General features: G+C 44.0%; 1 protein-coding gene across 1 annotated transcript; it reads right to left on the bottom strand.

The window, feature by feature from the left end:
• Positions 1-25,181: 25,181 nt before the first annotated feature.
• On the bottom strand, positions 25,182-71,451 carry NEIL3 (nei like DNA glycosylase 3). The gene is made up of 10 exons (XM_066237492.1): positions 71,296-71,451; positions 58,414-58,541; positions 52,477-52,611; positions 51,951-52,164; positions 46,378-46,452; positions 44,446-44,612; positions 42,646-42,815; positions 40,694-41,114; positions 26,759-26,933; positions 25,182-25,364 (listed from the first exon to the last, which is right to left on the bottom strand). The coding sequence occupies exons 1-10, from the start codon at positions 71,449-71,451 to the stop codon at positions 25,182-25,184; spliced, it is 1,824 nt and encodes a 607-aa protein (XP_066093589.1).
• Between the last annotated feature and the right edge of the window lie 638 nt (positions 71,452-72,089).

Raw genomic sequence — 72,089 nt, 5'->3', positions numbered from 1 at the left:
TGGGGAGATCTTTTCAAGGCCCAGGAGGGGTAGCTGGGTAACGAGATGAACAATAAACTTCTGGAAAAATCTTCCATGTGACATGCTAAGGGTAGAAGAACAGATGACGTCAAGATGGTTTTGGATAAATCCACAGCTAGAGCCTTGTAAGGGCCACTAAGGGAAGTTTCTGGCTAATATCAAGGTTAATATCTGGTTAATATTCTTCCTCTTCAAAGAACAGATGGAATTATGGGCAGAACGGCTAAGAATCTCACTCCACAGGGAAAGTAGCTAATTCCAGTGAGCCTGCCACTTACTAACCTGGTCACTTCACATGATCCATCTAAGTCTGAGGTTTTCAGTATCTACAGAATGGGGGAAATGATAATTCCTGTCTCAGAGAATGAGATATCATTGGGAAAATGAATGTCTGTGTGTGTGTATGTGTGTGTGTGTGTGTGTGTGTGTGTGTGTACCATGCTTAGGACATGTAACTATTAAATAATGATTAGAAATATATGACTGTTCTCTATGATTTCAATATAAGGATTTCAATTTCAACCAGTAAATAAGAAAGAAAGAAAGGAAGGAAGAAAGAAAGGAAGGAAGGAAGGAAGCAAGGGAGGGAGGGAAGGAGGATAAAAGGGAGGAAGGGAAAAAAGGAGGGATGAAGGGAGGGAGGGAGAGGAGAGGAAAGAGCAATTTTTAAAATGGAAATAAGCCAGGATATTTTAAATAAGAAATTTGCGGTGTAATAAAGTCAAATAAACCAAACACCAACATTGCTCAGTTAACATAAAAGCCGGATGTGACAATTACATTAGTAGAAATTATTGAAACATACAGCATCCGAATAATCTGACAAGTTCTAAATCATTAGGTAACCATCTTGCAAAGTAGGACAGAAACGGCAAAGCACAACATTCTGTGCAGAGGTAACTTTTCCCTCCAAGATGTTCCCAGAGTGGCACTAGGCACCGTCACAGTCACAGATGAAAGCGTGGTGAGCTCAAATGTTCACCCTGTCGAGGGCCCAGCGGTCCCAGCGGTCCCAGCTGGAGAACGGGAAATCTAAAGGTGGTCTGGGAAGGGAGCCCCTGCTGGGACCTGTTTAGTATTCCTTCCCTATTTCACAAGAGTTTGATGTACTGGGAGTTTAAATAATTTATGTGAAACGGTGATAGAAACAGAAGAGTGACAATAATGATAATAAATAAAAGAAAGGCGGATAGCCTTTGGTCGGTGAAACCTCAGGCCTGATCTTCTTCTACCTGTCCACAGAGCACCCAGAGTGCATTTAGCGAGTTTTCCTGTGGACGTTCATGGGGGCGCGGTCAGCAGGGCTGGGAGCTTGTGCACAAGGCAGCTCTCAGAGACAAAGCTCTCAAAGACAACTGCGAGAGACCAGGGAAGCTCGAGACCTTCATTCCCCGCCATGCCCCGGGCCTGTCTGAAGTTCTGCTCCATGTCACCCGTCACTTGCTACACTTAAAAATCCTTACCCTCCTCTTCTGAGCCGGGGGAACCCACGCCGTCCCTTTCAGACTCCGAAGGGCAGCCGCTCTTTGGGCTTCTACCAGACACCTGGGTAGCAATTCAGGGGTGCAGTGTCTCTGAAGGGAGAAAGCCACAGCCCCGATTTCTGTCTCAAGTCCCATGTGGTTGAGGGTTCAAATGATACTTTGTGAACAGTTTTATCACCGGAATAGTTTATCCACCACGCTAAGTGGGCTTCTGTCCTGTGGCCTGTAAGATGGACACATGGAGTTCTGACGTCAGCTCCTAGTGTCACTGGTCATCTGAGACTGTCAGCCTTTTTCATCTTTTTTAAGGAAGGAAAGATCATGCTTAGATGTGAGAGGAGCAGCATTAAAAAATAAAGACAGGTTATCTTTAAACGTGTTTTATGGTTTTGATAGAAGAAGTCATCAACAGAAGGCTTTATTTTTATAATACTGTTCACCTTTACTTTATGGTCTAATTTTTATCAAGAAATTCTGCCACTTACCGAGAGCTATTATGTAATTTATATATCAGCAAGCTTAACTCTTTGTCTCCATAATTCCAGCATGTCCTAGGCCTGGGGTCCCCAAACTTTTTACACAGGGGGCCAGTTCACTGTCCCTCACACTGTTGGAGGGCCAGACTATAAAAAAAACTATGAACAAATCCCTATGCACACTGCACATATTTTAAAGTAAAAAAACAAAACGAGAACAAATACAATATTTAAAATAAAGAACAAGTAAATTTAAATCAACAAACTGACCAGTACTTCAATGGGAACTATGTTCCTCTCACTGACCACCAATGAAAGAGGTGCCTCTTCTGGAAGTGCGGGGGGGGGGGCGGATAAATGGCCTCAGGGGACTGCATGCGGCCCATGGGCCATAGTTTGGGGACCCCTGTCCTAGGCAGTGAAATTCAAAATGGAGCCAAGTGCTTTGTTTAAGAAGGAATTTCATCAACTGCAGTATGAGGTTCTGTTTGTGCTTATTAGCATATACAAAAAAAATGTGGCTTCCTTCCTGAGAACAAATTTATGTAGAAATCAATAATTATTTTTAAAAACCAGAGGAAAGAATACATTCTCAATAAATCAAGTGGCTTCAAGATCAAGTATTGTGACGAACTAAGAAGAAAACATTTAAAAATGTATCCAGCGTTAGACAGGTTTCTGAACTATGTGAGTATTCCTCTAGCGGGTAGAGTACAGAACCCGGTATGTAATCTCCTTAGTGATTCCGATGCTTTTCCTCTGGGAGTCTGAACATCCTTCCCGTTATGTGAGTAATTACGACAGAATGAGGTGCATCTACTCGTACCGCAAGCTGGTCCCTCGGCTCTTTGTTTGAAGAAAAGAAATATTGAGTTAAGCTTTGTATTTTAATATTTGTCTTTTAATAAAAACGCGATGAAATTCAGTCAAACCTCAATTACTTGTACAGGCTAGGTGAGAGTTCACCAATGCTTTATTTTTATCGCTCTCTTTAAAGTTGGAAGCTTTCTTCTAGGGTATTAGATTTGAATGAGTTAAAAGAGTGACGGGTAAGTGTTCTTAGTTCAGCAAAAAACTTGGGAAAAGTCAAAATAATGAAAGAAAGGAAAAGGGCATTGATTTGAAAACAAGTTCAAATTCTCCTGAGACCAGACCCAAGTTTCTCAACTTTGCTGATCAGAAACGCCTGGGAAACTTTAAAAAGAGACAACAACAAAAACTGATGTCTAGGCCCCATTCTCAATGGTTGTGATTTCATTAGTCTAACTTGGGGCCTGAGCATAGGTATTTAATATTAAAAGCTGTCCACATTCTTTTAATACACAACCAGGGTTGGGAATCCTCTGTGATAGGGCAGAATTCTGAGTAAGTATGGTGCGTGGACATTTCCACTCAGTCCACGAAGTCCTAACGTCTGTCAGAATATCCCAAGGTGTCATTTCTCTTTTTCCCCGTGTTGACATTCACAAGGATGGTGTAAGAGCAATGATGGGTGAAACAGCTGGCGCATTAGCATAAATCAAGACACTGGCACCAAAGCTCTAGTAATCATCATCATATTTTTCACCATCACACAGTTGCATTAAAAAAAAAAAAAGCCAGTTTCTGTTAGGAATGTCCTTGATGAAGCAGAAAATAGTATTAATTTTATAACATGTCAATCCTTGACTATATGTCTTCTAAATAGTCTGCATGACAAAATTGGAGTTACGCTTGAAGTATGTCTGTTCCATACTAAAGTACGATGCTTTCTTCAAGGAAAACACTTGTGTGATCGAGTTGAGAGCTAAAATTAACCAATGTGCCCGCAAATCACCATTTTATCTGAAAGAATGGTTATATAGATTTGAGTCCTTGGGAGACATTTGACTGAAAATGTGTGAAGTAAGCCTGATACTTCAAAAGCAAGCAGCTGTCAGTACATATGATCAATGATAAAATATGAGTTTTCATGTGAAAAGTAAATTGGGAACAACAACCCACTACTTAAATACAGGAGATTGGTAGCTGTAAGATCACTTTTTTTTTATTATGGTATGATAAATTCATCAACATTTTTAATAACTGCATTGTTATTGTATAATGAATCCATCAACATTTGTAACAACTGCGTTATTGTATGATGAATTCATCAACATTTGTAACAACTGTGTACATTCCATATTTTCCAAGTGACCAATGCATGATGTTACAGCATTTTGCATGGGTACAAGGTAAACCAATGGGTTTCACCGCAACACAGGAGCAAACAATCTCACTGATATGTTTTTAGTGAATACACTGCACAAAGCCTTTACGAAATGACCAGCTGTGAAGAATTGGTATTGTATCCAAGTAGAAAATCCAAGATTATTTGCAAAGTAAATGAAAATACTCTTCCTTCTCGAGCGATGTAGCTGTGGGAGGCCGCATTTTGTTTCGGAACTTCAGTTACAAGAAGGCGCTGCAACGCTGAGGCAGAAGGGGGAGGGGTCGTGCTCTGGCCCCCTCCTTTAAGCCAGTCCTGCGCCACAGCCGCAGGGACGCAGGGCGGTGGCTCTTCTCCCCACTTCTGTTTCTGCTTTGGAACAAGAGTTATTTTACACCAAAGAGTTCATGTTGACCTGTAAGGTTTTTTTTTAATTTTAAATGAATACATGGATGTTTAAAATGTCTGCATGTCCCTTTTTACTGTGCTAACTAACTATCGATAGCGGTAACACACATCCACGTCGTGGTTCTCAGTGACTTGTAAGAGTGGACGGAGGTCCAGAGACCAAAACATTTGCGAATAGCTGCACGAAACCAAGGAGGCGGTGATGATAAAACGTGGCCGGGTCGCTGCTGGGGTGCAGTAAGGTAGGGACAGAAGGAAGCCGGGGGAGCTGACTGACGGGACATTGGATACAGTGTTGAAGGGGAAGCCTGGAAAGTTCGGAGGAACAACGAGCCACAGTCAAGGAGAACTGTCGGACCAGAGGGATGGGCTCAGGGTGGAGAAAACAGTGGTCCAGGCGTGGGAAGGCGGAGATCTGAACCGGAAGTGTGATTCTGATCTGTGGGAAGACGCAAGTGTGCAGACAGCCCTTGAGGACACTATTTTAATAGGGCGAGAAGTCAGACTCTACACTGAGTGTGGACTTGGGGTAACTGCTGTTGATGCGCATGCCCCGAGGTATTGGGGGGCGGGGAGGGAGGCCGGGAGGAGGAGCTTTGGAAGTGATGAAAGAAGATGCGATTTCGAGTGTTAAACAGCGCACTATACAGATGATGCACCATAGAATTGTACACTGGAAACCTACATCATTTTATTAACTAATGTAACCCCGATAAATGTAATAAGAAATAAAAAAAAAACAAGAAGAAACCAAAGCCTGGTTTGCTCTGGTAAGGTTGATTGCTGTTCGAATTCTTTGTTGATAACTCAGCTTATTATCTTATATCGAGTATTATTACACACAGTGTGAGGATCTCAGATTATCGTCTCCATCTGGAATGTGCTATACAATGGACGTGCCCATGTTCAACATCTGGAGGAGTGGGAGAGAAGCTTGCCAGGAATGTTTTAGAGCCGTAAAGAAAGGGCTCTCTCTTCAACGTGGGGGTCCAAGAACATTAAACCATGCTCACAGAAAGGGCAAAGAATGAAGGTGGTAGAGGACAAGACGGTTGCAAGCTTTGGGATGCAATCTGTTTTTCAGAAAGTTGGGAATGCTACTCTCTGTGATACTTCAGGAAGGTGATAGAATACATTCTGACTAGCACACTGCGCTTGCTTAACCATGCTTTCTAGGAAGTGCCTCTTGAAAATCAAATTGCCACATTACATTTGCATCACAGGTTATGCCTGGAGCACTGTCCTTTGAAATAGATTGGCCAGGGTATGCTGTTCACAGAAGAGCAATAAGCAAGCAGCTTGATATTGCCACTGGATTTTTGCTCTCCTTGAGAGGATGCCAAAGCAAATTACCATGGACTATTGTTGAAAAAGAAACGAGCTGTTCAGAACAAGTAGGGTATGAACAAAAAGCCCCACACAAGACGAAAACCTCTCTGCTTGACTAAACACTGCTTTGCTGAGCGGCAGTATCTACATCCTCCGCATGCAGCTAGGAAGTGCTTCCATAGTCTCAGAACTAGGGCCCCATTCCCCTGACTATTCATTTAAAATGCGGCTTCCGCCCCTTGTGCTCCAGAGTGTCATGCGCGGTAGCTATGTGTAGTCATGTGCCGTTGGATGTGGAATGTACAAGCTGCAGGATCTGGCCACTAGGAAATGGACATTTCCAGAGGGGCGAATGTAAAAAGGCAGTTTTTCAAGAAATGTCCTAACTGGCATGGCTTTCTTAGTATTGGGTCCATTCTACCATCCCATTTGGGCACAATAATTTCAGACTGGTTCGAAGAAGTGATTGACCATTTTTTATGTGGTCAAAAGCATCCCAGTTAACTTAGCAACTTTTATTACTGTGTACTTGTGAATAGAATTATAAAATGCAACTGAAGAAAAAAATGTAAATTTTATTAAATAATAAAGATAAATACCAAGTTTTAGAAAGGAAAACTCCCAAGTATAAATGTGTTAATTATTTCTAAAGTCATCCAGAATGTCAATGTGATACAATCAAAACCGTAAAGGCTTTTTTGAATAAATAAGTAAGTTAATTAATTAATTAATTAATTCTAGAATTTATCTGGAAGAACCAAAATGTAATAACTTTAGAAGATTTATATCTTTCAATAAGAAATATTTATTATACTCTATAAAAATCAATAAGACATTTTTTAGAACTAAGAAATTGAATCCACAGTTCTATTGGAAAAATTAAAATGTATGAATTTTAAAGTAAGAAACACTTTTATATTAAGGCTTGAATAGGAATTGAGATCATAAGAATAGAATAAAAATTTCAGAGATTTTCCAAAATATATTGAAGTGTATTATGTGCTAACAGTGGCATTTCAATGAGAGAGAAGAACTAATAAATGAGGACCACTGAAGATCATACCAGTTGTGCTACATGTAAATAGATTTCAAATTGATTAAAATATTGATATGTAAGTAATGAAACCATGCCAGTATAAATAATCTCAAAGGTCAAGACTTTTCTAAATATGACACTAAAACAAAGGCCATAACATTAAAAGGGATTTTATTTAAAGACATTAAAATGGCCCTGGCTAGGTAGCTCAGTTGGATAGAGCACCGTTCAGATACCCCAAGATTGCTGTTCAATCCCCAGTCAGCACACACAACATCAACCAATGAATGCATAAATAAGTGGAACAACAAATCAATGTTTCTCTCTCTCTCTCCCTCCTTCTCTCTAAAATCAACCAATAAAAAAAGTATTTTAAACACAATAAAATTAAAAATCTCTCAGCTGAAAAAACATTATATGCAATGAAAAAAACATAAGCAAATGAAGAAATTTTTTCCAACTAAAAACACCATGTCATAATTAAGTTGCTATGAAGAGTGTCATTAAATAAAAAGAAAATGCCAAAAATAATGAATATAAAAAATGGATATAAAACCTTACTGAAAAGAAAAGATCCATTTTAAACATGAAAACACGGTGAGCATTCCTGATCATAATAGAAATGCAAATTAAAATTGAATTCATTTCCCATCAGATTGGCAAAGACCAAAGTGAATGCAAACCTATCTCTCTGAGGATGCAAGAAAAGTTGTCATTTTATTTTTGCTGATAGAAGGTTAACCTGTAAAACTTTTAAAGAAGGCTATATTTCAATATCTACCCAAATTAAGAATATACATATCTTAGATCTAACAATTCTACTTAAAGAAATTTATATTACATTTATTATCACTTGTACTTATCATAAATGGTAATCCATTGTAGCCTTCATGTATATTAATTAGAAATGAGCTATACAAATATCTATCATGGAATTTTATATACTGCATAAAAATGAGGAAGCAGAATAATGTATATTTATTGATTTGCCTATGTATTTATAATGTCTTTATGAGAACATCCACTCAAAGACACAGATACACCTTTCCAAAGACACATTGTCTCTGGAAGGGAAAATGACTTGCTGGTTATCAGTAGAGACTTCTCTGAGGATTTTTTTTCCAGTAAATACTAAGTGTTATTTTTCTCTTCCTTATACTTATCTTAATAACATTTTCTTTGCTATAGCTTACTTTATTATAAGAATACTGTATATAATACATGTAACATATAAAATATGAGTTAATCAACTGTTTATGCGATTGGTAGGCCATTAGTAGTTAGGTGTGGGGGAGTCAGAAGTTATACAAAAATTTTTGACCATGGGGAGGAAATCCCTTCCCCTAAATCCCCGAGTTGTTTAAGAGTCTTCTGTGTACTGGTCTCAAATGAATTCTGTTGACTTATTTTTTTCCTTTAGTTTGAATCTATCATCACTTCTTAAACTTGAATGTCAATTCATTCTCCATTCTTTAACGAATGTGGTCTACCTTCCAGTTATGCAAGACAATAATTTGGTTTTGCCCTTCTTCCTTCAAATGTTCCCATAGCCCCGAGTAGTTGACGTCTCCTTGCTTCACACCTAGCCCTTCCTCCTCCGCCTCTCTATCCGCCTTCACGCCTGAACATTTCTAAGGTCTGCCCTGACTCGAATCTGGCCTATGCTCAGCAGCTTCTTACTTACACCTTAATCATCTTCTCTATCAAATACCACTTCTACCTCATTTATAGCCTTCTTAAATCTTTAATCTGCGAGTTTCAGAAGACCCAGAATTCTGCGGCTACAGGATGCTACCTCTGCATTTTTCAAAGCTCTATACTCTTGACTTTTTCCTATAATCTTTGATGGCTTCTTCATCCTTTTTTTAAAAAAAAACTCTCAGTTACCAGCTCACTGGCTTTATTCTTGATATCTTTTTAACTTTTTCACATCCTTCTTTTCCACTAGTCCCATCAAAAAATATATCACAATATAATACACCTAATTTCCAGTGTGTTTCTATGGAGTTCATTTTCACAGTCTCATTCAAACATATAGCAGTTGAACTCCTGAAGTTTGTCCCGAACACGGTGCCAGGCACTGCATAGAAAATGCTGTGCTATCTACAGGGCATCTACTATTAAATGTTTACTGAATTGAAGACACACTTGTTATCCTTAAGAACAATAATGACTCTTCTCTGCCATAATAAAGGGCAGGTGTTAAAACTGTATGCGACAGGAAGGGCCCTAACGTTCTGAGTTCTGTCCCCTGTTTTTTTTGCGGTTCCTGCATATTGCTGTGTTTTCTTGCTTTCGTTGGTGTGGATACCAGTGAGCAACCTGTCACCCTGTTTCTGAGTCCCAAGCTAGTCCCCTGAGGTCTGGGATAATAGATCATTATCACTGTGCTTACGAAAATAAGAGCACAAAGAGTGAACAGCTCAGAGCCTGGTTCTCAGCTGCCACATGGTAGGTGTTCATCCTGAGAACAAGCCCTGGAGCCCTCTACCCGAACTTGCAGGCCTGGGTTGTATCTCCTCAAAGCCATGCATTTCTCCCCTACAGCGGTCTCCTTACATGTGACTGCTGGAGACGAGATGCAGGTTTGACATAAGAGGTTATTACACCTGCCACCGAGGCGTCTAAAGGTATGCTGAAATCTTATTGTACCTCCGGAGTGCATGTCACACGGCTCCACACTTAGATGAAGAGAATAACTTGAGGTCTTTGGGGACTGATGATGTTCAATATCAGAAAAGTTATCTTTGAAATGAAAATAAAAATACAAAGTTATTTGTAAGTTCTGATTTTCCCTTTCAAGTGAAGTTCTTTAGGTTATGTGCCAAGAGACTCCGTTTCCTGCAGGTTAGGGATCTGTAAGGACATAGAGCACAAATGGGCTTGTAAATATTTAACTTTGTAAACTGGCCTCTCTCTTTTGTATCTTGAGAGCAATCCACGGTAGGGCTGAGACAGACACGTGGGTGGGTTCTACTATACAGACGGGGGAGATACCAGATACGCCACAGAACTAGGACAGAGAGTAGGCACGGGCAAGAAGCCCACTGAGATCATTATTTATGGGCTAAAAGAATTTGAGTCACCACTGTTTACCATGAGACGCTTCATACTCTACCTAATGGTTTGGAAAAAGAGATTTTGTTTAGACAGTGCCTCACTAGACTATAATATTTCTGGAGGAGGCATAGGCAAGTCTCTGATATTTGTTTTCTGTGACTCCCCAGAGAATTCTTTCTCCTGGTCATCCAAAGGAGATGTTTCTAGGAAGTCAAACACACGAATCAATGCTACCTATGCCACCTACCATACTGTCGGCCTCCTAAAAGAAAAAGTGAGAGAGCCAACTGGCCTCACCCTGGGGCCAGCCGAGGTCTCTGACTTGGAACAGCTGTCCCACGGTTAGCAAAGCTGGAGGAGGTGTATCTAGAATGACCCCCTGGCCCCACTCACCTTGCAAATAGTGAGCTTGAATGTACGGGGGCTGGGTATACACTAAATTGTTTTTTAAAAAATGTGTACTGAACTGTGAATAATAATAATAATAATTATTATTATTAACAAACTGTGGTTCTGACTGCTCTACTCCTCATAGGTAGAGACAACAATGAAATAAAGTCAGATTCCCGGCCCCTGACGATGAGAAACTCACAGAAAGCTCTCCTACTCTTTGCAAGGAGTTGGTATATGAGGAGGTCTCCGCCCCCACCACAACGCGACCAAGGAACAGACAACAGTGAAGGAAAAGAGAGACGACAGGGTTTGTGCTGCCTCTCCAACCTCACGAGTTCCTTCTCAGGCCTGGCTAGTGCCAGCGAGGGCAGGAGAGTCACCCCAGGACTTTGAGATAGAACTTCCCTGCAAGAAGAAACCAGGAAGGTTCAACACGTAATAGATGAGATTCGAGTCATCTGTAGAAATGACATACCTGAAGGAATAACCAAAAAGGTTATGGGGAGAAACTGAGAAACACCCTGAGGAATTCAACAACAACTGAACCTTGGTCGCACCAATAAATTTCCAGCAACAATCTAATCATGGTAAGTGGGTGGAGCTGTAATCAATCAAGCAGCAACCTAATCAGTTATCGTGAGCAGATGAGGTGCTCTAATCACGATCAATTGTGTTATGACCCACCTGAAGAAAGAATGTACTGACTCAAGGTGGCGGGTAGTAGTTCTGCAGACGGGGACCCAGGCAGCCAGAAGTCACCTGCGACTCTAGCGCCCCCCACTGTGACAGCCTCGGTGCTCCACTCAGTGAACAGGTGGAGAACCAGGGCTGTTTCCATGGTGATGTGGACCCAGGGTTTATTCCCCTATGGATCTGCCCAGGAGAGAGTGCACCTATCAGCAAAGGAGCAGCCCCGATCCCTTTGGGAGCCAAAGGATTTCACTTTTGGAATAATTGTAACATCCAAAGAGCAGTCACTGAAATATGGTCAACAGGATAAGAGCAACTCCACAGCCATTTACAGAGTTCCTGTTGTCAAGCCACAGGCCTGGCAGCTGGGGCGTCAGCGCGGAGAAACAAGAAAACCCACATTCCCCCTAGCAAAATCGGAAAACGGGCATGGACTGAAACACAAATTATACAATATATTATTTTGTACTTTTTTGATTACTTCTAGGAAGAAAATAGACAGGATGTACTCAAACAGGAAAAAACAAACAAAAAAACCCAAAACACACTGCAGAGGTCCCTGAACTGATTTGCGGTTCAGAGAGAGAGAGAGAGAGCTTTTATGAGCCTTCCGTTGGTTGACCTCCACGTGTGTCCTCTAAAGGGGAAAGCGAGGGAGAAAGCCAAGAATGAACACATGTCGAAGGTGTAAAATGAAATGAATGCTGTGAATAAAGTGGCTCAAAAAGGACCCGGGACGAAACAATCATCCACAGAAAGAAATCCACGTTAGAAAGACGACTGGTAACATTCCTGGAACAGAGGCACCAAGAGAGGTTTACGCAGAAATCCACGTGCGGACGGTGATGTACTTTTCGGAAAAGAACTTTTCCAGTGTTTTTAGAATGGGTTTGAAGATCTTGGCCCAGAACTTTGAAGCTCCTTCCCCAGAACTTGAAGATCTTACCCCAGAACTTTGAAGCTCCTGCCCCAGGACACGATCGTGGATCAACGTTACCTATGTTCGCTCCCGAAAGGAAACTTGAGTGCGGGAAGCCAGCGCAGCCGACCCCCTGCAGTACAGCAGAGGGAACGGACCACAGCAGACACCACCGAGTTGGGGACACAAGACCACAAGGCCGGAAGGGGGAGTTAATACAACATGATGCTGAAATAGCGCGTCCCCTGTAAGTTCCTATGGGAGGCCGAGAAGGGCTACTGAAACGCTTTAGCTCAACGGTGCACCTGCTCTCAGTGGTTGCCGGGCACTGGGGCAGAAGCTTCCTCGCCCAGGCCCCGGGGAGCAGCGGAGCGCGGGGAGGCAGAGCGCCCCCGTGTGTCGCCTCCGCAGGCACAGGTCATACCGGAAAGGGGGCAAGAGCAGATGAAGAAGCCTGTAGGTGAATCAAATCTGTACCTGCTTGCAAGACACAGGGAAAATGTTTTGCAAAGATGCTCCCATGACTGTCAAGACAACCAATTTACTGACTGTGACCGGGTTATAAAGCTTTAAGCATTGATTCTTCATCAATTCTTTGTTTTCCGTGTTATGCTAAATATTACAGGGCAGGAGTGTTGCCAAATCCTTCCTTTAGGAAGTTTGCAGGTTGATATATGCAGGATTTGGTGATAAACAATTCAACAGAAAAAGAAAATCAACACATACTAAAACCTGAGAAGACAGTATTGAAGCAGGAAGGAAGAGGAAGGGAGGAAGAAAAGAGGAAGGGAAGGAAGAAAGGAAGGAAGGAAGGAAGGAAGGAAGGAAGGAAGGAAGGAAGGATGGAAGGAAGGAAGGAAGGAAGGGTGGAAGGAAGGAAGGAAGGGTGGAAGGGTGGAAGAAAGGAAGGAAGGAAGGAAGGAAGGAAGGAAGGAAGGAAGGGAAGGAGGAAGGATGAAAGAAAGGATGGAAGAAAGGAAGGAAGGAAGGAAGGAAGGAAGGAAGGAAGGAAGGAAGAAAGGAATGAGGAAGGATGAAAGGAAAGAAGTGAGGAAGGAAGGAAGGAAGGAAGGGTGGAAGGAAGGAAGGAAGGAAGGAAGGGTGGAAGGAAGGAAGGAAGGAAGGAAGGAAGGAAAGAAGGAAGGAAGGAAGGAAGGATACGAGGGAGGGAAATTTTAAGGCACTGTGCAGGAAGGGAAGGGTTAACTTCTTTCCCTGGGTCTCTACCTTCTGAAATCTTGACTTCAGTGAACCCTTGTTTTCTTCTTAGTTCCATCCCCTGTGACTTTGTTCATTTGACATTCCAGACAGGATGTTTCACACTCTGCGGTTAGTGCTGTTTGTTTTGTTCTCCTCTAATAGTCTATCGGGGAGTTTTCATCAAGGATCAGGGAGTTACTGTGTATAAAAGTAAGAGTATCTCATTTTAAACACTTGCATAGTGAGCCAACCACTGACCCCAAAGAGGGAAGGCAGAAAGAAAAGCAGGCTTGCAAGTGACGGACAGAAAGCGCAGCCGAGGGCAAGGGCGGGGCTGCTTTCTAAAGGTCCAGAAGCTAAAGAACGGAAGGCGACCGGCCACAATGCAAATCACTAGCCTCACACCCTGGTCAGAAGCACAGAGTCCCAGACTTGGAAAGAGGTTTATAAAATCCTCCAGCACAACCTCCTGCTTTTACGCCTGAAGGCTCTGAGGTCCAAGTGCAGTAAATGGGCAGCGTTCCATGTTCGAGTGGCACTTATGACTATTTAGTGGCAGGGCTGGAATGAGAAACCCGGTCACCTGACTCCTAGTCCATCCATTGCCCTTTGCTCAAACTCATATCCCCCAATTAACACTTTTCAGTGGCAGGGCTGGAATGAGAAACCAGTCACCTGACTCTTAGTCCATTCATTGCCCTCTTTTCAAATCCATATCCCCTTTCCACTTCCAATGAATTAACCTAATTTATTACAATGCATTTCAAGAAAATGCTAAATGTTATGTTTGTTCTAAGACAGTGGCTCACAAGACCTTGTTTGCAGAAGGGGTACCCATAGCACTGGTGAAATCAACATTCCCAGGCCTTGATGGCCAACAGCCTACAAGCTCTGAGGTGAGGCTGGTATTGGTGGTCCCCGTTTTTATTAGCACTCTGACGGGCGCCCCACTAGGAGACAGAGGGCAGTGGTAGAAAGCTCACTCTCAGACATGTGCACAAGAGCAATCAATACTTTGCAATGCACGGGTAGCAGGAGAATAATCGCTGGAGCTGGCTGGTTTTAGCTCTAGTCCTCAATGGAGGTAGAAGGCACAGGCCTCCTGTCCTGCTGAACGGGCTCTCAGGCGCACCTCTGTGTGCCTGCAGGCTTGTCACTAACTCCATCTGCAAACACATCTCCAGCCTGACCAGCTGCGTGCGCCTCCCCAGTGTCCCTCAGGTGCCAGGGACGCTCCTCTTCCTGCTTTTCTGTGTGTCTGTGCTCTCTGTCCTGCTCTCACCACGTGGAAGCGGACCAGTGATTGCTGATCTAAAGGCTCATTTCCCCCAAAACTGAGCTCCCCAGGTGCTCTTCCTCATCCACACTGGCTTCCTCTCCTGGCAGCAGATGCAGACGGGTTTCCTGAATGGATGCTTACAGAAATGAGGAAAACTAGAGACACACAGATACAAAATATATATAATAGAGCTGATTCTCTGTGAGTGAAGCTCATGGCTCTTAATTACATTGATTATCATCCATCCATCCACCCATCCATCCATCCACCCATCCATCCATCCATCCATCCATCCACTCATCCACCCATCCATCCATCCATCCATCCATCCATCCATCCACCCATCCACCCATCCATCCACCCATCCATCCATCCATCCACCCATCCATCCATCCATCCATCCATCCATCCATCCATCCATCCATTCATTCTTCTACTCACGTACCCATCCACCCTCCCCTTTATCCACCCTTCTATCCAACCAATCTCCCTATTTATCCATTTCATCCATGGTAGCCATTAAATATAATGAAAACTTCTGTGAAAGAAACAAAGGACCTGTGCTAAGTATAATTTCACATGAAACAAGATCTTCAATGCAGGTGTTCAGAAAGTACCACTCAAGAGTTTAGCACCATCAGTCCCCACTGATGAATCACTGCCCTTAGAGGGTTAGTTCCTGGAATTTTATCACGGGAGAGGGTCACCTTTGATAGAACCTGAGGCCCCTTCCAACCATCTCCACCCCTGCAGGAGGCCAGTCACTGAATTTATCTGTTGACATCCCCGGCAGGACGTAAGTACCTCCCAGTGTACACATCTCAGTTTAAAAATGCTAATTTTAATTTTGTTTTTTAAATGAAACCTATGTCTCTTAATTCTGCTTCTTTGGACCTCTATAAAACAAACACAATTCTTTCTTTTTCTTATCAGCCCTTCCGATTTCTTAAAGTGGTCATTATGTTCTGTCTACCAGGTTTTCTTCTGTAAAAAAAAAAAGGGGGGGGATAGAAAAAAGGAGACTGCCTTTTTTTATTTAAGAAAGAAATACTTATCAAGTACATTTATTAATTCAAGTGAAACTATACATTTTACTGTATACATCATTGTTTAGATATATGTCTGAACACAGCCTCATCAAGAGGGGATATATGAGCAACGTGCAAATCAAGTCTGAACTAAAAGTAAAAAAAAAAAAAAAATGAATGGGATGCACTCATTAAATAAATCATATTAATTGATACCAGGATTATCTGATTTCACTCAATTTCCAAATTTACAAGAGATGTTTGTTCATTGGCAATATCCTTGCTTGCATGACTTTCACTTTTTAGAAGAAAAGTTAGAATGGCAGTGTGCCATCCCTCATTAGGCTCTGTCCCTATTTTGTCTCATGGTGACACTCCCACCCAGTTCCAGACATAGCCAGTAACCCTCTCTCCCAACTTGAAGTTTCCATGTCTGATAAAAAGAAAAATGGAATACTTGAGTTTATGCAGCTGTTCAGGAGCTAATTATCTGCAATCATTTCTGATTAGTTAATAGGCCATGGTAGGATGCGTGTTTGCTGCGACGCTGGAGTCCGCACATTAGGCTTTAATGCGCTGATACGGTTAATTGTCGTCTCACGGCTGCCTGCTCATAGACCATTCCTGAAAATGAGACCATATCTCAACGGAATTTGCTTGTTTATTTTAAATAAGTAATAACCACCAACTCAGATCCTCGATCCAGCGTTTACCGTGTTAAGAATGCACTTTTTACTACTCTATCATTGCTAACGCATTTAAATTATTCAAGTTCGGAGAAAGCGAGTTATTAAACTAATGAGTCAATAACTGACTCAAATCCTTAAGATTTAACGTTTTTTCTGCTCTGTACGGTTTCCTAAATTGTCTTCTGCTACTGATAGCAAAATATACACACTTTTTAAACGGCGACTGCAGTAACACAATAATAACCAAACATAGATGCGTATTAAAAGCAGACAAGTATTTATTATATTAACACGTTAATCAGGACGCCGAAGCTCGGTATTGGGGGTGACAGAGACGGCAATGTGGAAGGTAGAATATGGAGTTGTTGGAATGAGGCTGCTAATTGGCTTTGCAGTTTTGGATTTTATGACAACATGTAGTCCAAAAAGCTAGTGTGCTTTTAAAAAACTGAGAAGGCTGTTTTTGTGGTGGTGGTGGTGGTTGACTGTCCATATATTCGTGTTTCTGATGGCCAGCAAGGGCTGCGAAGCGTTCCTGTGAGTGCGCCCGGTGCTTCCCCGTGCCCGGCCCTTGTCCATCTTGACTTTTCCACTTCTTTATCTCCTCTAACGTCCTGTCTCTTTCCTCCCTCACTCCTCTTTTATTAGAAGAGCCATTGGAGTTCAAATAACACATGGAGAGTATTTCAATACCCTCCCCAACCCTTTGGCTCTCATTCCTCAACTTCCAAGAACAAATCATCAGGCCTTGCTTCCCTTCGGACGGAAGATACAGATGATGTATCATAGAAATCTACAATACAAGATCTTATGAACCAGTGCTGCCCTAATACATTCAATTAAAAACATAAAAATGTAAAAATAAATCAATAAAAGCACATGAGGAAAAAAAAAAAAGTTTATTTCAATGAATGGGACCCCGTGGATGGCTTGAAAACATCCCTCTGGGCCATCAAATAGTGTGTGAGCCGAAAGCAGGCTTTTCCAGAATCACTGTGTGTTTGCTTACGGCCAAACCTGCCCTACAGTCAAAGAACTGGCAGGAGAACGGGAGGGGAGGAAGTGTACTTCACAGTGACTTACCCTCCAGGCTGGGTGATACGATTTCTCTCTAGACATGCAATGCGTACCCCGGATTACTCTGAGTTTTCGGACCACTCAATTCTTCGTAAATTAAGGCTTTCTGTAGTTTACTCATGCTTCCCATTTTCAAACTTTTGATGTGGACACATAAAAGTCACTTGAGTGTCTGCTTCCTGATCCGTTCTTTGTCACCGCTGGGCTCTCAGTTCCCCACACACAACGCGCATGTCTGCGCACGCGCCGCACTTTCTCGGACTGTTCCCTCTGCCGCTAGTCACTCTGTTCGGGGTGAAATGCATGTCCCTGCCGGAAACCTGCCATGTTAAGAGTGATGATGGCAGCAGTTGCAAGAGTACCAGGAATAATAAAGGCAACAACATGAGTTCACGGGCCTTGAGACTGTGCTACATCCTTTAAGAGGACACACTTGTCCTCAATATAGTGCTGTGATAGGACACTAATGTGATCACATCAAACCGACGGTGTAACTAACTAAGCTTAATAGCATGTCCAAGGTCGCATGATGAAAGTCACGATAAAGGGTGGGGCAGGTCCTTAAACTAGCCCTCGGACTCTAGAACCCGAGTAATTATTTTTTTTTAAATTTTGTTTTTGTTTTTGTTTTTGTTTTTAGAGAGAGAGGGACAGACAGACAGGGAGGGAGAGAGATGAGAAACATCCATTCTTGGTTGTGGTGCCTTAGTTGCTCATTGATTGCTTTCTCATATGTGTTTTGATGGGGGAAGGGGAGAAGGCTACAGCAGAGCAAGTGACCCCTTGCTCAAGCCAGCGATCTTGGGCTCAAGCCAGTGCCCATGGGGTCATGTCAATGTTCCCACTCGTAAGCCAGCAAGCAACCCCATGCTCAAGTTGGATAAGGCTCCGCTCAACCTGGTGACCAGGGTTTGAACCTGGGTCCTCAGCATCCCAGGCCGATGCTCTATCCACTGCACCACTGCCTGCCATGCCAGAACCTGAGTAATTAAACACTCTCCAGACTGTCTCCCCGAACACTGGTGGAGTTGATTCCTCTTTCCCTTTGTTCAAAGGCCCTGTTGGCACCGTGAGTCTAGCCCAGGTTCCCATGAGCTATGCCTTGTTTCTCCGCCCATGGGAACCTCAAGGGGAAAGAGGGACTTATTTTTATTTTTATATGCTCAGAACAAAGAACTAGCCCCTCTGGGAAATGCCATGGGTAGCAGCAGAATGGAATTGATTCTTTCTTTACCAATTTCTCTTCCTGCATTTTCTTTGAAATACCCTATGATCCTGCCATTCAGGGCCATTGGCTATTCCCCACACATCCCTTGTGCTGTTGCTCTGACAAAGCTTCACTTCCGCCAGGCGCACCAACTGCCTGCAGCGCCCTCTGCAGGTGCAGGTCGTCACCAAGATGAAATTCCAGCTGCTGCCGCCTTCCTGCATCTCCCCCACTCATGAGTCACAAGTGAGCTCTCCTTCCCTCTCACCATCTACACTTTGCTAAGAGGGCTATCATCCCTGATCATTTTCTACCTCATTTACATATGGGCAAGATCTCCTTTAAAAATATTTATCATTGAATTCTTCACACAGTAGGTGCTCAGGAGAGATGAGCTGAATTAAAATCTGAGAAGCTTTTAATTTATAAAATGAGGGTGTTCAGACTCGTGGGCATAGTGAGGGAGGGTTCCGTTGCCCCTTCTCTCTCTGTTTCCCCTTCTCTATAAGTGCCGTGTGGCAGGTAAGGCAGTGCTGTTTTTATACCTTTTCTCCTTTTCAGCAAAGGCACACCCTTTGATCTGATTCATCTGGGCCGGTCCGTTTGTAAGCAAATTTCTATAAAACTCCAAAAGGAGACTTGAATTTAAATCACTAGAAATACCTAACAGCACTTAGACACAGAGAAATATCTTTCACTTCTATAATAAACCAGCAACACTCTTTTCAATGACATGCAAGTGTGTTCACATTTGAACGGAGGTAACAACATTAAAAATGTTCAGTAGACTGACATTACTGTAAACCTTCGTCTATGAAACTCAACAAACGTTTACCAGATCTGGGGCAGGCCAGGCACAATACCCAGTAGGATTCTGTGAAGAGCAGAAAGGATTCCTCTGTGCAATACCTTCAGGAGGCAGCTACCAGAAAATGCAGCTCAGACAAACAACACAACACGAGGCGGATTGTCATCTGCACCCTGAAAGAGAAATACAGTGCTGTAAAGAGACAAGGGGAAAAGAGGCTACATCTTCTGGGAAACTCGTGAGAACACCCGTTCCCTCATTTCACACAGTAACTGAGTGGTCATGATGACCTGGTCTCACACGCAATGGCAAGTACCGCTGGAGAGTCCATGAACATAATGGATTAAAAAAAATTTTTTTAATGGCGGTTAAATACATAAAAGTAATACAGAAAGTAATGGAAAGTTAAAATAAATGTATAGAAATTTTAACATTGCATAATGATGTAGGGTGTCAGATGGGAACTAGCCTTAAGGGAGGATTGCCTCATAAACTATATATATAAATGCCTGGCCACTATGCTGTACACCTGGAACTAATATAATGTTGTATGTCAACTGTAATTGGAGAGAAAATTTTAAAAATTGAACATGGCAAATGTTAGAGTAAACATTACCATCATTGTATCCTCGTACCACAATTATTTTTACTGGTGTATGTTTTTTATACGTATCAAAGGCATGTGATTTTGGGCACAGCCACGTTTTCTTGACCCCTGGAAAGGAGAATAGCTCATCTGGAGTGAGAACATCTGTTCCCTCATTTCACACAGTAACTGGCTGGTCATGGTGACCTGGTCTCACATGCAATGACAAGTACCCACAGGCTGTGCGGTGCAGGCGTAGTTATTGCCTAACCCACGTCCATCAAGCCAGGTTCCCTAAACTGGAAAATCAGAAATCACAACAAGAATGAAAAGCTTATTTTGCCATGCGCGAGAGGATTAAACAGCCTGACCTGTGGTGGCGCAGTGGATAAAGCGTCAACCTGGAAATGCTGAGGTCGCTGGTTGGAAACCCTGGGCTTGCCTGGTCAAGGCACATATGGGAGTTGATGCTTCCGGCTCCTCCCCCCTTCTCTCTCTCTGTCTCTCTCTCTCTCTCTCCTCTCTAAAAATGAATAAATAAAATTTAAAAAAATTAAAAAAAAGAGGATTAAACAGAATCATACATGGAAGGTGTCAGCAGGTGTCACAAAATAAGGGCTCAAGCAACAGTGGCTCTTAAAATCATCACCGTCCTAAATATTATCTTCTGTCTCATTCTCTGTTTTTCTTCCCGTGATTGAGACCTGCCCATGGAGTTGTATGATAGTGGTGGGAAATACCAGGAAACAGGCAGCTAGACTCCAAAGAGACACACACCGGCAGGCCATAGAGTATCTTCCAAAAGGTGGCACAATGAACAGATGATAGCCGGGTCCTGGTGCCCCTGCTGTGGGACAGGACTTGCCTTCCTCCACCTGGTGCCTAACGGAGACACAGGCACGGGGCCTTCTGCCCATGCCCTCCTGCACAAGGCGCCTCGGGGTACCAGGCAGCCCCGGGAATCACCTCCGGTGCCCGCAGACAGCACCACAGGGACTGGCAAGGAGCCACAGCCAAGACCGGAATGAAGCCCATCGCTGGGGCATGAACACTAAACTGGCACTGGACTGAAGCCCGCAGTGTAAGTCAGAACCTACGTGCTCAATGGGAACAGAACCACCAGCGCCAAATAAAACATTTCCGTGGGATCTGGAGTCTCGTAACACAATAACCAGCCATCTACCATACAATAAGAAATCACCCATCATGGCCCAAATCACAAAAACCACATCTGATGGAAAAAAAAAGACATTCAACTGATAAGAACACTGAGTTCAATCAGGTATCAGAATTACCCAACAGGATTTGAAAGTGGTCATCATAGACCTGCTTCCAGAAATCAATTCTCAATTCTCTTGAAACCAATGGAAAAATACCTCAACAAAGAAGCAGAAGTTATAATAAAGAACCAGGTGTTAACTGGAAAATACAATCATTGAAATAAAACAAAACAAAACAAACTTGCTGTATGGTCCCAGTAGTAGGGTGAAGATGACAGAGAATAACAGTCAGTGACCTAAAAGGCAGATCATTAAAATTTACCTGATTTGAATGAGAGAGAAAAGAATTGGGGGGGAGGGGGAGGGATAGAGTCCAGGGATCTGTGGGACAATGACAGTCTGACGACCTAATAGGGTATCACTAAAATCTCAGGAGACAAGGAAGAGTGTGGGACTGAGAGAGTGAAAAGTTTCCAAATCTGGCAATAGGTATTATTATGCTGACATACTTAACTTCATAGAATTAGCTTTATTATTAGCCACTTCCCATGAAATGTGGTCCTTCGACCTGTCTGCCAGTATGCTATAGTTGTCATATGCATTCTATCCACATACATTATACTCTAGGCAGGCGTCCCGAAACTACGGCCCGCGGGCCGCATGCAGCCCCCTGAAGCCATTTATCCAGCCCCCCACCGCACTTCCAGAAGAGCCACCTCTTTCATTGGTGGTCAGTGAGAGGAGCACTGTATGTGGTGGCCCTCCAACTTTTTACACAGGGGGCTGTTCACTGTCCCTCAGACCGTTGGAGGGCCGGACTATAAAAAAAAGCTATGAACAAATCTCTATGCACACTGCACATATCTTATTTTAGTATATGTGCTGTCGAAGCGAGCACAGCACATATCTTATTTTAAAGTAAAAAAAAAACAAAACGGGAACAAACACACTATTTAAAATAAAGAACAAGTAAATTTAAATCAACAAACTGACCAGTATTTCAATGGGAACTATGCTCCTCTCACTGACCACCAATGAAAGAGGTGCCCCTTCCGGAAGTGCGGCGCGGGCGGATAAATGGCCTTAGGGGGCCGCATGTGGCCCGCGGGCCATAGTTTGGGGACCTCTGCTCTAGAGTGTTATAATTGTCTTAATTAAAAACAGTCCCACGTATTTTAAGGAAACAGAGGCAACAATAAATACTTTCTATTTATTTAGGTATTTTACAATTTAGATGGTCTGATTACTTCTCGAAGATTTGAGTTTCCATCTGGTATCACTGCCCGTTAGCATTTACTTCAATGAGCATAGGTACAGTAACTGCTGTAAAATCCTTTCTTGCTACTCCTAACATCCTGGTCATCTTGAGTTGGGGTCTGTTGTTTTTTTCCTCTGGAACTGGGTCACGTTATTTTGGTTCTTAACGTCGCCTAGTTCGGTGACTGCTGAACGTGGTGAATATCACCTGGTGAGACTGGATGAGCTACATTCTTCTAGGGGCCGTGGATGGTTTTGCCTCCGTGGGCAATGAATTTGGTTGGATTCCAACTGCGTACATCACTGGGTGACAGACTGAACCTGGTTCGGTTCCTTCATCTTCAGCTGCTCTGTGTTGTCTGCCTCCCCCCGCCCCACGTGCGTGAGGTTCAGGGCGCAGTCCAGGATACCGGTGGGCTAAACCCATAACCCGCGGTTCCTGCTGCTCTCCGAATGCCGCCTGAGAGTCCCCGCTTCCCAGCGCCCCTGCTGCCCAAACTGCCTGCTGGTCAGTCAGAGCCACAAGGCTGCGGGTTTTCCGTTGGCGTTCGGCCAGCCCCTCTGATGCCGACTTCCTTCTGTCCTCGGGGTAGAAACTATAAACACAGGCAATCACATCCAGCCGCCCACTTTCCCCAAATCTTCCATCACTCGAGAGTCAGCCTGTTTTCTTCACCCGCTAGGAGCGTTTGTGACTTTACCCGGAATCCAGAGTTGGGTTCAGCTGGAGCTCACTCCACAGTGGAAGCAGAAGCCCCCTTGAGATTTTGATGTGAAATTTTGTTAACACTCAACATTAAGTTTGGAAGAACACCAATTTCAAAACGCCCATCCTTTCTAAGCAAGGTCCTCTTTTGTCTATCCAACTGGTTCTTTGAAGCTCCTCAGTAAAATTTTCGTTGTATAGATCTTGCATGTTTCTTATTCGGTAAGCACCAAGGTTATCATTTTGAAATTGATTGTTTCATTTGTCTATATTTCCTTGTAATTACTTTGCTAATTTTTGTAGGCTGAGATTTATGGCAACCCGACTTGCAATAGGCCTTCCCTGTCCTTGTTACAATTAAAGTGCAGTTTCTAAATGCACACAGTGAACTTCACCTCATGTCACTAAGATCGTCAATGGCCCAGTTTAGCTCCCAGTCTGCCATGTAGAGTCCCTGTGGAGCTCTCTGGGTTAAGATCTGGATTAGGATCTTAGGTGGTTGGTTCCAATTGTCTCATAGAAGACTGTGGAAACACACTCTATTCTTGCTGGTAATCTCATATGCTGTTAATTTCTAGAGTTCTGCATGGACAATTTAGTGACAGAATGAGAAAGTGTTCAAGCCATCTTCCCTGCAGTTCTTTTTCTTTAAAAAAAAAAATAGATTGATGGCCCTGGATGGTTGGCTCAGTGGTAGAGTGTCATCCCAGCGTGTGGATGTCCCAGGTTCCAGGCCCAGCCAGGGCACACAGGAGAAGCATCCATCTGCTTCTCCATCCCTCCCCCTCTCGCTTTTCTATTTCTCTCTCGTTCTCCTGTAGCCAAGTCTCCATTGGAGCAAAGTTGGCCCAGGTGCTGAGGATGACTCCATGGCCTCTGCCTCAGATGCTAGAATGGTTCCGATTGCAGTGGAGCAATGCCCCAGATGGGCAGAGCATCGCCCCCTACTGGGATTGCTCGGTGGATCCTGGTTGGGGTGCATGCGGGAGTCTGTCTCTGCCTCCCCTATTCTCACTAAATAAAAAGATAAATAAACATAAAATAAACTGTATGTATATAAAAATAGATTGAACCACTCTGAATGAAACTTTCCATAAATATGCAGAAATACCTTAAGGTTTTTCTCTTTTGGAAAATAATCTTATAGTTACATGGATTAAATTTGAAGAAGAAAAAAAAAGGAGAGTTAAGTTAAAACCAGAAATAAAACAAGTACATTATAGAGTTTTTAAATTTTACCTATTTTTAAAAATTAAGAGATATTAAAATCAAGATCAGAAAAATTTAAATCAAGTTCTCATCTAACGATATACAGACAACTTTTGTTATATTTAGAAAAATTATTTTAGAGAGAAAGAGAGAAACATCAATTTGTTGTTCTACTTATTCATGTATTCACTGGTTGTTTCTTGTGTGTCCTGGCCAGGGATCAAACCCGCAACCCTGGTGGATTGGGACGATGCCCTAAGCAACTGAGGTAACAGCCAGGGCCCAGACAACTTCTATTCTTAAATGTTACTTTTATATTCTGAATCACCATTGCTTTCCACAGAAAATGCATTTGAAGTTATACAAATGTTTGGCATAGCTCTAGCATCTAACAGAAGCTTAATATTTATTGAATAAATTAAAAAAAACAACAATATTCTTTTCTATAAAGATTATCTCATTTCTTAAATTTTATTTAAGAAAACAAAAAGTATCTATAACCGCATATTATGAATAGTAGCAATACCTGAGAAAATTATTCATTTTGGACAGAATATCTTATTTTATTGTACTGCATAATCATCTCCTAAAAAAAAATTTTCTTCTCCAAAGAAGTTACGAGAGGTTAAACGCATAAAAATACTTTATTGTTATTAATACATTAAATATACATAATAACTATAATATACTGTATATGGATATTCATCAAACGACATTCATCAAGGTAAAAAAAATACATAGCCATAGAATGGAATGACAGCATATGTTAAAAAAAAACAACTGTTTTCAAACGTTGCAATAACTTGACAATGTGCCATAGATATTCTAAAACTTTTTATTAAACAAAAGGGGACCAAATATATGTGGTTGGAAGGGATTAAATGCCAGAGATTCTACAGAAGGAAAAAATATTAGTGTCCCGGAATAATGACTGGTCCTGGCCTATTTTCTGCCCACTGGAAGAAACCGCACTGTTTCCCTTTACCGAGAGGACACACGAAGAAATTCTTCCCGTTGTTAGGTCCCAGCTTCAATACTGTTCTCATGATGGAGCGTCGGTTGTGGCTGCAGAGCGGGAAGGACAGGTCTGCCCACTACGGGAGACAAACAGGAAGATCACAGAGTTTAGACAAAAGCAGTGAGAAGGACATGGGTGCTAAGCCTGGCGGCCTTTGATTAGTGCACACTGTCTTCCTTGCTGTTACTATTAATTTGACATCGTAAAACCAATACATCATTAGTTGTTACCCTTTAAGAAGCTTACCTCCTTTAAGAAGCGTCTCTTACAACTTTGTTTGAGTCACACAGGACATTGCCACAACTCTGAGCTGCTCTTGGTCTTGTCGTAAAACAAATGCCAATGTTCCTGCTATCAGACCTGCTTCAGTTAAAGCTATTAAGATCGAATGCTTGCCATGGTTCTAATACAAAACTTCTTTCATGTCTTACAAGAAGAATGAACCAGCATACAGAATTACCTGAAGTCCAGGCAGATTTCCACTGTACTATTCTTGTTCTTATTAATTTTGGCCTCCAGACAGGTATAAAGCGGGCTGAGATATTACTAACATTGCTAATGACATTTCCTCCATTAACTCTAGCAAAGCTTCCTAGGGAGGGTTACAAAGCTCTGTGTAGTAGGATGGAGTCAGTCTTGTGCAGGGGTTAAGCTCTGAATCATTATCAAGCGTACCCTAGGAAGTAAGTGTCCTAGGAAGACACCAGCCTGAAGGCAGATAGTTTCTCTCTCAGTCAGGCCAACCAGAAAATGTTGCTCCAGCCCTGAAACGTGTCCCTATTTCCTGTCCTCGGTCAGGCACCAGATGAAGCAGATGCAAAACATGTTATCTTGAACATGAGTCAGGCTCAGCAGGGTGGGACACTCACGCTCTGAGAAATGTGGAAAGTGGGGTCGACCAGAAGGACTTGCTTCTCGCCTCCCATCTCACATCCATTTTCGGGGGCACCCACTCTGATCAGAAAATGTTAGGACTCGCCCATGTCCACACTGTCACTGTGCCATCAAGTTTGTTGGGCCAAGCCCGAGGGACAGGAGTCGCTGAGGTTCCTGGAACCCCGAGGCACGTAGGTGAGTTTCCTGTGTACCTATACCCTGCACACACGCCGGAGGTTTTGATAATGGCATTGAAACAAGGAAGGGCAAATCTGTATCTTGAATCTGTATCTTATTTAACCCCCTGGGAAAATGACTCAATGCCTGTTCTATCTTTATAAATCAAGGACAACACTATATATGTGGTTACAAACAGGATACACTCTACTAACACGATAGCTATGATTTGATTAAACATTTTTTGGATGAACTGTATATTTTAATTTATTCAACATCCAGGCTTTTATACTAAATGTCAAATATGGCTACTTAAAATTTAAAGGTGAAACCACAGAACAGGATTGCCATTTGTTGCATTTTAATGACCGAAGTATGCAATTACATGGTAGCAAGCTTGATAAATGTCATACTTACCTGAAAAAACCCACACTGCACTTCTCTAGGTAGAGCGCAGGCGTAAAAGCAGCGGCCCTGGTTGTCACCGCCCTTCCGGACGACCCGGAGAACGCAGAGGTGGCCGTGTCCACTGCAGTGAGGGTGGCCAGCTGCTGATGCACAAGCAGCCTCTGTCAAGTTCATCTGGAGTTCACTGCAACAACAGGTTACAAAGTGACTTCAGCATTCATCCTGCCCCGGGATCATTCACAGCTCCTCACACCAGTGTTAGCAGATCACTTACACAAAGAAATCATATCAAAAGCTGGACCATGGTCAACTCGGGGCAATCACACCAACAGCGAAAGCCTCAATTCTTGGTTTTCCCAGGCAAGTCTAATTTACTCCCCAAGCGGGCAGTCTGCACCTAAAGAGTGCAATTTAAGTGCATCAAGAACGAGAGCCCCTCAAAAGCGTGCATGCGGTCCATCCCACCTTGTTTAGTTCCCTTCCAGATCACAGGTTCTTCTCTCAGCCCCTCAGTGGGGCTGCCCTCATGTCCTCTAAGATGCTTTGCAGGCTGCCTGTCCATCCCAGTCCCCAAAGAAGCCAGGCTCGCCCATTATCTTCTCTGCTTGTCCTCTCCTTGGTGGCAAGCTCCCAGCAATGGCTGTGACAAGGACAGCTCAGTCACCCTCCCTACTGTCCACTTCCTAACCCCTTCCTATGCTTCTCCTTGGCCCAGGCTCCCATCACAGTAGTAGTCATGGGCCAGCAAGGACAGGCGGCGGGGTGGAGCAGGACAGCCTGCTGTGAAGCAGGCAGGGAAGCTTTCTCCCACAACGCTGAGGACCAGCAGCATCTATGGCTGACTCCTGCACCCAGGGCCTGGGGCCCAGGCCCACCACCTGGCAGCTGGATGAGCAGGACTTTCTTTTGTGAAAAACAGCTTCGTGACAAGATGGTGATGGAGTAGGTGGATGTACCAACTTCTACCTCCCAGAACCAAACTGGATTACAACTTAATATTAAAAACCATCATCTGGAAAATCCAACTTTGGACTAAACTAAGAGGACTCTTCAACCAAGGAACACTGAAAAAGCCACACTGAGACTGACAAAATAAGAAGGCCGAGAAATGCAACACAAATGAATCAAGAGAAATCCCCAGAAAAGGACCTGAATGAGTCAGATATAACCAAATTACCAGATGCAGAGTTTAAAATAATGATTCTTAGGATGCTCAAAGATCTTAGAACAACAATACATGGTCATTACAAACACCTAAATGAAGAGCAAATATTAAAAAGGACATTGAAATAATAAATAATAATCAGTCAGAAATGACAAATACAATATCAGAAATGAAGAACACAATGGAAGGAATTAAAACCAAGATGGATAAAGCTGAGAATCGAATCAGTAAGTAAAAGGACAAGATAAATGAAGGCATGGACATGGAGCAGAAAAAAGAAAAGAAACTCAAAAGTCTGAGGAAACTCTAAGAGAGCTCTGTGACAACATGAAGAGAAATAACATCCGCATCATTGGGGTTCCTGAAAAAGAAGAGAAATAAGAAGGAATACAGACTTTGTTCAAACATATCATAGCTGAAAACTTCCCTAAATTAAGGCAGGAAAACGTCTCACAAATTCAAGAAGCACAAGAACTCCATTAAAGAGAAACCCAAAGAAATCTACAACAAGACACATCATAATTAAAATACCAAAGCTAAGTGATAAAGAAAAAATATTAAAAGCTGCTAGAGAAAAAAAAAGGCTATCACCTACAAAGGAGCCCCCATAAGGATGACTTCCAACTTCTCAACAGAAACACTTGAGGCCAGAAGGGAATGGCAAGAAATATTCAAAGTAATGCGGAACAAAGGCCTACAACCAAGACTACTTTATCCAGCAAGACTATCTTTTAAAATTGAAGGAGAAATAAAAAGCTTTCCAGACCAAAAAGAACTCAAGGAATTAACTACAAACAAACCAATGCTGCAAGAAATGCTAAGGGGCCTGTTGTAAACAGATCAAAGAAGAAAAGAATATAGCAAAAGAGTAATACAGCTTTAAAGAATAAAATGGCAATAAACAACTACATATCAATAATAACCTTAAATGTAAATGGATTAAAAAGACATAGGGTAGCTGCATGGATAAGAAAACAGGACCCATACATATGCTGTTTACAAGAGACACACCTTAAAACAAAAGATGCAAAAAAAAAAAAAAAAATAACAGTGAAAAACAAAAGATGCACATAGTCTGACCAGGCAATGGTGCAGTGACTAGAGCATCGAACTGGGATGCAGAGGACCCAGGTTCGAGATCCCGAGGTCACCAGCTTGAGTGCGGACTCATCTGGTTTGAGCAAAGCTCACTAGCTTGGACCCAAGGTCTCTGGCTCAAGCAAGGGGTTACTTGGTCTGCTGAAGGCCCATAGTCAAGGCACATATGAGAAAGCAATCAATGAACAACTAAGGTGTAGCAACAAAAAACTAATGATTGATGCTTCTCATCTCTCCCCATTTCTGTCTGTCTATCCCTATCTCTCTCTCTCTGACTGTCTCCCTCTCTCTCTGTAAAAAAAAAAAAAAAAAAAAAAAAAAAAAAAAAAAGATGCAGATAAACTGAAGATAAAAAGATGGGAAAAATATTTCATGCAAATGGAAATGAAAAAAAAGCTGAGGTAGCAATACTTATATCAGACAAAATGGACTTTAAAACAAAGTAAGAGATAAAGAAGGTCACTACATAAGGATAAAGGGAGCAACACAACAGGAAGATATAACTGTTATAAATATCTACGCACCTAATATAGGAGCACCTAAATATATAAAGCAGACTTTGATGGATTTAAAGGGCGAGATCAACAGCAATACTATGATAGTAGGGGATTTCAATACCTCACTAACATCACTAGATAGATCCTCAAGAAAGAAAATTAACAAAGAAACAGCAGACTTAAAGGACACATTAGATCAACTCGATTTAATAGATATCTTCAGAACCCTTCACCCTAAAGCAGCAGAATATACATTCTTTTCAAGTGCTCATGGTACATTCTCTAGGACAGACCACATGTTAGGGCACAAAAGCGGCCTCAACAAATTTAAAAAGATTGAAATCATATCGAGCACTTTCTCTGATCACAATGGCATAAAACTAGAAATCAAGCACAACAGATAAACTGAAAAATACTCAAACACTTGGAAACTAAATAGTATGTTATTAAATAATGAATGGGTTAACAATGATATCAAAAAAGAAATAAAAAATTTCTAGAAATCAATAATAATGAGCATACATCAATTCAAAATTTATGGGACACAGCAAAAGCAGTCCTGAGAGGGAAGTTCATAGCATTACAGGCATAACTTAAAGAGCTAGAAAAAGCTCAAATAAACAACTTGACCCTGCATCTTAAAGAACTAGAAAAAGAACAGTAAGTAAATCCCAGAGGTAGTAGAAGGAAGGAATTAATAAAGATCAGAGCGAAAGTAAATGACATAGAGGCTAAAGAAACAATACAGAGGATCAAACCAGGAGCTGGTTCTTTAAAAAGGTAAACAAGATCAATGAACTTTTAACCAGACTCACGAAGAAAAAAAGAGAGAGGATTCAAATAAATAAAATTAGAAAGGAGAGTGGAGAAAAAACAACTGACACAACAGAAATACAAAATATTGTAAGAAAATACTGAAGAACTGTATGCCAAAAGACTAGACAACCTAGATGAAACGAACAAAGTCCCTGAAACATAATCTTCCAAAAATTAATCTGGAAGAATCAGAAAACCTAAACAGAACGATTACAACAAATGAGATCAAAACAATTATTAAAAAACTCCCCAAAAAGAAAAGTCCTGGGCCTGATACCTTCACAAGTGAATTCTACCAAATGTTCAAAGAAGAACTAACTCCTATCCTTCTCAAGCTATTTCAAAAAATTCAAGAGGAAGGAAGACTTCCAAACTCCTTTTATGAGGTGAGCATAATTCTGATTCCAAAACCAGGTAAAGACAACACAAAGAAAGAAAATTATAGGCAATATCCCTGATGAATTTAGATGCTAAAATCCTCGACAAAATATTAGTAAACTGGATCTAGCAATATATGAAAAAAATCATACACCATGATCAAGTGGGATTTATTCTTGGGAGGCAAGGCTAGTACAATATTTGCAAATCAATCAATGCGATTCATCACATAAACAAATGGAAGGAGAAAAACCACATGATAATTTCAATAGATGCAGAAAAAATATTTGATAAAATCCAGCACCCATTCATCATCAAAACTCTCAGCAAAGTGGGAATACAGAGAACATAGCTCAACATGATAAAGGCCATCGATGACAAACCCACAGCCAACATCATACTCAATAGGAAAAAAATTAAAAACAATCCCCTTAAGATCCGGAACAAGGCAGGGGTGCCCCCTTTCACCACTCTTATTCAATCTAGTTCTGGAAGTCATAGCCACAGCAATCAGATAAGAAAAAGAAATAAAAGGCATCCAAATTGGAAAAGAAGAAGTAAAACTATCTTTATTTGCAGATGATATGATACTATATATAGAAAACCCTAAAGTCTCAGTCAAAAAACTACTGGAGGCCCTGGCCGGTTGGCTCAGTGGTAGAGCGTCGGCCTGGCGTGCAGAACTCCCAGGTTCGATTCCCGGCCAGGGCACACAGGAGAAGTGCCCATCTGCTTCTCCACCCCTCCCCCTCTCCTTCCTCTCTGTCTCTCTCTTCCCCTCCCGCAGCGAGGCTCCATTGGAGCAAAGATGGCCCGGGCGCTGGGGTTGGCTCCTTGGCCTCTGCCCCAGGCGCTAGAGTGGCTCTGGTTGCAACAAAGCGACGCCCTGGAGGGGCAGAGCATTGCCCCCTGGTGGGAAGAGCGTTGCCCCTGGTAGGCGTGCCGGGTAGATCCTGGTTGGGCGCATGCGGGAGTCTGTCTGACTGTCTCTCCCTGTTTCCAGCTTCAGGAAAATACAAAAAAAAAAACAAAAAAAAACACTACTGAACCTTATAAATGAATTCAGTAAGGTGGCAGAATATAAAATTAATACTCAGAAATCAGAGGCATTTTTATATACTAACAATGAACTGTCAGAAAGAGAAATTAAGGAAGCAATCTCCTTCACCATTGCAACCAAAAAAATAAAATACCTAGGAATAAATTTAACCAGGGAGATTAAAGATTTGTACTTGGAAAATTAAAAACATTGATTAAAAAAAAATCAGGGAAGATACAAACAAGTGGAAGCATAAACTGTGCTCATGGTTAAGAAGAATAAATATCATTAAAATGTCTATATTACCCAAAACAATTTATAAATTCAATGCAATATCAATTAAAATACCAATGACATACTTCAAAGATATAGAACACATATTCCAAAAATTTATATGGAACCAAAAGAGAACATGAATAGCCTCAGCAATCTTGAAAAGGAAGAATAAAGTGGGAGGCATCACACTTCTGGATATCAAGTTATACTACAAGGCCATTGTACTCAAAACATCCTGGTACTGGCATAAGAACAGGCATATAGATCAATAGAACAGAACTGAGAACCCAGAAATAAACCCACAGCTCTATGGACAACTGATATTTGACAAAGGCAGTAAGAGCACACAATGGAGTAAAGACAGCCTCTTCAACAAATGATGTTGGGAAAATTGGACAACAACCTGCAAAAAAAATGAAACTAGACCACCAACTTACACCATTCACAAAGATAAAATCAAAATGGATAAAAGACTTAAATGTAAGCTGTAAAACCATAAGCATCTTAGAAGAAAATATAGGCAGTAAGCTCTCTGACATCTCTCACAGCAATACATTTGCTGATTTATCTCCACGGGCAAGTGAAATAAAAGACAGGATAAATAAATGGGACTATATCAAACTGAAAAGCTTTTGCACAGCTAAAGACAAGAAGAACAGAATAAAAAGACAAACTACACAATGGGAGAACATATTTGACAATACGTTTGATAAGGGGTTAATAACCAAAATTTATAAAGAACTAGTAAAACTTAATACCAGGAAGACAAACAATCCAATCAAAAAATGGGTGAAAGAAATGAATAGACACTTCTCCAAAGAGGACATACAGATGGCCAACAGGCATATGAAAAATGCTCAATATCACTAATCATTAGAGAAATGCAAACTAAAACCACAATGAGATATCACCTCACACCAGTCAGAATGGCGCTCATCAACAAAACAACACAGAATAAGTGCTGACGAGGATGTGGAGAAAAGGGAACCCTCCTTCAGTGCTGGTGGGAATGCAGACTGGTGCAGCCTCTGTGGAAAACAGTGTGGAGATTCCTCAAGAAATTAAAAATCCAACTGCCTTTTGACCCAGCTATCCCACTTTTAGGAATATACCTCAAGAACACCATAGAGCTGTTTCAAAAGAAGAAATACACCCCCATGTTTATGGCAGCATTGTTCACAATAGCGAAGATCTGGAAACAGCCCAAGTGTCCATCAGTGGATGAGTGGATTAAAAAGCTTTGGTACATATATACTATGGAATACTACTCAGCCATAAGAAATGATGACATCGGATCATTTACAACAACATGAATGGACCTTGATAACATTATACTGAGCAAAATAAGTAAATCAGAAAAAACTAAGAACTATATGATTTCATACATAGGTGGGACATAAAAATGAGACTCAGATACATGGAGAAGAGTGTGGTGGTTAAGGGGTGAGGGGAGGAGAAGGAGGGGGTTGGAGAAGGGGAAGGGCACAAAGAAAACCAGTTAGAAGGTAACAGAAGACAATTTGACTTTGGGTGATGGGAATGCAGCATAATCAAATGTCAAAATAACCTGGAGATGTTCTCTCTGAACATATGTACCCTGATTTATCAATGTCACTCCATTAAAATTAATTTTAAAAAATCCAGGTTTGTGAGTATGTTTCATGTTTTTTTAATATCCTGCATATTTTTAATAATGTTATTTAAGAGTTAGTCTTTTTAATCAACTAGTTGAAGAGAAAAAGAATTCATGCTCATTAGAACCAGAAGTTCTTCCTCTTAATAGTCATGCCTACTTTGTAACTTTATGAATGATAAAAAGGTTTTATCCACCTCAATTTTTTTATTAGTTTCTAAGGGACAAAATAATCATTCTTAAATAATTTTTAAAAATACTTATTTAGTCAAAGACAGTTCCCCTTTTCTTTGATTCTTAAACTAGATGTTCCTCCACTTATGATGGCATTAGGTCCCAATAAACGCACGATACATTGAAAATAGGTTGAAAGTGCATTTAATACACCTCCCCTACTAACATAGGCTACCTTCAGTGGGCCCAGAACACTTACCTTAGCCTTCAGTTGGTCAAAATCATGTGATACACACACACACACACAGCCTTTTACAATAGTGTGGACTATCTCACGGAATTTATTATGCCTGTCTTTTTCACGGCATCCCTGAGTCAAAAAACTGTTGTACCACAGTTACATCGGGGATTGTCTGCATGTTGCTTACATACTTGTTCCTATAACAATGCCTCAAGATACCATATCTAATTAAAATGTTCAGAGATCCCCCCCCCCAGTTTTATTGAGATATAATCAACATCTAAAAGATCTTTTATTCGTGCCACAACCTGTTTCAAACTCATTTGGAAAATGGATGCTTCACTATATTGCTTTAGATGGATTCAAACATTCCGATGGTCAGGAGCGACTCCCCGTGTTGTGCCGTGTGGGCAGTGGGTTTGTAAGGTGACAGCGGCCGGAGGCGTCGCTGAGGAAGTTGTGACTGGGATAGTTTGCCCACAAGGATTTTGTTTGTAAGTTTTTCTGGGCGGGCAATGGTGGCTTTTATTTGGCACCATGGTTAATAACAGGCAGAGATAGAAAAGCTAAGAGGCAACAGGCTATTCTTTTCCACAACTCCCTCCCTTTCACCCACCCCCCAAGACGCAATGTTAATACCTGAACTTCAAGAAAAGCCAAATATCCAAATGGTTATAGAAAAGTCAAGACATTTCAAAACTGGAACAAGTCTGTCATCAACAGTACTTTTATTTTATTTTTTTTTAAAGAAGGGAAATAAGCCTGACCAGTGGACAGAGCATCAGCTTGGGATGCAGAGGACCCAAGGATGCCGGCTTGAGTGCGGGCTCACCAGCTTGAGCGTGGGGTCGCTAGCTTGAGTGTGGGATCATAGACACGACCCCATGGTCACTGGCTTAAGTCCAAAGGTCGCTGGCTTGAGTGTGGGATCATAGACATGACCCCATGGTCACTGGCTTAAGTCCAAAGGTCACTGGCTTGAGCCCAAAGGTCACTGGCTTGAGCAAGGGGTCACTCACTCTGCTGTAGCCCCTCTCCCCCATCAAGGCACATATGAGAAAGCAATCAATGAACAACTAAGGAGCTGAAATAAAGAATTGATGCTTCTCATCTCTCTCCCTTCCTGTCTGTCTGTCCCTATCTGTCCCTCTCTCTGTCTCTGTCACAAAAAAGAAGAGGGAACTAAGAGGTTAAAAATAACAGGAAGGAATGAAATGATGCTCTCATTAAAAAAAAGGACATATGCAAAAATAGTTTTCCAAGTTATTTTGAAGGTGGGTATCTGATATAACGATCGCTTTAACACTGTCTAATCCGCTGGCTCCAGCGGAAACCGCAAGGGTCCCACACACGCAGGGAGAGGCTGAGGCTCTCTCACTATTAGTGGCGCCCTCCTGGCGGGGGTGGGGGCAGACGGAAGTTTGGCTAGAGGTGGGGTGGAAAGGCCCCAATGTCCCCCTAGGGGGGATGTCCCCACATCTGTACCCCAGTCCCTTTCTTCCTCCATAGAAAGTTAATGAGGCAAACAGCCTTCCGCCTTCTTATCCTTTGTTCATAGCGTGGCCCACCGACCGGGAGCACCAGCATTGCTAGGGAACCCCTCAGACACACAGACTTACCGGCCCCTCCCCCAGACCCCTGGCAGATCTGGGATCTGCAGGTAACAAGAGTCCCAGGCAATGCACAGGCACATGAAGTTGCACTGAATGGTGTTACTGTAACCAAGCAACTGTTGCCACCTGTGATCCCATGGGCTCTGACTGCACAGCACATCTTCATTTTATGATATAACACATCATCCAAGGTAATTAAATGTTCCGATTAATTACGGACATCTTGGTCCCTCTTTGTTTCAATCATTGTTCAAAAATTTTCTAAACGGTAGCATAGCATTTACCTAGATAAACTCTTATTTTGACCATTAGGACCATCATTTTGAATGTGCATACTGGTTTATAAATGGTCTATTAATATCATATATAGATCAGGGGCGGGCCAATGTTTTCAGATAACACATATTTTACATATGTGGGTCTTGGGCTTGGACTCTGGTACAACTGTTCCACTCTGCTGTTGTAGCACAGAAAGCAGCTGAAGAAAATGGGGAAGTCAAGGGGAATGGGCTGTGTTCCAATAAAACTTTATTGACAAAAGCAGGAAAAGCAGGTGGCAGGCTGGATTTGGCCCTGCTGCTGCAGTTTGCTCGACTAGAGGTCATCAGAAGCCACAGCAATGCTTGAAGCATAATAGACTCTCAGTACTGTACTTCTTTATTAATAAACAAGTCACATTGGACAGACATGAGATAACAACTATTATTAAGCACATGATCAAGCACAGGTTTATAATTTTAAAATGGATATTTTTGTTTCAGTGATCAACTTATCATGATTGAATAGATTTTACACTATCTGAACTTTTATTTTTTATTTTTTTTTAATTTATTCATTTTTTTTTTTTTTTAGAGAGAGAGAGAGAGAGAGAAAGGGGGGAGGATCAGGAAGCATCAACTCCCATATGTGCCTTGACCAGACCAGTGCAGGGTTTTGAACTGGCGACCTCAGCATTTCCAGATCGATGCTTTATCCACTGCGCCACCACAGGTCAGGCTGAACTTTTATTTTTAATGAATCCACCTCACTGAATGTCCATTTTGTAGTTCAGTGGTATTTCATGGGTTAAAACAGAGTTAAATGCCTCATCCTGATTGTTCTGAAATTTGGGGGGACTGTAAATTCCAGAAGGTGACCCAGATACAGGGACAGAGTTTCAGTGCTTCCCTGGGGGTCAGACGGGGTCACTGGTAACCGCAACGGCAGGAGACATGAGAAGAGCTGGTGATTCTTCTAGCTTCGTGTCAGGCCTCTACGAGTGACTCTGCATCAGCTCAGGAAAGCAGTTTAACCTGAAGCCCATGTGTTTCTTTGAAAAACACATCACTGTGTTTTGCTCTGTACTTACAATAGGCAGAGCAAAGACTTAAAACTGTATCTAGTAGTTAGTTTTGGTGAGAGGAGGGGGAATAGTGGGACAGACTCCTACTTGTACCTGTCTGGGATGCACCCAGCAACCCCATCTTGGGCCAGCGCTCAAGTACTGAGCTATTTTTAGCACCTGAGACTTATGGGCTCCTATGGAGCTATCCTCAGATCCCGAGGCCACACTCAAACCAATTGAGCCACTGGCTATGAGAGGAGAAGAGGCAGGGAAGGGGGATAGGGAATAAGGGAGAAGCAGATGGTCACTTGTCCTGTGTGCCCTAACCAGGAATCAAACCTGGCACATCCACAGGCCAGGCCGATGCTCTATCCACTGAGCCACCAGCCAGGGCCCTAGCAGTTAGTTTTAACTGCTTAAAAATTGGTTCAACCCTCTGATGAATAACACCAGTAGCTGGATAAAGTTCAGGTATATCTGAAGACCAAACCAAAAATAAGCCTCACTGACATGTGTTGATGAGATCTGTAATTAAGAGAACAAAAAGCGAATTAACTGCCATGTAATTGCTAAAGAAAAACCTGAACCAGCTATCAGTTCTCTGAGAGGACCGCCTGCTTTAATAACGTTGTATTGTGAGCTTCCGCTCGCTCAGCGTCTTGTCCACCAGAGGAACACGGCGGCTGCCAGACAAGGAGAAAAATGAAATAAACGATAGGAATTGTCCATGTATTCCTTGTAAAGGAGCTGGGTGCAGCAGGGCTGCCGGTCAATGTATCTCATCACTTGACATTTATTTTGCTGGTCGATCTTGACTGATTTCAGAGTCGCAGTCCCGGGTTCTTCTCCCGCACACGGGCCATGCTGCCCCGGTGTTTCTAAGCACTGCTGGGTGCTGTGATGAATCACCGGACCCCATCATGCATGGCTTAGGAAGAAGCCGTTTCCATGGAAGGTGACACTCATGTTTTTTTTAAATCCCCAATTCATTAGTTAAATCATCTGAGATTTCCTACAAAGCACCGAGGAAATAAAAATGTGCCAAGATGTTTCATCTGGGTACAGCAAATGCCCCAGTATTTTACAAGGGTCGCATCTGCTGCTTCCCGCTGAAGCTGTGGAGCAGAAAGGCTGTTCAGAGATGGTTTCCTTACAGGACCGCCCCCAACTCGGACGCTCTAAACTGGCTCCTTCATGAGCGTTCATCACGAGACAGGTAAAAGGGGCGTGCCAACCCAGCCAAAGCTCGGTCCCCCCATTCTTTCATTCAAGCGCTTATCATTTGAGAGCAGTATGGATAAAAGTTAAACCAGTTATTATTAGTGATTATAAGCAAAAAATTAAAAAAGAAAATCAGTCACTTGACCAGGCAGTGCTGCAGTGAATGGAGCATTGGCCTGGGATGCTGAGGACCCAGGTTCGAAACTCCAAGGTCACCGGCTTGAGTGTGGGTTCACCATCTTGAGCCAGGGCTCATCAGCTTGAGCACATGGTCGCCAGCTAGAGTGCAGGGTCATTGGCTTGAGCGTGGGATCATAGACATGACCCCGAGGTTGCTGGCTAGCCTGACCAGGCGGTGGTACAGTGGATAGAGTGTCGGACTAGGATGCGGAGGAACCAGGTTCGAGACCTCGAGGTCACCAGCTTGAGCGCAGGCTCATCTGGCTTGAGCAAAAAATTCACCAACTTGGACCCAATGTCACTGGCTTGAGCAAGGGGTTACTCAGTCAGCTGAAGGCCCGTGGTCAAGGCACATATGAGAAAGCAATCAATGAAAAACTAAGGTGTCTCAACAAAAAACTGATGATTGATGCTTCTCATCTCTCTCTGTTCCTGTCTGTCTGTCCCTATCTGTCCCTCTCTTTGACTCTCTCTCTATCCCTGTAAAAAAAAAAAAAAGTTGCTGGCAAGAGACCAAGGTCACTGGTTTGAAGCCCAAGGTCACTGGCTTGAGCAAGGGGCCACTGGCTCAGCTGCAGTCCCCCAGTCAAGGCGCATAAGAGAAAGCAACCAATAGACAACTAAGGAGCCACAACAAATTGATGATGCTCCTATCTCTCCATGTCTGTCTGTCCTTATCAGTCCCTGTCTCTCCCTCTCTTGCAAAAAAAAAAAAATCAGTCAAGGATAAATCATCAAGACGAACAGATGGTCAATGTAGCGTTGGGACAGGAAACCAGGGATGAAAGCACACACTGACCACAACTGAGTCAGAACTCTGTTCAGCTGTGCAGGTGGCCAGGGGCTGCACTAGGCGTGCACACCGAGCGGCCTCCCCTTGCTGCGCAAAGGACGAAGTGAGCACCAGCACCAGAGCCCGGCACAGCCCAGCAACCGGAGTCCCTCCGAGACTCGGGCCCCATGGCACGATTCTGCCTGCCGTCTCCCGTGACGAGATGGGACACACGGGAAGAAGCCCCTTCACCTTCACTTTGTTGAAACTCGTCTCCATTTCATTTAAAACTGCTGACCATACAGCACCTCCTTCCTGAAGGAAAACCCTCAACAGACCCGCTTGGAAGAGAAAGCTGTGGAGAGCTGTCATGCCAATGGAGGCTGACGTCAGGTTGGGGCAGGTGTGAAGCCCAGAGAAAGGTCTAAATATGGTGGGGAGGGAGTGGGGGACAGACAGTGTCAGCGGCTGCCGGTAGTCACTGAGGAACAAGGGAGGACACTGTTACTGAATGATCTGTATTCTGGTGACAGCAGCTGGGGTCTTCACTGAGATGGGCCGGGTTTTGTTTACTAACTGAAAGTACAACTCTTTAATTTCAGACACACATGCTCTCTGGGTCTTGTTGGTTGAAATAAAAAACACGACGTGGCCATTTGAGATGTAGCCACTTTCTTTGGCAGAAATGCCACTGAAAGAATCTTAGATCCCACCCTTTTGAAGACACTTACTAAATTATGTATTATAAATTGTAGTCTTCTTTTCAGAAAAACTATGGAAGGAAATTTTAAAAAAAATGCTAACACTGGTGATTGATGATGACTGGTAAGATTATGGGAGATTTACACATTTTTTTCTTTATACTTTCCAAATATTCTGTATAGAGCATGTATATGGTTACAGACAGAAAAGAGTAACTTATTTTTTTTTGTATTTTTCCAAAGTGAGAAGTGGGGAGGCAGTCAGACAAACAGACTCCCACATGTGCCTGACCGGGATCCACATGGCATGCCCACCACGGAGTGATGCTCTGCCCATCTGGGGCATTGCTCGTTGCAATCGGAGCCATTCTAGCACCTGAAGCAGAGGCCATGGAGCTGTCCTCAGTGCCCAGGCCAATTTTGCTCCAATGGAGCCTTGGCTGTGGGAGGGGAAGAGAGAGACAGAAAAGAAGGAGAGGGGGAGGGGTGGAGAAGCAGATGGACACTTCTTCTGTGTGCCCTGGCCAGGAACTAAACCCGGGACTTCCACACATCGGGCCGACACTCTACCACTGAACCAACTGAGCAGGATAAAAAGAGTAACATTTTACAGATGTAGGAGATGCTGGTTTTCACCACCACCACCACCCCCGGCCATGATCTGCTGGAGAAAACAAGAAACACTGACCACAACTTTCTCTCGGGGTCAGACTTCCATGACCACAAACAGCTCAACTTCCTCAGCCATGGACGCCTTTTCTGCCTCCATAAAACTTAACGCAAATACCTCGAAGATTGAGGTTAGAGGCATCATACCTGTTAGAATGTCCAGGCTTGCGACGTTCAAGACCTGGCGATGGGTAGTGACTTGTTTTCGGTTTCTTACGCCCTGGACTAAGTAACTGAGGCTGGGGGCTGGCGGTGAGTGATCGGATCACTGCATTCGGTTGCTGAGTTGCAGTGTCCACTCCCTCGTTGGAGGGCCGAGGTGTGTCCCCAAAACAAGCATTAGTGGGGGGAGGGTTCTGAGACCCCCCACCTAGTGTCTGCTTCCGGCTTGCTTTCTGCTCCCAAGGGCTGGACTTATGGCTGAAGTCGGTCAGGACGAGGGTGGTCGTTCCAAACGCAGTCTTCCTGTTGACCTTCACTTGGGCCCTCGGTTTTCCGAAGCTGTTACAGGGGTACTTCACAAAGCTGTCCGAGGACGTGGCACTCCGCTCCTTCCTGGGCCTCGAGTCTGGAAGGACAGAGAAGTTCATTCTGCAGTGTTTCCAGAAATACAATGCTGCCAACTTGAACATCTTTCTATCTGACTAAAACATTGCGTTCACTCGTCTAGTAAACCATATATAGAACTTACAACACCAAGTTAGCTTGGGCAATTCATTACTAATCCTCTGGTTAGGAAAGGAAGCACCAAGCGCAGGATTTTACCAACACAGAGGGACTCGGAGTGGTTAGAACAAAGACTTATATTTGCTTTCCGTTCCGTGTGCGCAGGGGAAGGCTGTCCAGCGATCGCTTTAACCAGTATTAGGCAGAGTGTGAAAGCCGGTGGTTACGGGCAGGTGAGACTTGTCAAAGCATTGAGCCGGCAGGCAGAGGCCTCCAGACCGTCAGGGCTATTTCCACGAAGGACAAGACAAAGGGAAAGGTTTACTCAAAATAAGAAATAAAGAATTAACAAGGGTTTAGTATGTATTCAAAGTGTTTCAACACAGCATCCTAGGATTTCGGAATCTGTACCGGAATGTATTCTGGATGGTAGGTAGTTCAGGTATATGTCTGCACACTCAGGAGAAAAAAAATAGCAAGACAATGGCAAGGTGTGTCAGGCATTTCAGAATGTTGGAATCAATGTGGAAACCCAGGACTGCGGTTTTCTGAGGGCTCCTCCGCTGAAGGATGGTGGCCGGGAGGGACAGAAACAGAAGATGCGGTCCCCTCTGCTCTGTGTGTGTGTGTGTGTGTGTGTGTGAAAGATACATATATACAGGAGAGAGAGAGAGAGAGAGAGAGAGAGAGAGAGAGAGAGAGAGAGAGAGAGAGAGACAGTAGAGACAGCAGCTTCTCTGGCCCTGGAGAACAAAACACACTGTGACACGGAAAACAAGGCAGGGGTCTGTAAGTCAAGAACAGACTTTCTCATCTCTAATTGAAGAAAGGAGTAACACTCCGCGGACACAATGGGAGCCGCATCAGCGAGAGGCTTCTTAATCACAGGTTCCTCTGCGGTTCTCCATTCTCTGCGCGCACGGAATGGTGCGTGATGAAGAGCGATTCTGCAGGGTTTCAATGAAATCAGTAACAATTGTCTGGGTAGAGATTTTAATAACAAGGGGTAGGGAGGACAGAGAAGAGGGGGAAAAATATCAGCGTCTCTCTGTTCAACCGGCAAAGATATTCTTACAGAATTTCTCCCTTTCAATTTCTGAAACGCTTGTCCGGAATAACAAACTCAAAAGTTGCTGAAATCTGCATCACACAAGGCTTTACTGAATAATTCATCAGGAACAGGAGGGAACAGATGTGATCCTGTCGGTTTTCTGAGATACAAAAGCACACACTTTTTCAGCGCAAGCGTGTTTTCCCTCCGCTCAATGGCAACATGAGCATGGTCTCCACGTTAAGGCCGGCCACTCCTGGAAACCTTCCGGAGAAAGGTTTCCCTTTGTTAGAACATCAAGATGGGACAAGCTCTCTACCTCCCCTGGTGGAATGAAAGCTCTCTGACAGGGAGTGATCTCCGAGTCCAAATGCAGCCTTACCTATGGGCCGGGTGGTCAGACACGCCTCGCACGCCTGAGAAGAAGGCTGGTTCAGCAGCGTGCAGGCCACACAGGCCCAGGGCACCTCGCTTTCCTGGGCCGCACCATCCGGGAGGGGACCCCACCTGCTGGGTGTCCCCCTGACCGCGGTGTTTCTCACTGGCAGCTTGCTGTAGAGATGTTTTACAGATCACCGTTAACACCGTGCATTGTTGCCCAGTTCTCATACATTCTGGGAGGGTTCACAGACAATCAGAACCACTGATACGCCCGAAAGCTACATGTTTAGTCCTGCTCACAGATACAAACTATCTCAATAAAATGTTTTCATGGCGGCCCTGCTGACCGAACACTGTGAAACAGAAATAAATATTTTATTCAAAGAGTTGTGGTCTTGTTCTTTATTTTTTTAAAAAAACTAAAAATATTTGATATAACCACTAGGAAACGTTTCTCAAATAATGTTTTAACTAAATGGTAGTCTCCTCAATCCTTAGATTTGCTCCTCAAAGCAAATCTAAGATACCTTTACTCAGCCAAACTAGAGGAGAGAGCCAGGCAGGAATTAGAGCGCAGAACGTAAAAGAGAAAAGCTTCGCGTCTACTTTGTGTGCCTCTAGAATTCCTGCACAGTATCCTCCAAATGCTACGTCAGACAATTGTCCTGTGACCAGGACAAGGATATCTATCCTCGTGTTATTTCTTGGCCGAGAAAACTGGGTCATGGCGAACATCTAATTGACAGATCTGTAAGGAAAACAATAAAACCAACCCTGATTTTTGGCCACAAATGTAAAACATGATTCTCTACTGGGAATTCTTAACTGAATTTGTACTGTTACACAAAATAGCTTTTTGAAGCTCTGGCTATCCCCACTGTTAAATGCATAACCCGAGGTCCACGGGCCCATCACGTGACTCAACAGCTACAACAGTGGCCCAGATGCTTTTCATGACCCCAAACATGAATACTGAAAGAAGTGCTACTGGTCAAGGCCAACTACCTTACATTTCATAACTAGAGTTCTTTGACTTTCAAAGGTAGCCTTGCCGTCCATTACACTTTGCTCCTCATATGTAGTTAGTTACACCTGTTTTAAAATTCAGGCTTGTCTGGTAAAGTGATAAACAGCATCAGCAAGTCAGAGAGTAAGCTACATCTCACTACAGTGCTTTATCGTTCCTTACCCTGACTTTTAATGGTCCTCAATCTCTCTTCCTCCCAAAGAACACCGCACTTGCTATACAATCCGTTTATCTGAGCTAAGCCCTGCTCTCCACTTATTCTGACAGGCGGCATGGTGCATGTAGACACAATGAAGAAAATGCAATTTACATAACCAGCAGATTTGCAACGAGCTCCAACTTTTCACCCTTTTGTCTTCTATACTATAGATTTCACCAACAAAACAAAAATTTTGTCAAGAGATCATGTTCATGTTTGCTGTTACTTCTACATAAGGCAAGAACTTTTGAAGATAGTTACTTTCTTCCAGTTTTGTGACACATCGACACCTCCTCATAATCACTTTACAAACAAGATGAAAAGCCAAAGCCTGGATGTTAATATCTGGGCTAGAGACTGTCTACTCAACTCAGAAGTGGTCCAAACATCACTTCTGGCTCATGCTGGCTCTCAGATGATGTTGTTTACTATTGCTTTCCAAGGGTTCAAATACGTCTGACTTATGCCTACTCATTAATCATTGCCTGATAGTCATTCATTTGTGTTCCCTTAATGAATGGCGTTTTAATTAGAGAATTGGGACAAACAGAACACCTTCAAATTAGAGAGCTCACCCTATGTCAACCTGTTGAGGATCTTCCTTTTGACAGTGAGGACAGAAGTACGTCATTCTCCTGTTCTCCCCTAAGCGACACACTGTAATCCTGCAGCCGCACTGACCGCAACCAGGCCGCTGGTAAACCTTCCAGTGTGTAGAGACAGCAAGTCCTGCCTTCCGGCACTGGAAACAAACAATACACAGCATTAGAATGCCATCTACAAAACGGGGCTGCGAAGCAGCCAGAGACAAACTCTGGAAAGTCACTTCTGACAACCCTTTTAAAGAAATTAACATCTGTTTGCACGTACGGCCATAGAATATTTCCCTTCATCTGAGAAAAAGGTATTGACAAGATTCAGCAATGTCTGTCCAATAAGATTTGTGTGAAAAAAAATTAAGTCATTATTTTATTACTTCTTAGTGTATTCAAAATTGTTCTTTGAAGAGCTCTACCCTCTTATCTAAATGGGATATAAGAGATCTAGAATTTAAAATGTCTTTCATGCTTTTAAGGTTGTTAAAAAATTAAACGTAATTATGTAGTTAAAAGATAAAGACTAGATTAGCATAAAATCTGATTATTTTCAGAACACTGAAGCATGCACTTCGTTTCAGCAGCCAGCAGAAAATGTGACAAGAGCATCTTTGTTGACCCGACAAAGGGAGTTTTTTGTTTTTAATCTTACAGTCACTAAAAAGGAAAATAAAAATTCAAATACCATCCCAGAAAAGAATGTTCCATTTTTGTGAAAGTTCTATTTCAAATACATTTGATATTCCCTGTCACACTTTTATTTGGCTCACATACATTTAAAGCTCCTACAAAAAGAACATTTTGTGTTTATATCAGCAGTGTGAAAATTTAAGAGCCCAGAAATGTGGTTCATCCTATAGACACAGAAAACTACACAAACAGCTTCCATTCATTTAAGCAATGTATTAAAATATCCAACTTAATCAGGGCAGAAAATGAGTAGTGGTCGATAATTATCTTTCCCTGGAAGAATAAGTGAGCATATATAGTATTAAACTAGCCATAGACACTCAAGGCATATAGGTAAAGAAAGAAGTTCATTAATATTTTAGGGCAATTAATGAACAGTACTTGCCTTTCTGAGCTCAGTAAAAAAAAACATTTTAAATACAGAAAATGGACTGTGGAGAAAAAAAGTATTTGTGATACTTTGCTTGAAAGAAAATGTGTTTATTGAACTCTCTACATACATATATATGTAACTATAATGCACAAAATTTATAGGATAGCAAGTATTATTTCATTCTCAAAGAAACCTTTGAGTGAGAGAAATACTGTCCCATTTTACAGGTGAAGAAACTAAAGGTAACATTGTCTAAATAATTTCAGCCACACAGACAGTAGTGCCAAAATCTGACCAAACTGAGGTCTGTTTGAAGAAGTCCGGTCTACCCTTCGAGACTTCCTATATTTTACTTTTGCATGTCCAAAAATAGAACAACAGTCCAAGTCCCAAATGCTAACATAGCTGTTCCCCAACTCAGTATAGAGAATACTTTAATATAATTACAGTGAGACAAGTTTGGACTGACCTATGACCTAAAATTTCAAGATGTTAATTAGGGCCCAAAGAGGGCACTTTCTATTATTGCACTTCTATATTCTTACCACTAGATGGCTACACGCCACTTGAACATTTTTTGGTATAATCGAAAGGGAAATTATGGACATTTAAAAATATTTTTAATGTTTAATTTATTTTGTTGACATGGTTTCAAGGGTCCCACTCAGTAGAACACCCTCCACGCACCACATCGCCCCCCATACCCCATGCAAAGTCTCCTTCCACCCCATTCCCTCTCCTGTCCCCTGCCCCCTACCTCCACCCCCGCTATTCCCTCTGGCTACGATTGTGGCTAATCCCTTCACCTTCTTTGCCATTCTACATAACTGAAAAATATTGGCTCTTACCCTGTAAAAGAGAACGCTGAAATCACGTGTCACTTTCACAAGCTGATGGGTGTGTGCGTCTGTTAGCTGACAAACCTTAAAATAGAAAAACAACCGAGGACAGTTCCATAAATTGTCCACTATAGGAAAATATACCTGCCAGTCCTCAGAGAACTGGAAATAAACTAAAAATACAAACATATCTTCTAGAACTCTCTCTCTCATCTATCTGTTTAGTGGCATTAACAGTGGTTTTATTTTTAAGTGACTGTACAACAAATTTTAAGAAAACCTATTTATAAATTTTAATACTACATTCAGGTATTTATTGAAAGTCTCTTCGGTGTAAGACATCTTCATCGTCTCAGCACTAATGACCAGCCACCTTAAGAAGTCTTGACAGGTTTACAAAATAAAAGAGAAAAGACAAATAAGGAAAACAGAAAGAAGGAGGAAAAAACAGGCACGGGAGTGGATGGCCATCAAGGTCGCTATCAAACTTGAAAAAGATATGAATTTATATGCGAACATGCATTGACATCGAAGCCCCTGTTGACACGTGGAAGATGTCGGAAAGAGACCGTCCTGAAGAACTTCTGGTGACACAGCCTGGCACACGTGGGCGTGACCCGCACAGAATCCACCAGCACTTGGCACATGAAGTTTCAAAGGTAATTTCAGAAGAAATTCTGTCTGATGACTCACCTCTGTGGTACGTCCATGAATAGACCTATTTCTCCATACAACAGAAACTAACTTATCAATGACTGTGAAATCTAAAGTCATCTGTTCAACAAAATCATTCTAATGGTATTACGTAGATACCTGCTCAATCATTTACTTAAAGTTTAAATCTTACACACTTCTAAAACTCATTTTTTTTTACTGTATCTTTTTTTTTTTTTTTTTTTTTGTATTTTTCTGAAGCTGGAAATGGGAAGGCAGTCAGACAGACTCTCGCACCCGGCATGCCCACCAGGGGGCGATGCTCTGCCCATCCGAGGCGTCGCTCTGTCACGACCAGAGCCACTCTAGCACCTGGGGCAGAGGCCAAGGAGCCATCCCCAGCGCCCGGGCCATCTTTGCTCCAATGGAGCCTCGGCTGCGGGAGGGGAAGAGAGAGACAGAGAGGAAGGAGAGGGGGGAGGAGTGAAGAAGCAGATGGACGCTTCTCCTGTGTGCCCTGGCCAGGAATCGAACCCGGGACTTCTACACGCTAGGCTGACGCTCTACCACTGAGCCAACCGGCCAGGGCCTACTGTATCTTATATACTATATTCAGTAACACCTTGAAGTGTTTAACTACTTTTTCTTTTTCTTTCTGTCCCTGGGTGAGAGGAGGGGAGATAGTAAGGCAGACTCCCACATGCGCCCTGACCAGGATCCACCCACCTGGCAACCCCGTCTGGGACTGATACTCCAGTAACAGCCTATTTTTTTAGTCCTGAGGCTGATGCTCTCGGATCAACCGAGCTGTCCTCAGCACCCGGGGCCACTCTCAAACCAGTTGAGCCACTGGCTGTGGGAGGGCCAGAGGGAAAAAAGGGGGAGAGAGTAGGAAAGGGAAGCAGATGGTCACTTCTCCTGTGTGCCCTGATCAGGGAATCGAAACCTGGGATGTCCATATGCTGGGCTGACAGTCCACTGAACCACCAGCCAGGGCCCACTTTTTCTATAATTATACATGTGCTTTTAGGGGGCTAACAGTTAAGCTTCAGAAATGTCATTAATTTTTAAACCCTCAGACATTATGGACAAATAAATGATCTTTTACTAAACAAACAGCTGGCTGGATATACAGATAAAAAGTAAATTATCCGTTTACCATAGATAATAATGATTCTTTAGGTAACAACACTCTGTTCTTTATTTTTCAAAAACGTTTTCCAGAGAGATCTAGATGAATTGTTAAAATTCTGTTTCATTATTCTCACACGACAGAAATTTGACTAGTCTGTTTCAAGGGTCTAAAAGCAGCATCTAATATAGAACTATCATTAACTGATTCTTTTTAAAACTTACTTCCTACTGATTTGGCTTTTATGAAAACTGTCCAGGAAATAATTACACAAAATGAAAAGGTATCTTTGGATTCATGTTAAAAATATAACTTAGTCATAGATTATTTGAGTCTGGATAAAATTCCTACTGGAGATTTTTTTTTCTCTGGAAACTAAAATATATTGTATATGTATCTCTCCACCTGGCTTACATCCTAACCTCTCTGATCATCTCACAACTTCGTCCTGTTAACACCATTCTCTTTCCTCCAGCTTTAACCTCTTCCTCTCTACCAGTGTTTTTCTCTCAACATATAAATAAGTTCACATCTCCCAGCTGAAGAACAAGAAAAGAACCAACAAAACCCAGTCCTTGTGCTCACATCTTCCTCTATGAGTCTAGCATCTCCCCCTTCACTCCAAACTAAGCTCTTTTAATAAGTACACCAACTTTTGCTTCTAGTTCTTCCCAAGTCCCTCCTTCCTCGGTCCCTGTACCTGACTTGCATCCTTATCACTCTGCTGAAAGTGCACTTCCTAATCAACAGGAGTCACAAAAGTATGTTGCGTGTGAATTCAATATGCCAGAAACAGCAAGGAGGCTGTGAGCTGATGTCGGTCACACACTCAACAAGTACCTCTTCCGTGCCGACCACGTACCAGACACTGTGTTCCATGTGCTCGGTTACATCAGTGAAAGAGACACACCTTCCTCCTAAGAGACTACATTCTCACAGGGGAAAAAGGTGTTAGACATTATGTATAACATGTAGATGATGAGCTGCTATTTGGAAGTGATCCATGGTAGGAAGAAAAGAAAAAAACAAAGCAAGCTATGGACGACTGGGGGCAAGAATGGGGAGGAGGGGATACAGCAGCAATCTCAAACCACAGGGCCAGGGTGGGCCTCGCTGAGGGGCTGACATGAGCCAAGAGCCCTGAGGTCTGTCTGGGGAGAGGGTTACTACAGTACAGGTCTAAATGTCCCATGTTGGGCCCTTAACAGTATTTAAAAATATAGACATCAAAACCAGGAAAAGACAACACAAAGAAAGAAAATTATAGGCCAATATCTCTGATGAATATAGATGCTAAAATCTTCAACAAAATATTAGCAAACCGGATCCAACAATATATGGAAAAAATCATACACCATGATCAAGTGGGATTTATTCTGGGGAGGCAAGGATGGTACAATATTCGTAAATCAATCAATGTGATTCATCACATAAACAAAAAGAAGGGGAAAAACCATATGATAATTTCAATAGATGCAGAAAAAGCATTTGATAAAATCCAGCACCCATTCATGATCGAAACTCTCAGCAAAGTGGGAATACAGGGAACATACCTCAACATGATAAAAGCCATCTATGAGAAACCCACAGCAAACATCATACTCAATGGGCAAAAATTAAAAGCAATAAGATCAGGAACAAGGCAGGGGTGCCCCCTTTCACCACTCTTATTTAACATAGTCCTGGAAGTCCTAGCCACAGCAATCAGACAAGAAGAAGAAATAAAAGGCATTCAAGTTGGAAAAAAAGAAGTAAAACTATCATTATTTGCAGATGATATGATATTGTATATAGAAAACCCTAAAGTCTCAGTCAAAAAGCTACTGGACCTGATAAATGAATTCAGCAAAGTGGCAGGATATAAAATCAATACTCAGAAATCAGAGGCATTTTTATACACCAACAATGAACAGTCAGAAAGAGAAATTAAGGAAACAATCCCCTTAACAATTACAACCAAAAAAATAAAGTACCTAGGAATAAACTTAACAAAGGAGACTAAAGACTTGTACTTGGAAAATTACAAAGCATTGATAAAAGAAATCAAGGAAGATACAAACAAGTGGAAGCATATACCGTGCTCATGGTTAGGAAGAATAAACATCATTAAAATGTCTATATTACCCAAAGCAATCTATAAATCCAATGCAATACCAATTAAAATACCAATGACATACTTCAAAGATATAGAACACATATTCCAAAAATTAATATGGAACCAAAAGAGAACACGAATAGCCTCAGCAATCTTAAAAAAGAAGAATAAAGTGGGAGGTATCACACTTCCTGATATCAAGTTATACTACAAGGCCATTGTACTCAAAACAGCCTGGTACTGGCATAAGAACAGGCATATAGATCAATGGAACAGAACTGAGAACCCAGAAATAAACCCACAGTTCTATGGACAACTGATATTTGACAAAGGAGGCAAGGAAATACAATGGAGTAAAGACAGCCTCTTTAACAAATGGTGTTGGGAAAATTGGACAGCTACCTGCAAAAAAAATGAAACTAGATCACCAGCTTACACCACTCACAAAAATAAACTCAAAATGGATAAAAGACTTAAATGTAGGCCGTGAAACCATACGCATCTTAGAAGAAAACATAGGCAGTAAGCTCTCCGACATCTCTCGGAGCAATATATTTGCCGATTTATCTCCATGGGGAAGTGAAATAAAAGACAGGATAAACAAATGGGACTATATCAAACTAAAAAGCTTTTGCACAGCTAAAGACAAGAACAGAATAAAAAGACAAACTACACAATGAGAGAACATATTTGACAATACGTCTGATAAAGAGTTAATAACCAAAATTTATAAAGAACTCGTAAATCTCAACACCAGGAAGACAAACAATCCAATCCAAAAATGGGCAAAAGAGATGAGTAGACATTTCTCCAAAAAGGACATACAGATGGCCAATAGGCATATGAAAAAATGCTCAACATCACTAATCATTAGAGAAATGCAAATTAAAACCACAATGAGATATCACCTCACACCAGTCAGAATGGCGCTCATCAACAAAACAACACAGAATAAGTGCTGGCGAGGATGTGGAGAAAAGGGAACCCTCCTGCACTGCTGGTGGGAATGCAGACTGGTGCAGCCTCTGTGGAAAACAGTATGGAGATTCCTCAAAAAACTGAAAATTGAACTGCCTTTTGACCCAGCTATCTCACTTTTAGGAATATACCCCAAGGACACCATAGAACGGCTCTAAAAGGAGAAATGCACCCCCATGTTTGTGGCAGCATTGTTCACAATAGTGAAGATCTGGAAACAGCCCAAGTGTCCGTCAGAGGACAAGTGGATTAAAAAGCTTTGGTACATATATACTATGGAGTACTACTCATCCATAAGAAATGATGACATCGGATCATTTACAATAACATGGATGGACCTTGATAACATTATATGGAGGGAAATAAGTAAATCAGAAAAAAAACTAAGAACTATATGAATCCATACATAGAAGGGACATAAAAATGAGACTCAGAGACATGAACAAGAATGTGATGGCAACAGGGGTGGGGGGTGGGGGGAGGCGGGATGGGGTGAAGAAGGAGAGAGGGGTTGGGGGAGGGGAGGGGCACAAAGAAAACCAGATAGAAGGTGACAGAAGACAATTTGACTTTGGGGGAGGGGTATACAGCACAATCAAATGTCAAAATAACCTAGAGATGTTTTCTCTCAACATATATACTCTGATTTATCAATGTTACTGCATTAAATTTAATAAATAAATTTAAAAAATATATAGACATCATTTAAAAAATACAACCTACTTTAACAGCCGGGTGGAGGCCGCTGTCAAAGAGAGCCTCGTTTTTGATGATGTTGCCCACCCCGGGCAACACCCTCTGGTCCATTAACACGTCGCAGAGCATCCGCCCCGCCTGCCTCTTCACCTCCCTCTCCGCTCTTGAGAAACTGAACTTCGGTGAACACACATCTAATTCTTCCATCGTTCTTATTCTCTGTCGGCTTTCTGTTGAGTCCCTAATGGGAAGGAACATAAGACACATTCGTCATGAGCCTGGTTACAACTTCACAAAGTGTCGTTTACACTGAGCGTTGATGGAAATACAAAGCCTTTCAATTTAATCAGGGTCTAAGCTCTATAACCAAACAGTGAAGACCTTAACAAACCATGGGACTGGACGCCTCTTTTCAAATGAGGCTTTATCAGTTATTAAACCAATTCTTTCCAATTTCATTTACTGATTTCCACATGTCACACCCCCCCACCCCAAACTGGAGCTCCAACCCTTCGGAGTTTTGTAGCTGAAGGCCTTTCGGTTTATTTCTCACCTGAGTTCCACCGATGAGTCGAAGAAACAGATCAGATCTTGGCGGAGCTGCACTTCCAACACGGGCGAAACTCGACTTTTACCTTTATGCTCAAGTGGGTTAATCAGGATGGAGCCTTTCATTCCAAAATGAATCCTGAAACAAAGCCCAAGCCGTTCTTGAGCGGAGAAAGGGTACCACGCCTCACCACTTCGACTCCTTCCTTTCATTTCGGGGGGTGATAAGTGACCAGATGTTAGGCAGGACGGGCGCTTTGAAAGGGCAAACGACGCGGCAGATGTTAACACAGTCTTCCGGTATGGCTTCGTACCCGCTAACACTAGGAGACGTGACGATCAGTTTTTCAATCTACAGACAAAACAAAGTCTCAAAGAAAGAGGAAGGCCCCGAAAGAAGCCCAAGAACCCAGACCCAGCTCTCCCCTGCTGTCGGATAGGAAATCCTTTATTCACGGAACAGGGCGGCTTCTCTGATGTTCCCCCCAGAACCAAAGGCTGGGACAGGATGAGGCCGAGGCTAAGCTGCCCTCTGGTCTGCGAGTTTATACGTTCTACAAAGCCGCCCACATTCCAAGTCCCTCCTTCTCGCCACAACGGGCTGGGAATGTTTACCCGCTCTGAAGTGGCATCTGCAGGTCGGAGACACTTTTACCTGTTTTCATCCCCACTGCTTTGGGACACACAATAAAATGCTGTTTTGCAAAATCATTCCGTAAAAAAAAAATAAGTAAAAGAAACAGACAAGTCAGAACGATATCGTCCTCAATTCTTCTAGTTTTCTCCTACGGCTCACTTGAAAGCCGCAATGTGGCAATGAAAAATTCATCACCTTTCAGTTTTTATAGGATTGATTAGCACGTCCAGTAACAAAGAAAAAGGAAACAAAACAAAACAAAAAAAAACCCAGGAAAGTGGTTCTGAGAGACCTCTGATAATGAAGATCAAACGTGAGTCTCGAGATGAAAAACCGTGCCCCGCCTCTCAAACCCTTCTCCTCGTGGCTGCGTGGAGTTCATACATACGGCTTTTTTTGGCAGCAAATGTTACTGCTCTGCGTTTCTCATTCCAAAGCGCTGTTATAGGATTGTACAAGGTTAACCAGCCTAACTTTAAAAATGTGGGTTTTAAACTCTCTGTGGCCAACGATCACTCAGGAACGCATTTGCACCTGCCCAGAGTTCTTGATGGGAAAGACAAGTGCCCGAGCATCCTCTATAATTTAGTGTGTGGAGGCCCAACCCGGCGAGAGGTGCACACCGTCCTGCTCAGGGGCCAGCGCATTTAAAGCCTCTTCCGCTGCAGGCTCATAAAGTGAATTGTAAATCACTCTCTGTAATGACACTGCACCCACATTAAAAAAAACAACAACCCTCAAAGGTTAAGACCCAATTCAAATGCAGGAGTAGCCCCAGTAAGAACCCCAAATCACATCAGTATGCCTCTTTAGGTCTTCAAGCCAATGTAGGGGAAAATACACGTAGTATAACCATTTTTATTATTCGGTATTTATTAAATAGCTACATGTTGTGATCCCTGAGCCCCAAGAAACCAACAATTTTGGCGTGTTTATTGTTAAGTACCCTTTAGCATAAACTGACAAAAAGCTGATACCATGAGAAATTCCGAGGCACAGGGAGCCGCTGGGCAGCCGGAGCAGCGGCCGCACTGGGTCTTACAGAGCAGGACACTGGCTCGTGTTCCATCCACACTGGAGAGCTCCACCTGCTTCTCGAGGCCCCTCATTAGGATAACCTAGCATAGGACAGCTCTATCGGAACCTTACTCCCATCTGCTTGCTCCTCTCCAGCTTCCCCGGCGCCGCAGCCCAAGTGGCACCAGAGAGGGATCATCCATATGGAGTCTGCCCGACCACGGTGAGTGTGAGGCCCAGTCTGCAGGGGTCTCTGTCCCCTCCCGAGGCCCCGTAGGCTCAGGAATGGAACCCTGAGTCACACTGGGCCCATCGGTATCCAAGTTGGGTTCATCTGAGCTCTCCTGATGAATTTACGGATGGGGGACACAGAGAGATTGCTTCTTCTTCGTTCTGGGAGATCTAACGTGGCAGCTGGCGATGGAAATGTTCCCCACCGTGGACCCGAGAGGCCGCGAGAGGCCTGTCCACAGTGAGGAAGACCGTGGCAGATGTCAACAGTGAGGAAGACCGTGGCAGATGTCAACAGTGAGGAAGACCGTGGCAGATGTAACAGGGCCCAGAGTCCAGGATCGGAGTCCTTGCAGCGCGCAGTCTGCTCCCAGCTCTCCCTGAAGCCTGCCTGCGTCATCTGCAGGGAACCTACGACACCCCACATGCTGGTCACAAGTAATGACCGAACTTCTCTGAGCTGGGTCTCTGCCCCTGGCAACCTCAGCTCTCATATAAAACTTATGTCCAAACTAAAAACTGAAGTGATATTAAGAAACTCCCTCTAGTCGGAAATAACTTCCTAAAGCAAATCAATAAATCATATCATGATTTGACATTTGTATACAATGCAAAATAATCACCACCATAAGTTAGTTAACGTCCTTTACCTTACATATGTTACAGAAAGAAGTTGTTTTCCTGTGATGAAAACTTTTATGACCCACTCACTTAGCAACTTGCAACTACGCAATGCAGCATGCCTAACTATGGTCACCAGGTTGTACATTCCATCCCTGGGACTTCTTTATTTTATAACTGGAAGTTTGTACCTTTTGATAATAGTCAGCTTCCCTAACTGCAAGTGACAGAGACCCAACTCAAAAAAAATTTACACAGTAAGGAATATTTAGTAGCTCATGGACCCCTCGGGAGGGTTGAAGAATCCAACCGCGGGGAAGACAGGGCTCTCGCGGGATCTCAGGAACAGTCGCAACAAGGGACTAAAATGCCCTGGGGTTCTCTCTGCTTCCTGAAGGCTGGTTTTATTCCAGCCCTCACACAGCCTTCCCTGACAAGCCTAGTATCCTGGCCACCTCCCAGTTCCAGGGCTCACACCCCCAGCTTCCTACCTCAGAGAGAGTCCAACCCTGCTCAGTGCCAGATCGGAAGGTCTCAGGGAAATCTCAGACTGTCCCAATGGACTGTGGTTGAGAGAGGAAGTTAGTAAGACTAGGTTATTCAACTGGAACCCTGTGGTTACTATAGCCAAACAATCAGTTTCTGGAACAGATGTCCCCAAAAGACGAGCAGGCATGTTGGGCAGACTATAGCAAGTAATTTTACTAATTTTACTAATGTAAAATACAGAATTTAGTCGCAATCTTTATTCAGTTAGAATTCTTTCTTGTCTAACATGCTATGTGACATTACAAAAACTATGTCTAAATAGTAAAACGCTATTGCAAGCAACATCTGATGGATTCCGTGAAGGCCTTTTAGCACACTAAAGAGAACTGTCACATTCTCTCTTGTACCTCTGTCTAGAGGATCATGTCACTTAAACCACAATAAATTACAAAACCAATCATGTGTAAGACTTCTCTAAAATGGCAAAATGCCTGTAAAATATTTTAGATATTGTTTCTGAGTAGGCACGATAATTGCAAACAATCGGAGTCGCAGACATCACAAACAGGAAATGGCAGTGAGTGTTTTGGAAAAACAGTCATTAAAAAAGTATATCTTTTAAATGGGAGTGCAAGATGTAACAGCTGCGCTCATGTTGATTGCAAACAGCAGCACGTAGGGTGGGTGTGTCCGGGTGAACAGCCTACAGAGACGTATGCACGCCTCACACCAGCACTATATTCATCCACAGGTCAGAGAGATTGCACTTGGGAGTGGGCTGGTGCATATGTATAACTATTCCTGTTTGTCCTCTATTTCTGGTTTGCTCCCATGACCATTTGTTACATAAGAAACAAAGAAAAATTATTTTGTTTGCAGATGAAGAGCTTCTGCAAAGTGTTCAGAGGCATTGGTATTGATCACACACACAGCTGCTCACCTGAAACAAGTGCCCATCGGATAACTTGTGGTGTTCTGTGGTGCTGTTTGTTACAAGCCCTCCAGCAGCATGATACAAGTTAGAGAGATCGCCACTCTGATTCGTATCTCTCTGAAGTGCGGCTACTGAGGTGACAGTCCCTTACAGACGGCTGTGCCCATATTCTAGCTTCACAACAGGTGGACCCCAGGAAGATTCATGGCCTGCCCTGTAACAAGCACCCAAATCCAGGGCCAAGGTTACTCGTGCAAGGCTGCACCTTCAGGGAAGACGGTAAGCCACCGTTCAGCACTTCCCGGCTAGAAGCTCTCTGAATTGCAGGCCAGTCCGGCGAGTAGAAGACAGAGGTCAGACGTGAAGAGTGCATTTCTGTCTCCTGCTCACAGACCTGCAGGCTCACACGGCGAGCACATTCCCGTGATGGAGTCGTCCATTCTCCTCAGAAGCATGGGGTGGGCGGGCCTTGTTTTCTAACTTCGACTGTGAAAGAGGCTGCAGTTGATCTTAGGATGCTCAGTTCCTCGTCCAACAGCTGACCTTGACTTGCTGTATCAGACAGTCGTGCAGGCTGCAGGGAACAGAGAGGAGGCAGCCGCTGCACCTGTCCCCAGCGTACCCCGGGATACGCCCTCTCCAGGGAGGGTGCCAGGCGCTTAGTATGAAGAGGCAATTGCCCTTGCTGCTTCCTGACAGTCCTGTCCTGATGAATGACTCCCCCCCTTATCAGTCTGGTGGGGAACCCGTGATAAAATCCTGCCTCTCAACTCCCCCAGAAATAAATCTGCACCTAACACCAGGGACTCGGTAACATATCAAAGTTCTCCACTGTTCCCGCGTGGATTCCACTGTGTCCTACTCTGCCCAGAGCCGCTAGTTTGCAGGTGCCGCCGCCACCCCCAATCAGGCAGCCTGCGCTGGAGCAGCTCCCCGGACCGAGACGCGTGTGCTGATGCCACCAACGCCCCCCCCCCCCCAGAAAGTGACAGTGTTGTCCAAGGGCAGCGGCTGCTGACAATGAAGAACTCCACCAAGGACGAGCAGTGACACAAACGCCAAAGTCCTCTAAGTGTGCGGCAATGAGACGCAGTAAGTGACAGGCATATCATCTCTGGTTATCTTATAAAGCAGTCCCACGTCCTCTCTCTGTGACCATTATTCACCTTCTGAGAGAGGCGTGGGGTCCGGCCACAGGACTCTGAAGAAGAGAGAAACTGTTAACTGCCTTGAAGGAACATTGCAAGCATTCAAGGAAGTCGTGCCGGTCTTTACACTTCGCAGTGGCTGAGGCTAGACTCGGAGAAGACCGAGATGTGACAGGCGTCTTCATCCATGAACGATGGGCCTTCTCCATCGTCCTGCGAAAATGAGCAGGTGAACCTGCTCTGGCAGTTACATACACACCAACATTTTTGTCATAAGGTCCTAGGTTGCATGGCCTTCTTGGCCAACAAATTAGCAGAGCACATCCATAAGCACCGTGGACCAATGGGGAGCCAGTGACTTCTGCGGAGTTTTCAAATTCTATACATGAGTTTCCAACTCCGCCCAAGGCTTCCGGGAAAGCAAGAAGTCAGAAAAATATAAAAACTTAGAGATACATTTAAAAACCAAGCTAGGAGAGGTCATCAATATTGAGAAATTGATGTCGCTCGTGCAATAAACGGTGGGTGGAAATGGGGGGGGGGGCAGAGCCGTGGAGAGCGCTTGGGGAGGGGTGCAGCCGAGCTGCGCTGAGCTCCTATCTCTGGGGGAACCCTTCGAGCCCATCCATTTTTTAGAAAGAGACATAAATTGACTAGCCCTCCAAGTAATGATGACATCACAATTTATCCTTCTTCTGCTTATTGCCTTCCGTGATAGCATCTCAACCTCTTACATTAGAGCACTCTTAAAAATGGGAGTACTTTCCACATGATTAAATGTGACACCCGGCAAACTGCGAGAAAGGCGTTCTTCTGCTCATCTTGACACGCGGCGATAAGACGCAGCGGACAGGTTTATCTTACCGTAAAGCGTGCGGCCCGAAGTACAGGAAGAGCTCCTTCCCCAGCGTCTCCACGCCGCTGAACACCTGTCCGTTCAACAGTCTGGCGGAAGGCCGGCCGGGGCCTTCGCCGGTGTCCAGTGCGGCAGCCTGGTGGGAAATGCAGACACACCAGTCAACACTCACCCACACTCTCAGCAAGACGCTGGGCTACTTCCAAGTGCAGCTCTATTCCTTTCTGTCCAGGGGTGCCCACGGGAACAGTGATCTCCACCAGGTCAATGGACTCAGCCGTGCATATCCGTTCTGTCGAATTACTATGCAGTCATTTTTAAAAAAGCCAAAACATTCAGTGAAAAAAAAAGTAATCAGGACACGATCAGAATGAGCTCCTTCCAGGACCACATAGCTCTGCATTTACCATATTTTTCGCTCCATAAGATGCACATTTTCCCCCCAAAAGTGGAAGGTAAAATGCCCATGCGTCTTATGGAGCAAAAAAATACGGTATTTTATTAAATAATTTAACACACCATTTGGTTCAGAATATTTTTTTTTCTTATTTTTCTCCTGAAAACCCTAGGTGTGTCTTATGGTCAGGTGCATCTTATGGAGCAAAAAATGCAGTATAAAAAGGACACATAGGAAAACAATGTGACGGCCTTAAAACTAACGGCAAACAGTCTTCCATTTTCAGAAGGACAGCCAGGTTTCCTGGAACAACACTCAGATCAAAGCAGCTGAAAATGGCAGACACACTGTGGTAACAAACTGTTCTGACCTGCAATGGTGAATGTGTGAGCCCGTAAGAAATAAGAAGAGGTCGCCCACAAGTTCAACGTGGGACAGAATGCCCAGGGGAAGCAACACCCGGCAGCCAGTGCCCCTCAGAGAGGCACTGACCGGCCTAAGCATGAGAGCTTCAGATTTCCTGGTCTGCTGGGGTGCAGGACAAAGGCCGGGCCCCTGGGTGGAGGACCCTAACATGAGGCCCGCTCCTCTCGCCCTCCCCAACAATGTGAATAATAAAGGAAAATGAAACCCAGCACCACTTCCCTCAGCCCTCATTACCATGACCCCAAAGCACACATTGTTAGGATTGTAATCCATGCCCTGAGCTCTGTAAAGAAGGCCACAGACATTAGAAGCATCCGGCACACATCCTTCCATGGGTGATGGGCAGGGATGGGCTGGCTTTAGAATCTGCTAATGTTCTTCTCCTCAAACTGAGTACTGTGTACACAGGTGTTATTTTTTATTCTTGAGATATATTTTGTAAATAGAAATGTAATAAAAAATTTTAAATGATTACAAATGCATAATTATTATATTAGACACAACAGATAAGAGCCACACATATTTCCAACTTATCTCAGAAGGATCAAAGGATTCTCAGAATGTCCAGGGTGCAATCTTGGTGGAGGTGTCAGGAGGGTGACTGTCAAGCAGTTTCGGATACAGTCCAGGAGCAAGTCACAGCTTTCCCTCCATATACGGCAGGATGATACTATTCAGTGATTCTCAACCTTGTGGTTTAGACACCTGCCATAACTAAATACTCAGGATAATGTATCCACTCTATTATTCTTTAGTTTACTAAGTTGGCCCTTGTTTAAAAACAACAACACACACAACTATAATATTCAGTTCAAAAGGAGAAAGGGATAACCCTCATATATTCATGTGTTGAAGCCCTAGTCCCCATGTAACTGTCTTTGAAACAGAGCCTTGAAGAGGTAATTAAGGTTTAATGAGGTCATAGGTGGGGCCCTGATCCAACACGATTAGTGTCCTTTTAAGAAGAGACACCAGAAAACTATCTTCCTCCTGTATGCTCCGAGGAAAGTCCATGAGCAAAGAAAGTGGACTTCTGCAAACCAGAAAGAGAGCTCTCACCAGAAACCCAATGGGCTGGAACCGTGTTCCTGGACTTCTAACTTCCAGAACTGTGAGAAAATGAATGTGTGGTTAAATCCCCCAGTCTTTGGTATTTTGTTATGGGAGCCCATGCAGATGAAGACAAAAAATAAACACTGTTCTGCCACTAAATCCATTGACAGTTGTAACGGTGCCAGTCAGTGCTAGAACTTCCCGACGGCCCGAAGTTCAGGCTGGCAGGCTTGTGACCCTCCTGTCCACACTCAGAGCTGGGAAACCCTTCACAGGCTCACAGTGACCAGTGACCAAATGGGCAGGAGAGCCTACAAGCGGCAGCCCTCCTGAGCTTCACACACAACACAAAGAGCAGGGTGGGGGACCCCGGCATCAGGAACTGTGGACGCCCCACGCTGGCCGGATACCTGCCTCTGACTTCTCTCACCCTCCCCGGAGGGTGAGAGGGCCTCTGGCTGATTGTCATGCCCTGGCTTAGCACAGCTGAGTCCTCAGTGAGGGGACAGGGAAGGGGGTGACGGTGGCCTTGTTTTCATAAAGGAACCTGTCAGAGCCCTGAATTGAGAAGCACCAAGCATCCTGATGTTTTCCTGCCTAACAAAAGAGTTCACCCTGCCATGTACATACACTTCGGGCCAAGTGCAGATTAAGAGAGGAAGTGTCAATGTGGGTTTCCATGACAACCAACTAGTTGGTAAAAAGTTCCTACAAACTAGCCAGGACATTTCTAAAACGATACACAGAGCAGGTATTGATCTGCTGTAAATCAACTTTGCTTCAACATAGGTTAGCTTTTATATTTTTAGGAGCTCAAATATAAGGTTTTTGTGACATTTTAAACCTTCATTTCTGAATTAGTGGCTCAATGCCTGTTCCCCACCACTCCGATGTCAACAGCCTCTTCTCTCCCGGGAGCCGCTGTTCCTATCCTCTGACGTCCTCGGGCTTCTCTGTTCGGGTCCCCAGCTCCCACTCCATACACACAGCCCCAGACGTCAACGCTGCTGTCTCTGCTTCTCTGTTGGGCAGCTATTTGCTACCACGGTCATTCCAGTGGCTCTTAATCTCCCCTAAAATGTTAAAGTTCCCAAGTTAAATCTAAAACTCAACAGCCTCCCAGGATGCTGGGACAGGCCGCCGTGTGCAGTCTGCCCCACAGCTCCATGCCCTCCTGCACCTGGGACAGTCCCTTCCTGGGCGACAAGAGAGCCCTCCCAGCCTGCGCTGGGCTGACCGCCTGGCGGGCGGGGTATCTCTCTGTTCCAGGCTTGACGTCTATTCCTGCCTCCTGTCTAAGCACCTCCTTGTCAATAGTCCCCGGGGAAGGGAGCGGGGTCCTCCCACCTCAGCACAAAGCCGGGCACGTGCAGTCACGGTGCCCGCGTCACTGCGGGTCGGAACCCTGGGGATCTCCGCCTGGCCAGGGCCGGGGCTGGGGCCTGTGCACGCGCGCTCCTTCCGCTGTAAGTGAACACTCGCCCACGTGACCCTGGTGCGCGTGTGGTCTCTCCTCGGCACCGTGACGCGGAGCTCCGGCTTCTTCCAGGGCCACTTACCTGCCTTTCACCCGTGTTATGCCATGTAACACTCACGTCACACTCCGTGATCTTGGGCACAGCCTGACCGCCCAGGGAACAGAGACACGCAGGATCCGATGGGCCGGTTTAGAACCTCTGCCGGCAGCTGCGGCCCACGGGTTCTCTCTGCGGCCCTCCAGCCCGTCACCGGCTGTGCTGCCGCGGGAAACCCAAACCACGTGGCAGCTGCTTCCCCGCACCCCTCCCTGCTCCCTGCCCCAGACCGCCTTCCCTCTACTTAACCCTGATGTTCCTTACACGGGCTCCTGGCCAAGGGACAGACAAGGTAATCTCGAGAGAGATGGTGCTGTCACAACGCCTAGCAAGACGGAAAACGAGTCCCAGTTGTCCCATGTGAAGTCTGCTCACATTGCTAAATGAACAGCTTTGACAAGAACTTACACAGTTTAGTGGAAAACTCTCACCATCAGCAGCGACCATTGTTCACGCCATTCACTTAACTGTGTCTACAACTTGGACATTCTGACGACAAAGGGGCTACGTGCCACCCCGGAGAGACGCCCCCGCTCTGTTAAAGATGCACCATTCAGCCCTGGCCGGTTGGCTCAGCGGTAGAGTGTCGGCCTGGCGTGCGGGAGTCCCGGGTTCGATTCCCAGCCAGGGCACACAGGAGAAGCACCCATCTGCTTCTCCACCCCTCCCCCTCTCCTTCCTCTCTGTCTCTCTCTTCCCCTCCCGCAGCCGAGGCTCCATTGGAGCAAAGATGGCCCGGGCGCTGGGGATGGCTCTGTGGCCTCTGCCTCAGGCGCTAGAGTGGCTCTGGACGCAACAGAGCATAGCCCCCTGGTGGGCGTGCCGGGTGGATCCCAGTCGGGCGCATGCGGGAGTCTGTCTGACTGCCTCCCCGTTTCCAGCTTCAGAAAAATGAAGAAAAAAAAAAAGAAAAATAAAAAAGATGCACCGTTCACAGCTGTCTCACTGCACTCGCTTGCTTTAGAAAAGTCTATCGACCTTCCACTATGTCTGAGGCTTTGTGCTAGACACTGGGGAGGAACCAATGAAAAAACAAACAAAAACCAATGAAAAACCACCTGCCTTCAGAAAGTTTATATTCTTCTCAGGGAGAGAGTAAGCAAGAAAGAGAATAACAGAACATGAGGTGTTTTAAAAAGAAATGAAGTTGAGAGAGATCAGGATTAGGGGAGGTTGTCGCAAGTTGCCATTTTAAACAGGGCTGTTGTCATCTCACTGGGAGAACGGCATTTGAGCGAGTCTTGAAGGAGGTGTGAGTGAGCCACGTCTGGGCAAGAGGAAAGGCGACCAGCACACAGGCCCCCACGCGGAGCGCTCCTGGGGCCCGAGGAGCAGCGGGTGAAATCGGCAAGTTACTACAGACCAAGGGCAGGAGTCCAAGAGCTGGCCTAGGGCATGCTGTTACGATGTTGGGGGGACGAAGAGGGGGACCCAGAAAAAGAGACGGAGAAGGCAGCCAGCAAGGTAGGAGCAAAGCCAAGGAGAGGTGTCTGGAAAGCCAGGGGGAAACGCGGCTCAAGCAAGAGACGTGGCGAGTACCACGCGGGCGTAAGAGGAAGGCGGAGACCCGCCGCTGGGTCCACCACGCGCACGGGTTAGTGACAGGGTTACGGGGACGTGACAGGAGGCAAAAGCCTGTTTGGAGTGGGCTTAAGAGGCCACGGGGGGAGATGAGTCGCGAGGCAGGGCGAATGTGTGATGCCAGGGACACAGAGACATGGGGTGACAGGAAGTGGAGTCAAGAGCGCTTCCATTTGTATTAGGATGGGAAGAGTTTCTACGCTGACGGGAGAGACTCAATAGAGAGGCAAACGTCAACCCCGCGGGACAGAGGACAGCTGGAGCAGTGTCTATACCAGGCAAGAAGGGAGGCCCCAGGGCCACGATGGGGACATGGACAGTCCACGCATAGTATCAGGGAGGAAGGCAGATTCCGTGGGAACAGAAGTGGTAGGCAGAGATGTGGTTGTGCAAATTCTCTTGTGGCTGATTACATTTTCTCAGTAAAGAAGAAATGGACGTCATCAACTAAGAGAAAGGTGGACTTATGACCCTAAATTATCTAAGGTTATATGTAGCATATAACAATATTATTCAGTTTCGCCAGATTCTGACATCGTGTCTCCAGACGCCTCGCTCACAGGTAGAGGCCAATGGCCTCACACAAACAGGGTTATTGGTTCCATCCTAGAGACATCTATGAAAACATGCCATGAAATCTCACCGTATAAAACCGCATCAGGTACCCTTAGTTACTAACTTACATCAGCTAAAAGCGCCTCAGTGCACAGTATTCACCGTAGTGAAAGGAAGGACCCGTTTACATTTGCCTACATAACCTTGCGTTCACTGGAATCGCAACTCTCCCTGATTTTTTATTTTACTCCATTTGTTCTGAAACCCAGATCATTTTGGGGGGAAGTTTCCCCTTCTGTGAGGACTCCTACTCACGGCTCAACAACTGGACTGGACCATTTAAAACTACCCTCTTATCTAAACACCCAAGTCTAATTCAGCAGTATACATCACGGAGTTTTGTTGTAACTGGCTATGGAAACACAACGCGCAAGAGTACAATTTATATCAATTTTATTTTGTGCCACTCATTCTTAAATCAATATATGACACACATTTCAGAAGAGAAGAATCGGAAGAAATAGTAAAAACAGGTAGGAGAAAAAAAAAGGGATTCTTAATGAAAACCTCTACCCTTTCTTGCCCAAATAGTTCAATGTTCTGGGTTCCTAATAACATCTTTTAGGAAGAAATTCAAACCTAGCTCCTCGTGATTTCTCACCCGGGTCTCCCCAGGGGCATTTCTGTGTGCCACCGAGTCCAGGAGGACCCACCTCGGGGCTGTGTAGAACGTGCAGTGGAAGCTTGGGCTCCGTTTGGCCGGCACAGCTGAAACGTCCTCTGTATAAACCATGCTGAGGGGTGGGTTAAAAAAAGAAGTTCTTATATCCAGGATTACTCCCTCAAGACATCAAAATGGTCCTGGACCACCATCTATTTGCTCCCTCGAGCGTCAGAGAGTGTAGGAAGCGGAGCGGATCTACCCATGGGAAGGTTGGCCCCTTGGTCAAAGGAAGTCTCCGAGGTCGGCCCTCCCAAGCTTTCTGGTCACCGGACTGTGTGTGAACAAGACACCGCGCAGCGCGTGCCCTTGTAAATAAACTCCGCTGTGCGGAGCAGGATGAATCCAAAAATACAAAGGGCGAGGTACTCAAAATGCATGAGACCATTAAGTCTCTTCGCACAGCTGTCAGTGAAAAATGCAACGTGTTGTCCTGGCTGACAGAGCCTCAAAGGGAACCGAAAATCAAACCCTTCAAGGTGTAATGTGTGTCTTACATATTTTACCGGTGTTTTCCCCTGTTCTCCATAATTAAAAATAACTCGCAGTATGACATCAAAACAGGCAATGCTGAAACAGCCATGAAATTAAAGACTCCACAAGGTCTGCACAGAGACGTTTACGGGCTGATGAAGGTGACTGTTCCCTTCAACACAGATGTGGGCAGGAGGGTAAGAGGAGGACCCGGCCCAGGCCGAGGGAGCGTCTCTCAAACCCACAAGACCAGACACCGTCAGCATCTGCAGGGCAGCAGAAGCCGTTCGGCCACCAATGCAGGGTGACCTTGGCGTGCACGAGGTTTTTAATACTTGATGAGGTGTCTGGGAATTAAAATGCAGTGTTAGTGCAACCTCTTCCTTGCTCACATGGCGGTGTGGCGCTCTCCGGGACTGGAACTTCCCGCCCGGGCAGCAGGGGAGCTTGGGGCTCCCTATCTGGCACAAGGTTTGCTCCAGCTCTGTCGCAGTACTCACCCTACTGAGGGATGCTCGGTCTGTGACTTGTTTGTCCCTCCTTTGTCTATAATCTCGCTGGGGACAGGAAGGGTGCTGTTTAAAATTCCCGAGAGCCCCAGGCAATGCCCGGAGGTCAGGGAACATTTTGGGGATTAATCCTGTCCCTCCTCCTCTCCCTCCTCAATCTGAGAATGTATGGCTTTAATGCACAGACCTACTGTCTCCCCTCCCCCCTTCCTGCTCTACCATCCCAAGATTTCTTGGCAGAAAACCTCTCCTCTTCCATCTGTTTTATCTGCTTTGAAAATTATTAACACCCCAGTCTCTTATTTTCTAATTATCTGCCATGAAATGTGGTTTAAATAAATGAGGACCAAATTCTCGTGACTACTATCAAAAGCTAGAGGGAACTAAAATAGTATATTTAGCAGAATTTCCCAGAAAGTAAGAAGAACTTTATGGGAAGGTGTAGGAAGGGATTTCAAAAGGGACTGACAGATTTTCAGCAACCCTAGCATGCCCGGGTTTTTCTCCGAGATGTTTACTTGGCATGTACGGGATTGCTTTAAAAACATCGATGTACCCCAATACTTCATTCTGGTTTTGGGAGAAATGACACATAAACAGCCTTTTATTCAGCTGTCTATCACGCTGGCACTAGACCCAAGTCATCTGATTCCCATCACACTATCATTTCTAAAATCATCAGCTCTGGCTAATATACTTGGGACAAAATCAAATTTTCAATTCCTGACTGACCATCTCAAGTGACCTGCTTAAATTTCTGTCTTTTTTTAAAAACTCTATTTTAGAGGGACATTCTGCTCTACCAGGGATGGTTTGCTCCCCTCATTTTGAGAGCTACTGCATATGAAGTAGGCCAGGCTTTTGCATTAAACCTAAGATTTACAAGGTATTTACCGGTCCTACTATAGAAACACCTCTTCGTATAAGCTTCGGCAGCTCAAATTCAAAAAATGATTTCCCATAAACCTGTTGTCTTTGCTATAACTATACACAATAGTCCAATATACTTGACTTTCTCGTGTTGACCCTTATAATCTTGTTACTATATGACTTGAACATTTCATCCTTTTTTTTCCGCCTGAAATAGAGACGAAAATCTCTTCTGCCACAATTTTAAGTATGATTGAGAAGGGTTCACCTTCCCATTTTCCAGCGCCTTAATAATAGGAAATTGTCAAAACGACACAGATCCTCAGAGACAGAGCATGACTTACGGCACTGATAACCATTTATCCCGCCTTTCTGGGAGAGAAAAGGAAGATGAACTCTTCCCAGCAGGCTGCGGCTTTCTGTAGATAAATGTTTCAACTCTAGCGCAGTTACATATTTCCCCACAGAGGAAAAGAATGCCGTGTTTACTTTCATAGTTCCTTCTCCCTTTTCTCCTACATTTGTTTTTATTTCCCAATGCAACACTTTTCTTAATCAGAAGTTACTTATCTCCCTATGTAAAGGAACCATCAAAGAGCCTAATTTTAAAATGATCTCTAAGCCCCAACATAGAGGTCTTTAGGCACATTCATGAAAACCCAGCCTACAATGTTGTAAGGGTAGAACCCTGGGGCACTTAGCTAGAGGCAAACGGCTTTGCGTATCATCTGAGGGCACAAAGGATTACAAACTCTCCAAGAAGGAAGAGGGTTTTAATCAGATGAATGGGTCTAATGAAAAAGCCCTATGCTGAGAGAAAAAGGGAAAAAGACACCAATGACCAGATGTGTCCTTTAGTAGCTAAGAGTTTTAGATGTCTCCTAATCTAACCCTGAGCAAGTAAACCAAGATGTGATTGATCATAAGGCATCTCCAAATAAGGAAGTAACAGAGGGGTTGGAATTCAGAACCGAGAGGATCAGGTGTTCTGTTCTTCCCTTTGTATCTCACTGAACATGTCGGGGTCAGATTAAAGCTCCCATCACCTCTGGGAGATCACCTGCCTCAGTTCCCTCATCCATAAGACTGCCCCTTGTCCTTCTTCCATGATTCTACAGAAGGCTACATTGTTACTAATGACCCTGAGTCATTAAGGGGAAACCATTCACAGTAACTGTTTAAGAAGTTAAGCAAATGTATAATGCATGTTCTATAACACTTTAAAACCTCTTTGCATTTAAAGGAATAAATTTCATTTGGCTAGAAAACATATCTCTGTGGAATTAGCTCATTCCTTCATACAATGGCACAACATAAGCTATTGTTTATTTTTATTTTTTCCATTATGAAGAAGGGGAAGAAAGGAGAAAAACTTATACAATGTGGCTGCCTTATTTCCTTGTGGTAGGAATTTCCATATAACACATATAACAAGGTACACATACTCATCAGGATAAATTCCAAACTGAATGTATTTCTTACTCCCTAAGCATTCTGCACTGTGCAAACCTCTGCTCTTCCCCATCCGGTCAAATGTGTATTTAATGCCTCCTCTGCTCATGACACCATGAAGGGCAGGTACACATAAACGAGCAGCTAGCATATTAAATATAGGTATCAAATCTTCAGGAGTGACACTAGTCAGAGGATCATGTTTCAGATGAAATGAATGCTTCTAAATAAACACTGTTTTCAATCCTGTATTGTGAAATGAGATTGAAAACATATGCAGATTATACACTGATTTCACTAAAATATCGCACCCACCCAACAACTAAAAAGGAAGGATTGAGTCTTCACAGCTTATTAACCAGACACATTCATTTCCATTCCACGATTGCTTCTTACCATAAGGACCCAAGAGCTCCAGCCGAGTTGTATGCAATGTGCATGCACTGTGGCACAATTTTCTGCTGACAAGACAGTGGATCAAACTTAGAGAAATAACAGAGTGCGTACTCGACTAGCAGATGCTGGGGTTCTCTATGGCTACGCTCTCTTCTTCAAAAGCAGAATCAGTTGTCCCAATGAGACAGGCATTAAAGCATGTGCTCTGTGAACTTCATACTGGAGCAAAAAGGACAGAGCAGACACAGTAATCATGGGGTTTTCTTTTTGTTTGTTTTGTTTATTTTGCTACAACGATTATCTGAAGTTTAAGTCATTTACTGTAAATGCCTAATTAATATTTCTTTAACTCTTCTTTATATTGTTTTCGTGTTGACTGCAATGTAAAGGATATAGCACACAGTTATAAACTCATTTTTTTTTTACTTTTTTTTTTCTTTATTCATTTTTTTTAGAGAGGAGAGAGAGAGGGACAGAGAGAGAGAGACAGAGAGACAGAGAGAGAGAGAAGGGGGGAGGAGCTGGAAGCATCAACTCCCATGTATGCCTTGACCAGGCAAGCCCAGGGTTTCGAACCGGCGACCTCAGCATTTCCAGGTCGACTCTTTATCCACTGCGCCACCACAGGTCAGGCTATAAACTCATTTTTAAATGCCATCTTGTGAAAACTAAAGATTCCAAGCCAGTAGCAGGTATATTTAAATTGCTTTAACTCTCTGATATAAATGCCTGGGCACATAAGAACACTGTCACGTGAGGATCACGGCAGAGGCCTGTGCTAACCCACTGTATTTTGATGAAATTTGCTATGAAACCAACAACCTTCTAAAATACAAAAGACGCCTCACGTGTACAAAGATTATTATTTCTTTAGATCAAAGACCCAGAAAGTGAAGCTATAGCAAAAGAGAGTATTAAGTTCATGTGATTTTCAAATTCAGTTTCCATATAACTGGTACAAAATACTTTTATAGATCCAGCAGACTCATGCCAGTGTTTATCTCTTTATGTCCAGGTATGAAACATTACGGCTTTTAATTTAAGGGGGACTTAGTATTGCTTCCAGGTGATGGTAATAACTGCCCAGCCATCACTGGAGCATTTCTCATATTACTGGGCTTCACTCTTTTGTCCATCTGATCATCGGAATGGAAGCTGCTAGAAGAGATTTAGCAGAGCAGGTAAGAGAATCTACTAAATGGATGAAAACTAAAACTGGTGGCAGACACGGACGAAAAACCAAGGTCTCAAGTCTGTAGTTAATAATCAGTACTTCTACTGACCAATGTGGTGTTCCTGCCCTTGAATTAGCCACTTTCCTACTGAAGCTTCTATAATCCAGAGAAGCTATGGTTAAGAGGATGGGTTCTGGCCTGACCAGGTGGTGGCACAGTGGATGGAGCATCTGCCTGGGATGCTGAGGACCCAGGTTTGAAACCCAGAGGTCACCAGCTTGAGTGTGGGCTCACCAGCTTGAGAGTGGGGTCTCCGAATTGAGTGTGAGATCATAGACATGACCCCACAGTGCTGGCTTGAGCCCAAAGGTTCCTGGCTTGAACCCTTCTCCCCTGTCAAGGCACATATGAGAAAGCAATCAATAAACAATTAAGGTGCCCCAACTATGATGCTTCTCATTTCTCTCCCTTCCTGTTTGTCCCTCTCTCTCTTTTTCTCTCAATCTTGAAAAAATTATAAAAGAGTGTGGGCTCTGAAGTGTGAAAGAAGGGAGTTCAAACCCTGGCCAACCCCTTAATTGTCATGTGACCCCAGGCAACTTATCTAAACTCACCCAGGTGCTGAGTGTCCCCTCCGCCATCACACTTCCCTGACCTTCCCATCACTCCTTACAGAACCAGGTTTCTGTCCTTCAGAGAACTTAGCAATTTATATATTTTTATGTTCTTATCGAGTGTATGTCTGTGTAGCTTCCCAACTAATGTATAGACTCCACAAGGGGAAGAATTTGGTTTTTGTTTCCCTGGGGCCTTTAATATTCAAAATTGTATTGAATGAGTAATTTTTTGGTAAGAATATTTTAATGTCCTTAAGAGACCACTCAATACTCATCTATGTGACACCCTGAAAATATTTTGAGAAGCACTCTAAGAGTATTAGGTGCAGACTACTTATGGACAGATAGTCAAAATAAATAAAATACAAAGGCAATTGGAAGAAGATGCACAACTTATTATTTTTCCAAGTTTGAGAAAGTTATTTTCTCAGACATAGAACCTCATTTTGTTCCAGTTGTAAGCATCTGCTAATTTCAAAGCAGGCGGCTTTTGTTTGCAGGGCCCAAGGCTGTGAGGAAGCTTTGCAGGAGAAGCTGAAATTCACGCAGCCAGCGGCACTGCACCCGTCCCTGAAGCACATCGTCTATCCACAGGGTTCTGAAGGCATGATCGCTTAATCAGAATGTTTTTTAGCACAAGTTCTAAACTCACCAAATGAACATCAGACCATCTGCAATAAGTGCCTGCGTGGCAAGAAGCTGAGCTCCAATTTACGTTAACAAGAAATGCATTCACTCTCAAAGAGACTACAGCTGGGTTGCACCGCGCTTCCATTGGATGGCAACCTCAGGTTGAGTGGGACGCACTTCCATTGGATGGCAACCACAGGTTGAGTGGGAAAGGTCAGTGCTAACTTTTCTAGGCGCCGTTTGGGAAGTCTAAGCTCGTGGTGGTGCACTTAGCAACGGGAGCATGCGAGGCAAGCGAGTGGTAGGGAAGTTCAGCGAGGAGACCTTGCAGTAACCCCCTCCTGGGCATCTCCGGCAGCCCAAGCCCTCAGCTGTCCGCCAGCGCGCAGGCGCGGTAACCAGGGCGACGAGATGACACTTTCCCCTGCTGACCCCATAGCAAGCGGTAAGGGCGGCTCACCTGGGGAGGGCCCGCAGCCCCCGAGGCCGCGGGGGGCAGCCCTGTGCCCCGCAGGCTCTGCAGGGCGCTGCCGCGCACGTCCACCACCGCCTGGCCGGGGCGCACGCGCGCCCGGATTTTCTCTCCGTTCAGAGTGCAGCCTGGGCCTTCCACCATCTCCCGAGCCGCCGCCGAGGCCTCTAGAGTCAGGACTCCAACGGGAAAACTGCTGCGCGATGAAACCTCTGAGCGGGGGCTGACTCCGCGGGGAGGAAGTTCAAATCTCCCGCGCGCCGGGCCCCGCCCAGGCCCCGCCCAGGCCCCGCCCCGCCCAGGCTGGTCCCCAGTGGCCCAGGCCCCGCCCAGTCGCTCTCCAGGTCTTGCCCAAAACTTCCCAGGCCCCCGCCCAAACCGCCCACCCTCGCCCAGGCCCCGCCCACCCTAGCCCCAGGCCCCGCCCACACCGTCCTTGCTCCTTCCTGACTGCCAGGTTGCTGGTGCTGAAGGCATGCTTGCAGCGCCAAGAGCAGTGCCCCCTGCTCAGGCTCGGGGCCAGGGGTTATAAACGGGAAAATGTGAGAGCCAGGCGAGCTGGAGCCCAGCCAAGTGGCCTGCACTGTACTCTTACAGAGCAGAGGCATAGGGGACCTCAGAAGAGTGAACTTTATTCTCTTTGCCCTGAGGTTTTTGCCCTTGTCCTTGAGCTACTCAGCACATGCACATTTTGTGACCTTGTCCTCTTAAGCTGGTCCTAAAATCCAAAGTTGTGCAGTCTCGCAGGCTGCTGGTCTTTGTATACCCTGTTGGGAGGGGGG

This window comes from Saccopteryx bilineata, chromosome 6 (genome assembly GCF_036850765.1).
Source record: "Saccopteryx bilineata isolate mSacBil1 chromosome 6, mSacBil1_pri_phased_curated, whole genome shotgun sequence".
Lineage (NCBI taxonomy): Eukaryota > Metazoa > Chordata > Mammalia > Chiroptera > Emballonuridae > Saccopteryx > Saccopteryx bilineata.
Note: the sequence above shows the minus strand (reverse complement) of the source record. Positions and strands in the feature narration are given on the sequence as shown.

What these genes read in the sequence shown, in the direction of transcription:
- NEIL3 (XM_066237492.1), bottom strand. Translation starts at nt 71,451, where the DNA reads ATGGTGGAAGGCCCAGGCTGCACTCTGAACGGAGAGAAAATCCGGGCG. An exon ending in GGGCTGCGGGCCCTCCCCAG is followed by an intron (nt 58,542 to 71,295) that starts GTGAGCCGCCCT and finishes ATTTCCCACCAG; the next exon opens with GCTGCCGCACTGGACACCGG. An exon ending in CCTCAACAGGTTGACATAGG is followed by an intron (nt 42,816 to 44,445) that starts GTGAGCTCTCTA and finishes ACATCTCTACAG; the next exon opens with CAAGCTGCCAGTGAGAAACA.